Source organism: Parambassis ranga, chromosome 8, assembly GCF_900634625.1.
Source record: "Parambassis ranga chromosome 8, fParRan2.1, whole genome shotgun sequence".
In the NCBI taxonomy this organism is placed as follows: Eukaryota; Metazoa; Chordata; class Actinopteri; family Ambassidae; genus Parambassis; species Parambassis ranga.
In genome coordinates, this window is record NC_041029.1 from 4,032,092 (window position 1) to 4,095,834 (window position 63,743).

Below are 63,743 nucleotides of genomic sequence, written 5' to 3' on the forward strand. Positions count from 1 at the left end.
AAGAAGCTCATAGGTTGTAAATCATATGGTTATTAACAGAACATCATACACACATCAAGTCAATAGAAAATATTTGAACCCATGTTAATTTGGTCTGTGCACAGATTTTAGCCCATTTTTTGTTTTAGGTTTTAGTTTCATCCTTTCCACTTTTCCCTGTGACTGTGGCTGATATACTGCACCATACCTATGTTTTAGGCCTAAAGCCTGCTCCACCTTGCAACCCCCCTGCAGAACCTGGGTCAAATACATTAATACCTGTCTCACCCTCTTTTTTTCTGGAACAGAACACCATTCACAACTCCACCTGTTTCAGAAACATCCAGATAAAATGGAGCTAAGTGATCTAGGTGAGCCAGATCGGTGGAAGTTGAGACAATGAAAGAGACAAGAGTACAGGAGGCACAAAACCTATATCAGTAAATGATGAAGACCGTATGCTGTGTGATAGTGTGGCTAACATCTCCTGAGCCTTATTATGCCTCTACTGTATGAATGGTAACCTAATAAGCTTTAAAGGATGAAGAATTCTAAACACCTATCCTCTGTGATGGCCTATTCATTAGAAATAGCTTTTCCTAACCATGGAGCCTAATTCTGTAATATTATGTGTGGAACAATGACTAAGCAAACAAGTGGCACACTATTATCTGCCATTTTGAGCCATTTAAACTATTCTGGTGTTAACTATACGTCAGCAGCTACTCCCTCCTCAGCCACAAACAAGACAGAAAACGAGTCCAGCAGATATCTTCACAAGACATCTGTATCGTAGTGGTTCTCATCAGCCACTGTCCAGTTACTCCAACACTCTGGGAGCATAAAAAGTCTGTCCAGTAACAAATGTCCCTATTAATCCATCTGGGGAGCACATAATGGAGGTTCCAGTCTCTGGGCATCAGATTCACTGGTGATGAGCTGGAGCGAATGAAACAATGACTGTGGTGCTGGCCTGCTGACACAGTTTTACAAGTTCTGTGAATGGCAGATGTTGCCAACCGACGGAATAATGTGAGATGCCACTTCCCTGGGGAGGATACCAGGGAGCCCCTTGTGGTCACTCACGGGACTGCTTGTAGTGACAGTCTCTTTCCCAGTGGCCAGGTTTTCCACAGTAGAAGCAGTCACCCCCACTCATACCGCTGTATCCACCCCTTCCATGCCCCCCTCCCCCACGGCCACCCTCTTTTCCCCTCCAGTTACTTCCTCTACGATGTTGGCCCAAGGTGGCGTTAAATACATATCAGGATTACCCACAACTGGGGACTGTGGCTGGGGTGGGGGAGCAGGCTGAGGTACTCAGTTGTTTTCTATATGTAAATTCATATGGTGTACAACATGTCTCTCCCAATCAACAGAATCACTTCCTGGTAAATCAGGGTCATTTTTCAGGGCCTGCTGAAGCAACAGGGGAAGCCCCTCCTCTGTTGCCTGTCTATACCAGTGCTGCTGGGCACCAGGTTGACTAGAGTTCACTCCTGTCTGTCTGTCTGTTACTCGCCCCCTCCCATCAGGGACAGTCATGATGGGGTACATCCCAGCGGTGGGGTCTGAGGCGAGGCAGAAGCTACAGCAGAGGCGGGTGAATAGGGAGGCGGTATCTCAGCCCCCTGAGTTCCCTCGCTCTCTACTTCCTGTTTAATGTCAGTGGTACTACCGGACTCCTCACAATCATCATCTATGCAGCACAGATATGCCTGATATAGAATCTTACGTCTCTCCTCATCTGCCTTCACTGCCTTCTTCAACTCAGCTGTCTCTAACACTAATAATCTAATAATCTCCTCCTTTCTCTCGCTCTCTAGTCTAACTTTATTCTCCGCTGTTGCAATCACACTGGTTAGCGACTGTCCCCCTGACCGTGGGAATAAAACGCTCTATGAAAAGATTTATTCTCATGAATTTATCAGAGTTATCAGAAAAGGGTCCAGACAGAATCATCATTCCGTCTGGTTTCGGACCTCCATTTTGGTGATGTACAGAATCCACATTAGAGTTCTGTACAGGCTGTGTTAGTCAGAATAATCAGCAGTGTATGGTGTGCATGACTGAGGTGTGTGCATGCAGGACCCAAACAAACCAGGACCCTGAGACTTGGAGGAGGAAGAGTCTAGGTCCCAGCTAAACATGGGCCTAACTGCTACAGTAGTGTTGCAAAGCTTGTAAAGCTGTCTGTGTTTCTGCAGAAATATACAGTTTTGAAATAAATGGCCTCATCCATGGTCCAGGTCCAGGTCCAGGTCCAGGTCCAGCAGAGTGTGCAGTGTGCTGCTGCTTTGTTCTTGAACACATGCAGATGTGTGAATAATGTGAGTGTGAGCTGTGACATGGAGAAGAGTCTTGGACAGTTAGAGACGTCCTCTTACCTCTGAGCTGTGGTCCGGCTCTCATGGTCCCCACACAGAGTCCTCTTAGAGGGAGGGACTCCCTCCTCTCTGTCCTCACACTGACTCATAGCACTCATAGCTCATCCACCTTCATGTGTGGAGCTGCTGGTTCTGCTGCAGTCTGTCTGACAGGAAATGAACAATGAACAGAAACCACGCCTTGAACACAGCACACCTGACACAACACTGACATGAAGGGGTTAACAGTGGATAGAACAGGTCTGAGTGCAGAGTCACCCAGCTGTCAGACCGGTTCAGTCGTCCTTTATATAGAAGCCCTTTATGCCTCTGGCTGTAAATCAGTCCACAGACACTCCCTCCTCAGCTCTTGTCAACAGCACCTCACCATCACAGAGAAAAACAACTGTTTGCTTTTGATGCAGGAAATTTCCAAACAGAGAGAAATCTGCATCTTGCTCACCTGTTTCATCTCCATGGTGACAGCTGATCCAAAAGAAGAGAGTAGATAAAATGACATCTTCAATAAAACAATCAAACATGAAAAGCTTTGTGGACTAACCTGCCCAGTAAGAAGAAGGGAACAGTGCAGGTCCATCAACAGACACACCGTGGAGAAGCTTGTGAATTCTGACCAGATATAGAGTCTTCATCCTCCCCATCCTCTTCCTCTTTGGACCAGGCTGCTTCAACACTGCAGTCAGACATGGAGGATGTGAAGTTGCTGCAGCTGAGTCTTTGTCTGAGGAGTGTTGTGTCACAGATGTAGCCTCTTTGTGGAGCTGACTGGCTGAGGAGAGATTTAGGAGACTTTACATTTGGAGTTTGACGATATGAAGGAGGAAATATGAAGAGAGTGGAGGTAAGATGGCTGACCCTGCATGTCTTCTAGCTGTTGGATGTATCTGGCTGCCTCTCTACTGTTGATGTGGAAGCGGTGACTGTCACTCAGGTGTCTTAGGACATGTTTAGAGTGGAAGGCTGAATGAGTGTAGTACACCATCGTAGGGAGGCACAGAGAGCCCACTGCAGGTAGGCTGGCAGCTTTCACCAAGCTAAGTGCTAACGTCATAGGCGTCGCTACCATTATATCAGAGGGGGACATGCCCCCCCCACATTTTAAAACGGCCCGTTTGGACCCCCCCACATTTAGTGAGTAGGAAACTCCACCTAACGCTGTTTCGATTGCTCGTGAAAAACTCCGTTCCACTTGGTTCATAAGAGAATAACCTCACCGCTGAAATCCACTCCATGTTTTCCTGGTTACCACAGCGCTGCAATACCGTTACTATAGTAACAGACCTAACAAAGCCAGTGGTCTCTTCGAGCGAGCGTAAAACACCGTAAAGAGAACCGTCGGTGCTGGTCGAAGCTGGAGGAGGTGACGTCAGTGTCATCCCACAAAGTCCAGCTCATGCTGAAGCCTGACTGTTTGTCACATGGCCCCAGGAGACGTTAGGTTGATGTTAAATCAACTTAGAAACGTTGGGAGGAAGCTGCTGTTTACTGTCAGTTACAGTAGACGGTCTTATTTGTCTGACGACATGTTGTTGTCTTTTCTGCTCCCTCCCCACACACAATGGACATGAGGAGATTCTAACAAAGACACGGAGAGTTAGAGTTGTTTTCAGCATTAACCCATGTTGTAATAAGGGCCAGGTTAGCTCCTGTTAGCCTGCTAGCTTCAGCCTCGCCGAGCCAGTGCACACAGCCACCTGCTCCTATTCTTATCAGCAAGAATAAAACACATGTGATGGACCGTCAGGACACAGTGGAGCATTATATGAACAGGGACACACTGATGCAGCAGATGAGGCAGCGCATCATTATAAACACATTCACAACGTTTGTTGTGAATTAAGTAGTTTTATAAGCAAATAAAAATAAAGACATGCATTTATTTGTAAGTTAGTATTTTTAGTGTTTCAGTATTATCTGCATTAAGCAGTTTGGTTCATTTTTCTATGGGATTTGCCAGTTTTTTGTCTCTGTAAATGAGAGAAGGCCTCAGATATGGAGGCTGTTAGTGTAGTAGCACCAGTATGTTTGACAAAACTGTTGTTTCACTTGGAATTAGTTTCTGTTTGTCACCGAGTTTTTGTTGAATCTGTCTCTGAAATAGTCATGAAGTGTTTACTTCTGTAGGTAAAATAGTTTAACAACCTGCTAAAATCCACAGGAAAACGCAACTACTTCATATTATTATATTATATTTCATAATATACTGATGTACTTTTTTTCACCACCCACCCACAGAAGGTGCCCCCCCACAGTTTTAATGCTTCCTACGCCACTGGCTAACGTGATGCTAACGTGATGCTAACAGGCTCTTTCTGCATTTTGAAGCAGTTTTTCTTCCATTTACCGTTGATCTGATCTGACAAACTTGATGTGGATACAAAGACTTTGTTCTTGTCGATGGTCATTATCATTATGGGCGCTGCTAAACATGCTGCGTTGTCTCTCTGTTGTTGTAGCTGAGGACGAGCAGAGCAGCGTCGTCATAGACCTGCTGCTGTTGTCATTGTTCAGTTTACTGCTGCTCTCTTTATGTCTTGCTGTAATTACTGTACATTGTGTAATTGTGATATTCTCTCCACAGCTCTGTGATCTTATGACCAGACGCTGCACCAGACCAGTCTTCACCTGCCTGAGGACAGCACGTGATAATAATTGTTATCACTGTTTTTGTTCTATCCTGTATATGTAATGCATTTTATTCAAATCCAAATACAGTAAACTGTTGCCAGCATATCTGGGTTTCATTATTTGTGCAGCATTTTAAAATAACAAATGTAAGACATTGAATGTTTAATGCAACAGACCACACACACAGTTACAGTTTTTCAGTGAACAGATTATTCTCATGTATGATCAACAAAAACAAAAAAAGAACAGAAGCACCAAACATGTTAGAAGCTGAAGAAATAACAGGTCAGTTCCAGGTGTGGGACGCCTCCCTGCTACACAGGCAAAGCCAGTCTGGTTGGCCTGGTCCGCAGTGTCTAGCTGAAGAAGAGAAGTCAGCTCCTCATACGCCATGACGCCTCCTTCCGTTCTTTCTTTTCTTGCTTCTCTCTCTCCTTGCGATCCTTCTTTTCTTGCTTCTCTCTCTCCTTGCAATCCTTCTTTTCTTGCTTCTCTCTCTTCTTGCAATCCTTCTTTTCCTGCTTCTCTCTCTCCTTGCAATCCTTCTTTTCCTGCTTCTCTCTCTCCTCACGTTCTTTCTTTTCCTGCTTCTCTCTCTTCTTGCGATCCTTCTTTTCTTGTTTCTCCCTCTGCTCACGTTCTTTCTGCAGCTTCTTATCTGCCTTTTTTTGCTCCTTCTTGGAAATCTTCGGCTCGCTGAGTTCCTCTTCCAGGAGCCTCTTCTCCTCTCTAACCTCGTTAAGGAGCTGCTGCATGCTCTCAAGGCTTTCGTCTTTAACTGCGAGCACCTCTTCCAGGTGCAGCAGTCGTGTGTGCATCACCTCTGCGCTCTCCTTCAGTTGGCAGTCGAGAGCGTTTTTTTTACTGGTCATAGTGATGATGATGTCTTTATCCTCTTCTACGTGGGAGTGCAGAGTGCTAAGTTTACAGGTCATATCAACACACCTCCTGTCCAAAATTATAGACCATCTCATAGAAACAGCTTTGTAGACCTGCAGCTCTTCCACAGTGTCTCTGAGGCACCGATTTTCATCGGTGGCTTCTTTGAGCTGCACATCCATAAACTGTTGTTGTGAATACATGTCCTCATGCATGCCTGCCAATGCACGCTGTTTAATGGCCAGATCCTCCTTTAATGCTGCTGCCTGCTCCTCCCACTTTTGCTCCTTGTGGGCCATCTTCTTTTTTAGAGAAGCCAGGTCGGCACGCAGCTGATCGTTTTCTGCACGTAGCAGAGCAGCACTCTCGCTCCTGAACATATCTTTAGTTGAAGAAATAGTCCTCGCTCAATGGAAAATAATCCTGAATGCTTGAATCCATGTGCCAAAATGCTCTTGTTTGTGTACTAAGCTCCACGGCGACAACCTTTGATGATGTCATCAAAGGTTGTCGCCGTGGAGCTTAGTTCAGTGTTTTGTTTTGATTGTGGTGTGCTGTCTCCATGGTAACTTCACCCGGTTAGTACGGTAAAATAACACATGAGACGTTTCAGTATATTCACGGCATTCAGATTTGTGATTTTAACAACTAGCTAGCTAGTATGGTATCCAATGATACCAGATGTCGCCTTTCCCTTTAAGCCTCACCGCATGGGATGTCCTGTCCACCATCTGATTTGGTCCAGTCCACCTAGGCTCCGACCACTTCCTTTTTATCACCTTCAGGAGGGCCCACTCGGCTGTGTGTGGTGTGGCTCCGCCTGGACTCTCCGTCTCTCCTTTCACCTGTAATGCAAAAGCTGACACCAAAGCTTTAAATTCATTATATTATGGTTTCTATTAACACCATACTGCATACTCTTTCAGTCTCAGCGGGCCAGCTGGTCCGGGAAACTGTAGACCTGCAAGAAGCTCATAGGTTGTAAATCATATGGTTATTAACAGAACATCATACACACATCAAGTCAATAGAAAATATTTGAACCCATGTTAATTTGGTCTGTGCACAGATTTTAGCCCATTTTTTGTTTTAGGTTTTAGTTTCATCCTTTCCACTTTTCCCTGTGACTGTGGCTGATATACTGCACCATACCTATGTTTTAGGCCTAAAGCCTGCTCCACCTTGCAACCCCCCTGCAGAACCTGGGTCAAATACATTAATACCTGTCTCACCCTCTTTTTTTCTGGAACAGAACACCATTCACAACTCCACCTGTTTCAGAAACATCCAGATAAAATGGAGCTAAGTGATCTAGGTGAGCCAGATCGGTGGAAGTTGAGACAATGAAAGAGACAAGAGTACAGGAGGCACAAAACCTACATCAGTAAATGATGAAGACCGTATGCTGTGCGATAGTGTGGCTAACATCTCCTGAGCCTTATTATGCCTCTACTGTATGAATGGTAACCTAATAAGCTTTAAAGGATGAAGAATTCTAAACACCTATCCTCTGTGATGGCCTATTCATTAGAAATAGCTTTTCCTAACCATGGAGCCTAATTCTGTAATATTATGTGTGGAACAATGACTAAGCAAACAAGTGGCACACTATTATCTGCCATTTTGAGCCATTTAAACTATTCTGGTGTTAACTATACGTCAGCAGCTACTCCCTCCTCAGCCACAAACAAGACAGAAAACGAGTCCAGCAGATATCTTCACAAGACATCTGTATCGTAGTGGTTCTCATCAGCCACTGTCCAGTTACTCCAACACTCTGGGAGCATAAAAAGTCTGTCCAGTAACAAATGTCCCTATTAATCCATCTGGGGAGCACATAATGGAGGTTCCAGTCTCTGGGCATCAGATTCACTGGTGATGAGCTGGAGCGAATGAAACAATGACTGTGGTGCTGGCCTGCTGACACAGTTTTACAAGTTCTGTGAATGGCAGATGTTGCCAACCGACGGAATAATGTGAGATGCCACTTCCCTGGGGAGGATACCAGGGAGCCCCTTGTGGTCACTCACGGGACTGCTTGTAGTGACAGTCTCTTTCCCAGTGGCCAGGTTTTCCACAGTAGAAGCAGTCACCCCCACTCATACCGCTGTATCCACCCCTTCCATGCCCCCCTCCCCCACGGCCACCCTCTTTTCCCCTCCAGTTACTTCCTCTATGATGTTGGCCCAAGGTGGCGTTAAATACATATCAGGATTACCCACAACTGGGGACTGTGGCTGGGGTGGGGGAGCAGGCTGAGGTACTCAGTTGTTTTCTATATGTAAATTCATATGGTGTACAACATGTCTCTCCCAATCAACAGAATCACTTCCTGGTAAATCAGGGTCATTTTTCAGGGCCTGCTGAAGCAACAGGGGAAGCCCCTCCTCTGTTTCCTGTCTATACCAGTGCTGCTGGGCACCAGGTTGACTAGAGTTCACTCCTGTCTGTCTGTCTGTTACTCGCCCCCTCCCATCAGGGACAGTCATGATGGGGTACATCCCAGCGGTGGGGTCTGAGGCGAGGCAGAAGCTACAGCAGAGGCGGGTGAATAGGGAGGCGGTATCTCAGCCCCCTGAGTTCCCTCGCTCTCTACTTCCTGTTTAATGTCAGTGGTACTACCGGACTCCTCACAATCATCATCTATGCAGCACAGATATGCCTGATATAGAATCTTACGTCTCTCCTCATCTGCCTTCACTGCCTTCTTCAACTCAACTGTCTCTAACACTAATAATCTAATAATCTCCTCCTTTCTCTCGCTCTCTAGTCTAACTTTATTCTCCGCTGTTGCAATCACACTGGTTAGCGACTGTCCCCGTGACCGTGGGAATAAAACGCTCTATGAAAAGATTTATTCTCATGAATTTATCAGAGTTATCAGAAAAGGGTCCAGACAGAATCATCATTCCGTCTGGTTTCTCCATTTTGGTGTTGTACAGAATCCACATTAGAGTTCTGTACAGGCTGTGTTAGTCAGAATAATCAGCAGTGTATGGTGTGCATGACTGAGGTGTGTGCATGCAGGACCCAAACAAACCAGGACCCTGAGACTTGGAGGAGGAAGAGTCTAGGTCCCAGCTAAACATGGGCCTAACAGCTACAGTAGTGTTGGAAAGCTTGTAAAGCTGTCTGTGTTTCTGCAGAAATATACAGTTTTGAAATAAATGGCCTCATCCATGGTCCAGGTCCAGGTCCAGGTCCAGGTCCAGGTCCAGCAGAGTGTGCAGTGTGCTGCTGCTTTGTTCTTGAACACATGCAGATGTGTGAATAATGTGAGTGTGAGCTGTGACATGGAGAAGAGTCTTGGACAGTTAGAGACGTCCTCTTACCTCTGAGCTGTGGTCCGGCTCTCATGGTCCCCACACAGAGTCCTCTTAGAGGGAGGGACTCCCTCCTCTCTGTCCTCACACTGACTCATAGCACTCATAGCTCATCCACCTTCATGTGTGGAGCTGCTGGTTCTGCTGCAGTCTGTCTGACAGGAAATGAACAATGAACAGAAACCACGCCTTGAACACAGCACACCTGACACAACACTGACATGAAGGGGTTAACAGTGGATAGAACAGGTCTGAGTGCAGAGTCACCCAGCTGTCAGACCGGTTCAGTCGTCCTTTATATAGAAGCCCTTTATGCCTCTGGCTGTAAATCAGTCCACAGACACTCCCTCCTCAGCTCTTGTCAACAGCACCTCACCATCACAGAGAAAAACAACTGTTTGCTTTTGATGCAGGAAATTTCCAAACAGAGAGAAATCTGCATCTTGCTCACCTGTTTCATCTCCATGGTGACAGCTGATCCAAAAGAAGAGAGTAGATAAAATGACATCTTCAATAAAACAATCAAACATGAAAAGCTTTGTGGACTAACCTGCCCAGTAAGAAGAAGGGAACAGTGCAGGTCCATCAACAGACACACCGTGGAGAAGCTTGTGAATTCTGACCAGATATAGAGTCTTCATCCTCCCCATCCTCTTCCTCTTTGGACCAGGCTGCTTCAACACTGCAGTCAGACATGGAGGATGTGAAGTTGCTGCAGCTGAGTCTTTGTCTGAGGAGTGTTGTGTCACAGATGTAGCCTCTTTGTGGAGCTGACTGGCTGAGGAGAGATTTAGGAGACTTTACATTTGGAGTTTGACGATATGAAGGAGGAAATATGAAGAGAGTGGAGGTAAGATGGCTGACCCTGCATGTCTTCTAGCTGTTGGATGTATCTGGCTGCCTCTCTACTGTTGATGTGGAAGCGGTGACTGTCACTCAGGTGTCTTAGGACATGTTTAGAGTGGAAGGCTGAATGAGTGTAGTACACCATCGTAGGGAGGCACAGAGAGCCCACTGCAGGTAGGCTGGCAGCTTTCACCAAGCTAAGTGCTAACGTCATAGGCGTCGCTACCATTATATCAGAGGGGGACATGCCCCCCCACATTTTAAAACGGCCCGTTTGGACCCCCCCACATTTAGTGAGTAGTAAACTCCACCTAACGCTGTTTCGATTGCTCGTGAAAAACTCCGTTCCACTTGGTTCATAAGAGAATAACCTCACCGCTGAAATCCACTCCATGTTTTCCTGGTTACCACAGCGCTGCAATACCGTTACTATAGTAACAGACCTAACAAAGCCAGTGGTCTCTTCGAGCGAGCGTAAAACACCGTAAAGAGAACCGTCGGTGCTGGTCGAAGCTGGAGGAGGTGACGTCAGTGTCATCCCACAAAGTCCAGCTCATGCTGAAGCCTGACTGTTTGTCACATGGCCCCAGGAGACGTTAGGTTGATGTTAAATCAACTTAGAAACGTTGGGAGGAAGCTGCTGTTTACTGTCAGTTACAGTAGACGGTCTTATTTGTCTGATGACATGTTGTTGCCTTTTCTGCTCCCTCCCCACACACAATGGACATGAGGAGATTCTAACAAAGACACGGAGAGTTAGAGTTGTTTTCAGCATTAACCCATGTTGTAATAAGGGCCAGGTTAGCTCCTGTTAGCCTGCTAGCTTCAGCCTCGCCGAGCCAGTGCACACAGCCACCTGCTCCTATTCTTATCAGCAAGAATAAAACACATGTGATGGACGTCAGGACACAGTGGAGCATTATATGAACAGGGACACACTGATGCAGCAGATGAGGCAGCGCATCATTATAAACACATCCACCACGTTTGTTGTGAATTAAGTAGTTTTATAAGCAAATAAAAATAAAGACATGCATTTATTTGTAAGTTAGTATTTTGTTTCAGTATTATCTGCATTAAGCAGTTTGGTTCATTTTTCTATGGGATTTGCCAGTTTTTTGTCTCTGTAAATGAGAGAAGGCCTCAGATATGGAGGCTGTTAGTGTAGTAACACCAGTATGTTTGACAAAACTGTTGTTTCACTTGGAATTAGTTTCTGTTTGTCACCGAGTTTTTGTTGAATCTGTCTCTGAAATAGTCATGAAGTGTTTACTTCTGTAGGTAAAATAGTTTAACAACCTGCTAAAATCCACAGGAAAACGCAACTCCTTCATATTATTATATTATATTTCATAATATACTGATGTACTTTTTTTCACCACCCACCCACAGAAGGTGCCCCCCCCACATTTTTAATGCTTCCTACGCCACTGGTTCACAGGGATGGGTACTCGCTGCGACGGCAGCCAGAAAGGATGACTGCATGACAGCAGCTGTTTTTTTATTTAAAAGGTGTTTAACCCTCATGCATTGTTCGCAAACACTACCCTAATGTGTTGTTCGGGGACAAAAACGTCCCCTAACTTTAACGGTTTTAAAAATATATTAGATAAATATTTTTTTGAAATTTTTTTGCATAGACCTTTTAATTAACTTCAGTTCTAATCAACAGTAGTGAAAAAATCATTTTCCCCCAGGATTTTAACCCTTTAATCACCAATTTTATAAGGGGTGGTGCTGAAAATTGAAAAAAAAAAACACAAAATGGCTCATTTTTAATAGAAAAGGTGAATGTGGACTGGATTCTTTTGAACCTTTATTACAGTCTTGGTCATGTCAAACATCAGTAAAAAAATTGACTTGATTGCATTATTAGTTTTTGCACAGCACTGGATTTTCTTTTTTTCTCCCTAATGTGTTGTTCGGGGACAAAAACGTCCCCTAACTTTAACGGTTTTAAAAATATATTAGATAAATATTTTTTTGAAATTTTTTTGCATAGACCTTTTAATTAACTTCAGTTCTAATCAACAGTAGTGAAAAAATCATTTTCCCCCAGGATTTTAACCCTTTAATCACCAATTTTATAAGGGGTGGTGCTGAAAATTGAAAAAAAAACACACAAAATGGCTCATTTTTAATAGAAAAGGTGAATGTGGACTGGATTCTTTTGAACCTTTATTACAGTCTTGGTCATGTCAAACATCAGTAAAAAAATTGACTTTATTGCATTATTAGTTTTTGCACAGCACTGGATTTTCTTTTTTTCTCCCATTTTGTCCCATAGACTTACATTATAAACACACTTTTTTTGACTGCACAGCCATGGCACTACATAATCATGCATTCTTGATTGTTGGTGGTTTACCCTGTTGGTAGGAGGTAAAATTTGTGATTTTTACAGTTAACAACTTAATTACCATATTAACCCTTTACCTGCAGGCCTGTGCTCATGTAGTGTAGTTTCTGGCTTGTATATGGAGTTATAGGGAGTATTTTAGCACATAATTGTGTGTCTACACACTGTGTGTGTATGTTAGAGAGGAAGAGAGCCATTTGCACACTGATCTTGTTGTCTGTGAGTACACACAACCACAGAGTCTTCATAGTAAACAAAAACAAAGAAAGTGTTGCTATGCACGTGTGGCTCTTTGATGTCTACAGGTGCAGACTAAACAAAACAAAAAGGCAAGTGGTCTTACATGTGACCTTGTGGTCATTTGATGGTGAGAAGAGCAGAAAGCAACATGAAGAGAGGATTCACTTGTGCACAATCTCTGGAAATGATTGTGCAGCCTGGCTCTATGAAGGGCCAGGCTGTGAAGCTGTGAAGGCTGCACAAGTAGATCCGTCACTTGTTCACAAGCGAATCCTTCATTCGTTCACAAGTGAATCCTTCACTCATGCACAGGTGAATCCTCTCTTCATGCTGCTTGCTGCTCTTGTCACCATTAAATGACCAGGAGGATGCATGCAAGTCCACTAGTGTTTTTGTTTTGTTTAGTCTGAACCTCTCAGCATCAAAGGGCCCGGCACTTACTTTTAGGGCTGCAACAAATTTACTTTACTTTACTTTACTAAACTACTTTTAATACTAATTTTAGTAGGGGACTAAACTGTAGATTAGATTTGGTTAGTCAATGATTATTTATTATGTTATCAAGTTATCTATCTATGGTGTCTATTTAGTAACATGCACATGTAGGTATGGTCGTGTGGAGCGCAACACACCATGGAAAAGGGGCACTTAGACCTCACTTAGACTAATTCAGTGATCTCAACTGAGACACTAACCTAAAAGTAAAGTCACTCTACTGGAGGACGTGTTTTCCGAAAGCTAAAAAAAAAAAAAAAAACAGCTATTTTACCCATCCACAACTTCAGACGCCAGAACTCCTGGATGTTTTCATTTTACATGCTTATGCATTGCCGTTGTACGTCTGAATTAGGTACACTTCACTTACTTAGTAACTTTATTTTCCTGACTTTCCATCCCTGACAGTGTGCAAATGGCTCTCTTCCTCTCTAACATACACACACAGTGTGTAGACACACAATTATGTGCTAAAATACTCCCTATAACTCCATATACTTAAGCCAGAAACTACAGTACATGAGCACAGGCCTGCAGGTAAAGGGTTAATATGGTAATTAAGTTGTTAACTGTAAAAATCACAAATGTTACCTCCTACCAACAGGGTAAACCACCAACAATCAAGAATGCATGATTATTTAGTGCCATGGCTGTGCAGTCAAAAAAAGTGTGTTTATAATGTAAGTCTATGGGACAAAATGGGAGAAAAAAAGAAAATCCAGTGCTGTGCAAAAACTAATAATGCAATAAAGTCAATTTTTTTACTGATGTTTGACATGACCAAGACTGTAATAAAGGTTCAAAAGAATCCAGTCCACATTCACCTTTTCTATTAAAAATGAGCCATTTTGTGTGTTTTTTTTTCAATTTTCAGCACCACCCCTTATAAAATTGGTGATTAAAGGGTTAAAATCCTGGGGGAAAATGATTTTTTCACTACTGTTGATTAGAACTGAAGTTAATGAAAAGGTCTATGCAAAAAAAATTCAAAAATATATTTATCTAATATATTTTTAAAACCGTTAAAGTTAGGGGACGTTTTTGTCCCCGAACAACACATTAGGGAGAAAAAAAGAAAATCCAGTGCTGTGCAAAAACTAATAATGCAATCAAGTCAATTTTTTTACTGATGTTTGACATGACCAAGACTGTAATAAAGGTTCAAAAGAATCCAGTCCACATTCACCTTTTCTATTAAAAATGAGCCATTTTGTGTTTTTTTTTTTCAATTTTCAGCACCACCCCTTATAAAATTGGTGATTAAAGGGTTAAAATCCTGGGGGAAAATGATTTTTTCACTACTGTTGATTAGAACTGAAGTTAATTAAAAGGTCTATGCAAAAAAATTTCAAAAAAATATTTATCTAATATATTTTTAAAACCGTTAAAGTTAGGGGACGTTTTTGTCCCCGAACAACACATTAGGGGGTAAAATTTGCCCACAGTGTACCGTTGACCTATGAAAAATTTTAAAATCATATTAACAAAATTTATGTAAAATTAAGCTTATTGAGGAAAAATGATTCAATTTGTCCACATATTGACAAAGTTATGGCCAAAATAAACAGAAAAATTTCTCTCAGAGGACAAAAATGTCCCGAACAACGCATGAGGGTTAATGTTAATAAATGCTGGTAAAAACAAAATATCTCAGTCATATCAAAGGGGAGAAAATAAAAGATTGTGTGAATACCTAGCGTGTTATTAAACCACCTAGCTCAGTCTGGTTATTATACATGTAACTGGACAATACAAGGTATTAGGGACACACATGGTCCTTATGACCACATTTGACCATTTACCATCAAATTGTAATTCAAATTTATAAGTGAACATTTGTACCAAACTTTATTTTTAAAATTTAATTGAGCTGATTTTAACATTCTATAGGAACTGAATCTATGTAATCTATGCTCGTCCTCGCTCACTGGCTACACATAATCATTGCCGCCTTCTACTCCCCATGCTTCCTCTTTGAGGTTCTTCATATTACATACAAACTTAACATTCACATATTCCTCGTAATCGTCCTCATCTTCTTCATAAGAGTTCATGACTCTGAAGCCCACTGAAAAACAACAGAATACATTTTAAAGAATCTTTGTTTTTAAATTGCAAAATTCATGTTCTGATGTGTACAGACTTTGAACAGGGACAATGGTTCCACTCTGAATGGCTCGTCGCCTTCTCCAACAGACCAAACAGAGCAACAACAAGACCAGCAGGAGCAGCAACAGGATTCCAGCAACGACTGAAGAGACCAGCGGCAACAGTGACACTAAAAGAGACAACATTTGATCGAGTACGTGCTGCCGGTCTGGTTTCAGGAACTGTTTCGTCACTGAAACCGATGCTTGCAAGAACCACTTACCACTTCTCATCTTGGTAAACCTCTTGCTGCACTTTGCCACTGTATACATTTTTCTTTTGACCTAATCTGAACTACTGGTATCTCTGATGCTTTTCTAGTCAGCAGTCAAACCTGGAAAAGAGACTAGGCAGTCAGTCACGGGGTACCACAGAGCTCTGTGTTTGGTCCCCTTCTCTTCTTCGCAAATGCCACAATCTCCTGAAGCCTTTGTAGATTACATACGTACCACCTCATCTTATTAGTCACAATAACTCCATTTGTTGTTGATCTGTCTGAATTTTTAAAATTGAAATTTGCAGACGATGTTTCCATATTGCAGACCTGAAAGGATTATGTTATCAGAACAGCATACAATTGCATAGCTGAGACTTCTTACTGGTCATCACTCATGCAACCACACTAAAATGCAAACCTCATCAGTTTCTGTTCCTGTGTCGTTTTATATTATTCTTATTACCTCTTGTCTGTCGTCTGCTTTTGGTTTTCTGTCTAGTCTCAATAACAACACTAAAAAATATTCTCTGTCTTTGCTGTTACTCATAAAAAAAATTAAATACTCACATTTAATGGCGATATAAATTGGTGCTGTCTCAGCAGAAGTGAAGTTCCTTGAAGACACTGTGACTTCATACACACAGCTGTAGTTCCCCTGGTGTTCATACTCAGCTACAGGAAAGCTGAAGGAGGCTGAGTTATTGACTGCTGGTTTGGTGTTGATGGTGTTGGAGCCAGAGAAGAAGAGAGAGAAATGGCCACCAGAATATCTGGTGTTGATTGAGCAGGTGAAGACAAAGCTGTAACCTCTGGTGACCTCTGCACCATTAGGAGAAGCCAGGGTGACGCTGGGTTTTGGCAGTCTCACTGGGTATTTAACGGACAAAGAAATATAAGTGTTGTAAATTCTCAAACCTACTCAGAAATCAGTTTTATTTTCTTACCTGTAACAACCAGACTGACTGAGTCACTGGGGGAGGAGCTGAACGTCTGACGTGAAATATTTTTCTTATACTGACACTGGTACAATCCTTCATGTTCAAAGTCCACTTTAGTAATGTTGAAGATACCAGAACTGGATTGTGCCACAAAGGAGTCTTTCTTATTGAGGATGAATGTTCCACCCAAATGTTCAGCTGAAACTAAACAGATGATACTGACGAACTGACCCCAGGCGACCTCACCGGCAGGACTGATTGAGATGCTGGGCTTTGGGAGACTTGCTGAAAAAGCAGCACAATTATATCACTTAGCTGTGTTGTTATTGAGTTTGCCACTTTAAAGACCTTTAAAAAAACTGCTGTATGTGTGTCAGCTCCCAGAGTCACGAGTCAGTATGAGATATTTATGAAATTGTGTCCTTAAAGTTTTTCCTACCTGAACAGACGACACCAGCATCCTCATGGTGTGCACAGTTGTGTTCTCCAAAACCTTTGTGTTGACATGCAGTTAGTGAATTTTCACTTCCTGAACAGTCCACATCATCAATCAAGATTTGTCCAATTCCTTCACCAAAAGAGGCTGAACCAGGGGCACCGAGTGCTGTCCCACAGTCCAGCTGTCTGCAGACCACCTGAGCATCATTCAAGTCCCAGTTATCATCACAGACTGTTCCCCAGTATGTGTTGTGGAAGACCTCAACTCTTCCAGAGCATCGAGTCGACCCAGCTAATCGGATCTGAGACCCTACAATCACTAATCACACATAAACTGTTAGTAAATGGAGCAGATTTCTTCAGTGTGGTTTATTTATTTTGTCATTTTTTCATTACAGAAATAATTTAAAAAGACAAATCTGGCAAACGTTGTAACTAACATGAAATGAAAACCATTATAATGCTCAATTAAAAATGTTTTCCTACCTGAACAGAAGACAATAGCATCCTCCCTGTGTCCACAGTTGTGTTTTCCAAACCCACTGTGTCGACACCCAAGTAAAGAACGTTCATTTCCTGAACAGTCCACATCATCAAGCCAGATTTGTCCGATTCCTTCACCAAAGACAGATGAATCAGGGGCATCTAATGCTGTCCCACAGCCCAACTGTCTGCAGACCACCTGAGCATCATTCAAGTCCCAGCCATCATCACAGACTGTTCCCCAGGAGCCACTGTGGAAGATTTCAACTCTTCCAGAGCAGCGAGTAGATCTAGATCCAGCTAATCTGATGTCACCTTCCAGAGATACAAGGTAGACAAATTAGTATTATTATTATTTTATTATTATTATTATATTTTGCTTAAAATTAAATCATGCATAAAACATGAAAATAAACTGACCTGCAGCAGGGGGCTGTGAGGCCAAGAAAAAAGAGACTGCAGAAAATGAAAACAAGACATAAAATAAAAAAAAAGAATATCAATGTAAAAGATACATAGACTTTCTATTTATAGATGTTGTTTTATATATATAACTAGCAAAGAAAAAAAATACAGAAATATGTCTTACCCAGGGTGAGAAGCTGTAGGGTTATCTCCTTTCTGCCAGCCATGGCTGTCAAACGGAATGCTCTAATAAGACACACAACTGAACTAAAAGCTTCAGGTTCAGAAAACGCTTAACACAGCACTCCCTCTTCATGTTTCTGGTAACTGGGAAGTTCTGGGCAGACAGTGAAACCTGTGCTTGCTGCAATTAAAACACAGAATCATGTAGTCGTTTCCTGTCGAAGCCTCTGTTGATGCTACCTGTGTGTTTGTGAAGTTACTGATAATCTCAACTAAATTAAAGCTGTTTTTTGTTACAGATGCATCTTGTGCTGTCACCCAAGATTCATCTGTAACAAAAACAGCCACAGTGTGAGGCTTCAACAGGAAATGACTACCGGTGAATGATTCTGTGTTTTAACTGCAGCAAGCACAGGTTTTATGTCACCAGACATTGTTGTCCATGATATAAACTTCTGACCACAGCTACACATTCATCTTCTTTATCTAGGTATTTAGATATTTATTATATATTTCTATTTCATATTTTTTAATTTATCTTTGATTTCAATTTGTCTGTAACAAAAAAGAATTTCCCCTCAGGGATACATAAAGTAATTCTGATTCTGATTTACTTTATGACCAAAAACAGGTGGCAGATATTGAAATGTTGAAAATGATTCCCTTAAACATTTTTTCAACAGTTAAACTGTTTGCAAACAAATTGTGAAGTAATATTTATTTTTAAAATTTGCCTCCAGCTTTTTATTTATACGAGCAAGAAGCTCAAAGCTATTTTTCAGAACACTCCTTGCATCAGCCACTAGAGGGCACCACAAATACAAAAATATTTCTTATGTCAGTGCCGATGTATTTACTATAGATACGTTGGCAAAAAATCAAAATCTTAATAATTATGAAATGCAGAAAAACAAACCCTACCTGCTAAATTATTTAACTGAGGATCTTGGACACTTGAGGGTGACTCCAAGTACACATCTCTACATCTATCTATACATCTATTAAAATTCTTATATAGGAAAGCATTTAGGTTATGCCCAAAAACAGACAGCAAATTGGGTATATGTATAGTACATACATCAAATATGTGGCTAAACCCTCCTTTAAACATCCACTGCAGAGATATGTGTGGTCTGAGGAGACTGTGATGTTCTTCAAAGTAACACATAAAACACACATTTGGACCATATATATATATATATATATATATATATATATATATATATATATATATATATATATATATATATATATATAATATATTGTTTGCACCAATTTTATTTTCTTGGGGTGTTTTTAACAAACTACTGCCACCAAATTGTTTTTAAATGTGGGTAAGAAATATTGTTACATTTCAGTAACTGTAACACTGCTATGCCCCCTCAAACACAACAATATCCAGGTTAAATTAAACCTTCTGAATATCCTCCGATGTGACTGACTACTGCCCTCTTGAGGCCCAAGTAAGAAATGAAAGCTCACAAAACCAAGTTACTGTCTTACCTTTGTATGATTTCTAAATCACACACAAAATTAAAATGATTTCACCCACTACTGACACATGGAGAACACATGGAAACAAATATATCTACATTTGGAACATGGCAAAAACAGAAAAGAAGACTTGGGGCATGCACACCAATCTTGTGCAATGTAAACAGATAACATAGATCTAAAGCATGAGGCTTATCCTGTTCTCCATATCCCCCTGCTCACTGTGTTCGTAGAGGAGCAGAAGATTTTGCTGTAAATGCAATAACAAGTTCAGTAGTTTGTTGTTGTCAGAGTGAGCGTATACAGGTTAAGGAGAGAGGTGGCACTTTGGCATCATCGTTTCAGAAAAGTTGTGTATTGGGCATAACCATGGAAACATGGATACGGCATGTTGACATCTATCCACTCTGGGACCCAGTTTCAAATGTTAATCTGGCTCCCAAATGGGTGGATGCAGATGAAACGCCAATACGATAAAAACCTTAGCAGATACGCCTGCGCTGGTCTCCGTGTAGACAGGAAGTTACCCCTTGTGTTTTTGATGAAGACTGTCACAATGGAGTTGACCTTCAGGTCTGTTAGACATTTGTCCTATAAGACACTTGCATGACACTTTTTGTCATGATTCTTATGACCCCCTTGACCTTTGACCTTGAGAAAGCTTCACTTCAAGTGAACATTTATACCAAACTTGGAAGTAATTTCACTGAGATGGTCTTAACATTCTACAGGAACTAAATATATGTACAAAAAGTCACCAAAGTGAAACAGATCCATAGACACTGGTTATCAGATCAGATCTGCTAGAAGCCAAAATGAAGGATAGGACATCCTCATGCTGTCCATATATGTCCACAACTTGTTTGTCTAAATAAGTTTACATTTTCATAGTCATTTTAATCATCATTCCTCTACTGTGTTATTTTTTGATTTGTTGTCAAGTTCTTAAAATCATAATCACCGGCACCTTCCTCTTCCTCATCTACTCCACCTGTTTTCTCTTTGAGGTCATTCATGTCCACACAATCAACATTCACACAGTCCTCGTCACCGTCCTCATTGTCTTCATAAGGGTTTGTGACTCTGAAGGCCACTGAAACACAACAGAATAAAATTTAAAGAACACTTGTTTTAAAATTGCAAATTAAATGCTCTGATGTGTACAGACTTTGAGCTAGGACTCTGGCTACAGTCTCCGTGGCTCGCCATCTTCTGTTCCAGTTCAACAACAAGACAAGCAGGAACAGCAACAGGATTCCAGAAATGACTGAAGAGACCAGCGGCAACAGAGACACAGAAAGAGACAACATCTGATCAGTACATACTGCTAGTTTCAAGAACTGTCTCTTTACTAATAGTAATGTTTGCAAGAACATCACTTTCAGCAGAAGATTATGTTTCCACCCAAAGGTTCAGCTGAAACTGAACAGTTGATTCTGATGTACTGACCCCAGGTAATCTTACTGGCAGGATTGATTGAGACGCTGGACAGTGGACCTATTGTAAAAACAGCACAACAATACTGGTTAGCTGTGTTGTTGATTTGCTGACATTAATTACTTATGAAAGCCATGTTCACTCATGTTTTGCTTTCACTTGATTTTCAAAACACAAATTTATAAATGTTGTATGTGTATCTTAATGTATATGTAGTTTAAATCGTAGATGCATCGTGTCTTAATAATGAGGTTTTCTACCTGAACAGATGACACCAGCGTCCTCATGGTGTGCACAGTTGTGTTCTCCAAAACGTCTGTGTTGACATGCAGTTAGTGAATTTTCATTTCCTGAACAGTCCACATCATCAAGCCAGATTTGTCCGATTCCTTGACCAAAAGAGGCTGAACGAAGGGCATCTAATGCTGTCCCACAGCCCAGCTGTCTGCAGACCACCTGAGCATCATTCAAGTCCCAGTCATCATCACAGACTGTTCCCCAGGAGCCATTGTGGAAGATTTCAAGTCTTCCAGAGCAGCGAGTAGATCCAGATCCTAATCTGATTAACTCTACAAAAAAAAACAAAAAAAAAACACAGTGTTGGCAAACAAAAGCAGGTTTCTTAAATTTTGCTCATTTAGTTTATCATTTGGTCACAACAAAAAACAATTTACAAGACAAATTTGGCAAAAGTTGTGACTAGCTAGTTACATTAATTACAGCTTCAAAAATGTTGTGGGCTTTACCTATATTTCGCTAATAACTTTTATCATTAGCAGTACATTCATCTTTATATGTTAATTGTCCTTCTGGAGCTGATGATACTGATTACCTGTGAACGTTTAGTTGGATGGAACATCTTGGCTAAATTGGTGACTGTGAATATTATCAGAATGGGGTCTCTGTTTTTCAGTTTGACAGACAACATACAAGACAAGCATGCATCCTGAAGTCTCTGAAAGAATACCTGGTCAGGTATTTGCATAAGGCGCCATTTTTACAAAGTTAATCAGTATTCCTTTCTTCCCGAAACTTTGTAGCATTGCCACTTCACCAGAAGGTTTTGAACCTTCTGGTGAGCTGGAGCCTTGCTGTGTGGAGTTTCTCCCTGTGCCTGCGTGGGTTTCGGGTACTGGCCTCTTCCCTTACCTCTGATGTCCTAACACATCATTTATTGTATATTTTTACTCCTAAATACACAGACCCTGAGACCAAGACTGCCTTGGACCAAACAGCATGGAGTGCAACAGGGAGTGCATGTCAGACAGAAGGAGAGTGTAGAGCCCACAGATAACTGAGGTTGAAGGTGTGGAGCTTCTTAATTTGTGGTGTACCCTGGTCACTTCAGGACTTTCATTTGGACTAAACAGACTTACTGTTTGGACTGATATAGTCTTGAGCTTCCTACTACTTCTACTACTACTACTAAAATGTGTATGTGTACCTTAACATGTGACTTCTCAAAGTTATACATCACTTTTCCATATTTATGATATCGTGTCCTCATAATGAAGTTTTTCATACCTAAACAGATGACACCAGCGTCCTCATAGTGTCCACAGTTGTGTTCTCCAAAACCTTTGTGTTGACATGTAGTTAGTGAATTTTCATTTCCTGAACAGTCCACATCATCAAGCCAGATTGTTTCAGTTCCTTGACCAAACACGGCTGAATGAGGGGCACCGAGTGCTGTCCCACAGCCCAACTGTCTGCACACCACCTGAGCATCATTCAAGTCCCAGCCATCATCACAGACTGTTCCCCAGGAGCCACTGTGGAAGATTTCAACTCTTCCAGAGCACCGAGTAGATCCAGATCCAGCTAATCTGATGTCACCTTCCAAACCTACAAGACATTCAAACTATATTTTAATATTTTGCTTAAAACAAAATACATTAATGATGCTTATGTCTGTCCAATAAGATTGAGATTCATTGACTATTTGCAACTGCACCCACTGGATGCAGACAAGGTTTAGACCTTGACAATTATTTAATTATTAACCTGACCTTACAGGAGTAATAAAGGAATCTGTGGAACATGAGATGGTATATTGTCATGTTCTCTTGCCACAGTGCTTCATTGCTATAATAGGGGTGAGTTTCCTTATTGTCCATAATCACATCCGTAGTCAACAAAGACCTTTAAAAGTTGCATCTTGTCTGAAATAGCGGAAATAAGCTTAACAATCACAGCAAAATCACAACAAAATTTGTATTTTTCAAATAGAATATATAGGTGGCATCATGAAATCAATGTTCATCCAAAGAATTATTTTTAATAAATAAACTGACCTGCAGCAGGTGGAGATGAGGTCAAGAGAAGGCAGACTGCAGGAGATCAAAACAGCGTTATTTAATAAGATTTTAAAAACGTTTTCAAAAAAATAATCTAATAATAGTTCAAAGACTTTTTATTCATGGATGCTGACCTATTAACAACAGAGTAAAAGAAAAACAGTGAAAATATCTCTCACCCAGAGTGAAAAACTGCAGGTTTCTCTCTTTTCTGCCAGCCATCACTGTCAGACTGCTTTCATGAGAACAGACAGAAAAATGAACTAAAATCTTGAGGTTCAGAATCTTGCCCTCCTGAAACACTTCCTCTTTATGTGTCTGGTGGGTTTCACATGAACCAGCTCCTTAAACTGGGCAGGTCTGAGTGCAGATGCATCATGGGAGACAGACATCAGAAGAGACATTTGGTTTATGATAAGTATGATAAACCTCCGACCACAACTGCACATGCATTTTTTTTACCGTGAGACTTAAGCACCTACAAGCTTCACAGGACCAATGAGATATATCAGCATCCAGCATGTGAACATACATCACAACAACATTACGCATTGTATGCATGACACAGGAAAGTGCACAGACCTGCAGCAAATGAAGAAGAAGTCATGAAAGAGGTCAAAAAGGAGACAGTGCTCCTCCAGAAAATTTCTAGAATAGGCCAGATTTGTGCAGTTCCTTGACCAAAAGAGGCTCAATGAGAGGCACTGTCCCACAACACAACTGTCTGCAGACCACCTGAGCATCATTTCAATCATGAGAGACTCAGCGAACTGAATGAGAAAGATTTATTAAGTACAAACATTGGTGTCCTAGACCCCATCGTGAAGACCACATCCGGAAAGGGGGGAAAACGCAAGAGGAGAGGCTGCTGGATCATAAGATCCCCCCCGGGGTCTAGACCTGGTGGTGGTGGAGAGCTGGAGGGCAGGAAATAGGAGGCCTTACTGGGGTGGATCTGGTGGTGCTTGGGGTGGAGGAGGGTTGCCGGGTTCGATCAGAAGACAGCTGGAGAAGAGACACAGGCTGTGTCCCATTTCAGGGTCTGCATCCTTCGGAGTGCGCATTTTAAGGCCGCTTACGTCACAAAGCTGCGTGAAGGCTGTCCCAATTCGCCAAAAGTCGAAGGGTCCTTCAAATGTGTCCTCCAAATGCGTCCTCCTTTTGCCTGAATTTGGAGGACGCATCGCTACCATCCTTCGTGGCCTTAAATATCCCACAATGCTTTGCGGACCTACTTTTTGTCCAATAGTACGATGACGGACCAAGCGAGCGGCAGCGGCAGGAGTGCCGAATTCACATTTAAATGTAAGTACAGAGCAGTAGTTCGAGAGTTTTAAAATGCTAGTAGTGACAGTGGCATTAAAAAAATTAGTTTTATATTTACAAACATGACGTCCTGTTGATACGAGGCGCTGTGAAGTAAACGCTTTGATTGAATGTTGTTTCTGGACTGTTTACTGTAGTATAGTATAAAGTATAGTTCACGTGAGGAGCAATATTATCGTTATTATATCAAACGGTCATTCTGCCTGTTGGCATTTTGTTGTAGGAGGAGCAGAGAGAAACAGAAGAAACCTGACAATTGATAACGGAGGAGATGAGACTGGAGAGGGAGGGAGAGAGAGAGAGAGAGGGGGAGAGAGATAGAGAGAGAGAGAGAGAGAGAGAGAGAGAGGAGAGAGAGAGAGAGGGAGGGAGAGGGGGAGAGCAGAGAAAGAACGGACAGACCTCAGCTCATACAGAGGATGGTGGACAGCAGTGATTTTATGTTCTGTGTTATTTAAATGTTACTTATTAAATTAAAGGATGATATTAAATCGTTCTTGTCTCTGTGTTCTTAAACTCTTCTCACCTTGTTACATTATGTGTTTCATCACCTATTTATAATTTAAGTAAACTTTTGAACAACTTCTCAGTGACCACAGTAAATCATTTATTGTGTGTGTGTTGTGTTATGTACAATATTTACAAAGACACAGTTTGAACATTTCTAACTATTTACCAGTGGGCATTATGAAAATGTGCAGTTTATTATTTATAAAAATCAGCAGAAAATACTATTCACAAAGAACATATATATAAATGTTTGGCTGAGCAGGAGTCCTTGGTGCTGCTGGACTGGATGATGCCACGGTGAAGACCTTGGAGTCCTCTGGCTGTGAGTGGGACATCATCTGGGGGAGGGGGGTGCCTGTCTCCTCTGTCCACCACATCGTCCATCAGGGTTTGCAGAGCTGACGATCGGCGGCTGCCATGTTACTAAAGATGTTTTTAAAAAGGGCAAAAATAAAAATAATAACTTCAACAGAGCGGCTTCCAACGCAGCTTAAAATATGAAAAGCTATAAAATATGTATCCTCACCCTCCAAAGGTGATGATGGTCAGTACACCTCCTCCAGGACAGACAGCTGGTCCTGCCAGGAGCCCCACTCTCCTCCACCCAGCAGTAATTCTCTGGTGCAGTGACAGACCTGATGCTTAATGACACATTAAAGCAGTGGTTTCAGGGTTATTTGCAGGGTTCTTACACATTTAGCTATTTATTTAAAGTATTAAAATTACAAACAGACCCTGTATCAAGCCTTACGATTGAATCAAATATAAATTACATTTAATCATATTTGTCTATCTACTGGTTATATATCTAGCGTTTGCTCAGTAACTGGTATATTAATTATGATCAATAATATGGTTAAACAGCAGCTTACCGTCCACACTGTTGTCCCGCTTGTTGTGTAGTCCGTGTTGTGTCGCTGTCGCTGCTTTTGTTTTTCCCGGGGCAAAATTTATGACGTCGCGCCACAATCAGGAAGTGCTTTGAAGGCCAGACCGTCCCATTTACCAACGGTGGAGGATCCTCCGGAGGATCCTCAGGAGGACGCGGCCTCCTGAGACCGAAGGATGCAGACCCTGAATTGGGACACAGCCAAAGACTTTTAAATTTCGTGCTAAGCTGTGATTGGTCAGGAGAGGGATGGAAAGCGACAGCTGATTGGTGAGGGAGGTGCTTTCTATTAAGCACCTGACTAAGAGAGCAGAAGAGAGGGGGAGCAGAGGAGTGAGGGATAGAGGGAGAAAGATTAGGAAGCAGATAGGGATAAATGGTGAATGATGGGACACAGAGTCTTCCTGATTGAACTTACGCTGAGAGCTACATTTATGTCCCGGTCATCGTCACAGACCGTTTCCCAGGAGCCCCTGTGGAAGATTTCAACTCTTCCAGAGCGCCTTTTGCTTAAAACTAAATGGGAGGAGACACCGGGGAAGACCCAGGATGCGGTGGAGAGACCATGTCTCTCGGCTGGCCTGGGAACACCTTGAATTCCAACGGAAGAGCTGGAAGAAGTGTCCAGTGAGAGGGAAGTCTGGGTGTCCCTGCTTAGACTGCTGCCCCTGCGACCCAGCCCCGGATAAGTGGTTGAAGATGGATGGATGGGCTTAAAACTAAATGAATTTATGTATCAAACATGGCAGTAAACTGACCTGCAGCAGGTGGAGATGAAGTCAACAGATAAGAGACTACAAGAGATGAAAACATGGCTGATTTAAGTTGAGTTTAAAAATGGTCATGTAATAGATACCTGTTCTTTCTATCTATGAATCCTGTACTATCCATATATAAAAACAACAACAAGATAAAAATAAACAAAGAAAACATGTCATATCATGTAAATCCTCACACTGCTTCAGTTTAACTGGTCAATCTGCTGTTAGATGTGAGGCTACATCCTGCGATGACATAAGGACTACCAACGTATCTGTGAGGTTACTGACAACCCCAACTACATTAAAACAGACGTTGATAAAGTTCTGCAGCTACATTCAACAACTACAGTCAGACTGAAATAAAAGAATTTGCCCTCAGACATTTTCAAGTAGTTTCAGAAAGAAGTACTGCACAAAAAGAAGCTCTGACATGATTTTTTTCAGAACACTGCTGCATCACTGTTGGGCACAACAAATGCAGAAATCATGTCTACGTCTGCTTATTTGTTTAGAGTAGAAATTCTGTGCATCATTTTATAACATCATTATTAGGCCTTTTTAGTGAGTTTAGAGATAACATGTCAGTCTGAGGTAAACAGCAGGAAATGCAGAATACAACCACAAGCTCTCTGGTGAATTATGAATGCTCATCTTGAAACTCTCTCACCCTTATCACCGTAAAGCTGGGGACATGCTACACAATATTTCGCCCGATTTTACCCACGATTTCCTGTCAGACAAAGTCTGCACCAGTCTGCACTAGTTGGATGTAGACAGACACACGCACGCACGCACGCACGCACGCACGCACGCACGCACGGTTACAGTTGTGTTCTCCAAATCCTCTGTGCCCACACCTGGTTAAAGAACTCTCAGGTTCTAAGCAGGCCACATCATCAAACCAGATTGGGTCATGTCCTACACTAAAAGAGGCTGAATGAGAGGCACCAAGAGCGTTGTTTAATTCCCAGTCATCATCACAGACTGTCTCTCAGGAGCCACTGGTTTGGATTTAAACTCTTCCTGTTATGTGCGGTGTGGGGTTTGAATAGGACCCAGGCGCAGACCAAAATAATGTTCAACAAAAGGAGCTTTATTCAAAGCTAAATAACAAAAACAGTCCAGAGGAGCAGGTAAACGAAAGGAGGGCTACTGGAAACAGTGCCAGTCAAAAGGTAAAAAGTACAAATAAACACAAAAGAATAAACTAAACCAAACCTGAGGATGATCGGGGAAACATGAGGAAACACGGAGGAAGAAGAAGGACGAAGAGATGGTTCACAAGGAATCACAAGGGGTTCACACGGGGAAGAACTGACAAAGACAAAGGGAAGGCACAGGGCTTAAAAAGAGGAGAGACGACACAGGTGAACACAATTAGGGAGGAGCTGATAATCAGGGAGGAGGCTAGAGGAGGAGAGAGGGAAGGACTGAGGAGGAGCAGAAAAGAGGACAAACACTGAAAACTAAATAACAAAATAAACAATATAACAACAAAACAAGGAGCCAAAACCCTGGCTCATGACACTTCCAGAGCGCCTAGTAGACCCAAGTCCAGCTAATCTGATCTGACCTACTATGCACGTAAAAAGTATTTTAACATTACATATTGAGATTTCTGCCTTTATCTATCACTGAAACGAGAAAATCTGACTTTTTATATTTTTTATTTATTTGATCTACAAACTTACAGAGTTTACAGTGCATCAGTATCCAACATGTTTCTTAACGAGGAGCTTTGATATACACATACACACAGTTTCTTTTGTTCACTGTCATTGCACAAGCTTTACCCATGAGTCTGTCTTGTGTAATCGGGATTTAACAGTACATAATATAGTACCTCTGCAGACAGAAAAGATCCATGCAGGTACAACTAAACCAATGTCATTAAAAAACAGCTATAAACAAAGCAGTTTAAGACATATTGCAAAATAAAAATGACCAAACAAACATTATAGATGAAAAGTGTGCCGAGGAGGCGACCAACACTGAGAAGTATATGCTGCACGCGGGCATTATGGTGTCGCTCCGTTTAGGAGTTTATGATCATCTGGCCAGATTAGGATTGTTCGTTGACAAAATGGGAAAAATGGAGACACTTATTGAGTTAACTTTTGTTTTCTGTTTTCTTTTGTTTCTTTAGGTTTTGGTGAAACAAATCCATTTTGTAATTATCGGCTGTAATTAAGGTTCTAGCCTCATAGTATGTGTACAGATTGATCTCATGACACTTAAAGACTTCCAACAAACTGATTGTGACCACCCTGCATGTCATTGGTAACACATCCTCATGAAACCAGCTCATGGAACATAACCATGTATTTCCATCATGTTATGTTGGTGCTGACCAATCGAGTGATCATGTTGGTGACTACAATGTGTGTTACATAATAAATTCTGTATGAGAGTTGAGAGACAGATTAAAATTAGAAAGGTCAACAAATTATAACCTAATCATTTTGATAAATATTCTCCTCTTCTCCATAGATATCCAGATCGTCGTCTGGATGCACTTCGGATGTATGTGCGTAAGTCTCCCTGAAACTACTGGTTGCTTCTTCTCTTGCAGCAGCGAGGTCAAACCTCCCTTCCTCTTCTGCTTCGATGTCCTCGACAGTAACATAAATGTGCTCGCTATTTTCTTCATTTCCCCCTTCTTCACAGCGCCGGTAATGATTCTCGTTTTCACACATTTCTTCTTTCACACATTTTGACCGCTCTTGCCTCATCGTGGTGCTCTTCGGCTCAAAGTTTTCATACAGCTGCTCCTCCTCCTCACTGTTGACTGCGTAAATGACATTCACTGCAACACAAAGACAATAATATCATGTATGAGCAATATGAAATACTTTCTTATACATCAATTGATTATTAAATTCAATGTAGTCTCTGTCATTAAGCACAGACTTTGAGTTTGGCCTTGGTTTTTGTTGAGAGCTTCAATCTCTTGGGCTCGTCTTCTCCGGTGAACCAGACAGACCACAACCAAGGCTAGCAAAACCAGCAGCAGTAGAGGCGCAGTGATCAAAGAGATGAACCTCACCAGTGGAGCTAAAAGAAAGAAACAACTACTCAAGAAATATTCAACAAAAGGAGGACCTCAATGGGGAAATTGGAGAAGCTGAAATTTGAAGTAATAGTTGGGAAAAGCAGGCCTAATACAGCACTTCCATTAAAATATATGTATTTAATGTTATACTTGAAATTCTCTTCTTACCTTTAATGCTGAGACTCATCACTGCTGTCATATTAGAAGTGAATTTCCTTGAGGACAGGGTGACTTCATACACACAGCTGTAGCTGCCGTGGTGCTTATAATCAGCGACGGGGAAACTAAAGGAGGCCGAGTTGTTGACTGCTGGCTTGGTGTCTGAGATGTTGGAGTCAGAGTAGATGAGAGAGAAAACTCCTCCAGGATAATGGGAGGAAATGGAGCAGGTAAAGGTAAAGCTGTATCCCTCTGTGACATCTGCACCATCAGTACCCTGGACGAGCCCTTGGCTGGGAGTCATTTTCCTAGGTCATATTTGGGCAAAATATTTGGCAAACATAGTATAACAAGAAACATGTTCCTTTACCATCATAAAATATTGTAAATATTTACTATTTATTTAATTATTTTAGTATTTTAAGTAATGTATGGTAAAAAGAAAACCCACAGAAGATCAGAAGATTTCAAAGCAAAGATCTAGGCCCTGTGATGGACTGGCATCCTGTTCATTGATAGACTCCAGGAGATCTTCATCTGTGGTTGTATTTACCCATGAACACTCAGTATAACCAGATGATTCAGATGTTTTAAGATGGAGTTAAAAAAGGGAGGACTTACTTTTGAACAGGATTGTGTTGTTATTGTAGCTTCTCCTTGATTTCCTTGCAGCTTGTGCCCTTTGATGAACATGAATCCCTCTCCTCCATCTCTGCTGATGCTGTCATAGGACACAGAAAAACACACACACAAATAATTTATACCAAAAATGTAAAACACAGCTTGATACATTTAAATGAATTTGAATCTCACCTCATTCCTTGGTGTCACGTGGGGCCTGCAAGTGGTTTTTAACTGTAATACCTGAAATGTAAGAGAGAAGACTCCTAAATATTAGCAATACCACGAGTTAATCTGGAAAAAAACCTTAGTTAGTAGTATCTGAAGCTACTAAGGTTTAGTTAAGCTAGCTTCAGACAGTCACAGACAGTCGCATCTTGTTTTACTTACTCTCCACTTTTGGGCCCTTCTCTGGATTTATCAGGAAGAAGAACCTGTGTGGAAACAAGAATTCTTGTTCAACAATTGCAAATTGATTAGTTGTAAAGGAGAAGAAAGTGTTTGTTTACCTCTGAAGGAAAGGGGCACGTACAGCATTTCAGCTAACTAAGCTAAAAACAAAATGCCTCACAGGCGTCGCTACCATTATATCAGAGGGGGACATGCCCCCCCCCACATTTTAAAACGGCCCGTTTGGACCCCCCCACATTTAGTGAGTAGTAAACTCCACCTAACGCTGTTTCGATTGCTCGTGAAAAACTCCGTTCCACTTGGTTCATAAGAGAATAACCTCACCGCTGAAATCCACTCCATGTTTTCCTGGTTACCACAGCGCTGCAATACCGTTACTATAGTAACAGACCTAACAAAGCCAGTGGTCTCTTCGAGCGAGCGTAAAACACCGTAAAGAGAACCGTCGAAGCTGGTCGAAGCTGGAGGAGGTGACGTCAGTGTCATCCCACAAAGTCCAGCTCATGCTGAAGCCTGACTGTTTGTCACATGGCCCCAGGAGACGTTAGGTTGATGTTAAATCAACTTAGAAACGTTGGGAGGAAGCTGCTGTTTACTGTCAGTTACAGTAGACGGTCTTATTTGTCTGACGACATGTTGTTGTCTTTTCTGCTCCCTCCCCACACACAATGGACATGAGGAGATTCTAACAAAGACACGGAGAGTTAGAGTTGTTTTCAGCATTAACCCATGTTGTAATAAGGGCCAGGTTAGCTCCTGTTAGCCTGCTAGCTTCAGCCTCGCCGAGCCAGTGCACACAGCCACCTGCTCCTATTCTTATCAGCAAGAATAAAACACATGTGATGGACGTCAGGACACAGTGGAGCATTATATGAACAGGAACACACTGATGCAGCAGATGAGGCAGCGCATCATTATAAACACATCCACAAGGTTTGTTGTGAATTAAGTAGTTTTATAAGCAAATAAAAATAAAGACATGCATTTATTTGTAAGTTAGTATTTTTAGTGTTTCAGTATTATCTGCATTAAGCAGTTTGGTTCATTTTTCTATGGGATTTGACAGTTTTTTGTCTCTGTAAATGAGAGAAGGCCTCAGATATGGAGGCTGTTAGTGTAGTAGCACCAGTATGTTTGACAAAACTGTTGTTTCACTTGGAATTAGTTTCTGTTTGTCACCGAGTTTTTGTTGAATCTGTCTCTGAAATAGTCATGAAGTGTTTACTTCTGTAGGTAAAATAGTTTAACAACCTGCTAAAATCCACAGGAAAACGCAACTACTTCATATTATTATATTATATTTCATAATATACGGATGTACTTTTTTTCACCACCCACCCACAGAATGTGTCCCCCCCACAGTTTTAATGCTTCCTACGCCACTGGCTAACGTGATGCTAACGTGATGCTAACAGGCTCTTTCTGCATTTTGAAGCAGTTTTTCTTCAATTTACCGTTGATCTGATCTGACAAACTTGATGTGGATACAAAGACTTTGTTCTTGTCGATGGTCATTATCATTATGGGCGCTGCTAAACATGCTGCGTTGTCTCTCTGTTGTTGTAGCTGAGGACGAGCAGAGCAGCGTCGTCATAGACCTGCTGCTGTTGTCATTGTTCAGTTTACTGCTGCTCTCTTTATGTCTTGCTGTAATTACTGTACATTGTGTAATTGTGATATTCTCTCCACAGCTCTGTGATCTTATGACCAGACGCTGCACCAGACCAGTCTTCACCTGCCTGAGGACAGCACGTGATAATAATTGTTATCACTGTTTTTGTTCTATCCTGTATATGTAATGCATTTTATTCAAATCCAAATACAGTAAACTGTTGCCAGCATATCTGGGTTTCATTATTTGTGCAGCATTTTAAAATAACAAATGTAAGACATTGAATGTTTAATGCAACAGACCACACACACAGTTACAGTTTTTCAGTGAACAGATTATTCTCATGTATGATCAACAAAAACAAAAAAAGAACAGAAGCACCAAACATGTTAGAAGCTGAAGAAATAACAGGTCAGTTCCAGGTGTGGGACGCCTCCCTGCTACACAGGCAAAGCCAGTCTGGTTGGCCTGGTCCGCAGTGTCTAGCTGAAGAAGAGAAGTCAGCTCCTCATACGCCATGACGCCTCCTTCCGTTCTTTCTTTTCTTGCTTCTCTCTCTCCTTGCGATCCTTCTTTTCTTGCTTCTCTCTCTCCTTGCGATCCTTCTTTTCTTGCTTCTCTCTCTCCTTGCAATCCTTCTTTTCTTGCTTCTCTCTCTCCTTGCAATCCTTCTTTTCTTGCTTCTCTCTCTCCTTGCAATCCTTCTTTTCCTGCTTCTCTCTCTCCTCACGTTCTTTCTTTTCCTGCTTCTCTCTCTTCTTGCGATCCTTCTTTTCTTGTTTCTCCCTCTGCTCACGTTCTTTCTGCAGCTTCTTATCTGCCTTTTTTTGCTCCTTCTTGGAAATCTTAGGCTCGCTGAGTTCCTCTTCCAGGAGCCTCTTCTCCTCTCTAACCTCGTTAAGGAGCTGCTGCATGCTCTCAAGGCTTTCGTCTTTAACTGCGAGCACCTCTTCCAGGTGCAGCAGTCGTGTGTGCATCACCTCTGCGCTCTCCTTCAGTTGGCAGTCGAGAGCGTTTTTTTTACTGGTCATAGTGATGATGATGTCTTTATCCTCTTCTACGTGGGAGTGCAGAGTGCTAAGTTTACAGGTCATATCAACACACCTCCTGTCCAAAATTATAGACCATCTCATAGAAACAGCTTTGTAGACCTGCAGCTCTTCCACAGTGTGTCTGAGGCACCGATTTTTATCGTTGGCTTCTTTGAGCTGCACATCCATAAACTGTTGTTGTGAATACATGTACTCATGCATGCCTGCCAATGCATGCTGTTTAATGGCCAGATCCTCCTTTAATGCTGCTGCCTGCTCCTCCCACTTTTGCTCCTTGTGGGCCATCTTCTTTTTTAGAGAAGCCAGGTCGGCACGCAGCTGATCGTTTTCTGCACGTAGCAGAGCAGCACTCTCGCTCCTGAACATATCTTTAGTTGAAGAAATAGTCCTCGCTCAATGGAAAATAATCCTGAATGCTTGAATCCATGTGCCAAAATGCTCTTGTTTGTGTACTAAGCTCCACGGCGACAACCTTTGATGATGTCATCAAAGGTTGTCGCCGTGGAGCTTAGTTCAGTGTTTTGTTTTGATTGTGGTGTGCCGTCTCCATGGTAACTTCACCCGGTTAGTACGGTAAAATAACACATGAGACGTTTCAGTATATTCACGGCATTCAGATTTGTGATTTTAACAACTAGCTAGCTAGTATGGTATCCAATGATACCAGATGTCGCCTTTCCCTTTAAGCCTCACCGCATGGGATGTCCTGTCCACCATCTGATTTGGTCCAGTCCACCTAGGCTCCGACCACTTCCTTTTTATCACCTTCAGGAGGACCCACTCGGCTGTGTGTGGTGTGGCTCCGCCTGGACTCTCCGTCTCTCCTTTCACCTGTAATGCAAAAGCTGACACCAAAGCTTTAAATTCATTATATTATGGTTTCTATTAACACCATACTGCATACTCTTTCAGTCTCAGCGGGCCAGCTGGTCCGGGAAACTGTAGACCTGCAAGAAGCTCATAGGTTGTAAATCATATGGTTATTAACAGAACATCATACACACATCAAGTCAATAGAAAATATTTGAACCCATGTTAATTTGGTCTGTGCACAGATTTTAGCCCATTTTTTGTTTTAGGTTTTAGTTTCATCCTTTCCACTTTTCCCTGTGACTGTGGCTGATATACTGCACCATACCTATGTTTTAGGCCTAAAGCCTGCTCCACCTTGCAACCCCCCTGCAGAACCTGGGTCAAATACATTAATACCTGTCTCACCCTCTTTTTTTCTGGAACAGAACACCATTCACAACTCCACCTGTTTCAGAAACATCCAGATAAAATGGAGCTAAGTGATCTAGGTGAGCCAGATCGGTGGAAGTTGAGACAATGAAAGAGACAAGAGTACAGGAGGCACAAAACCTATATCAGTAAATGATGAAGACCGTATGCTGTGCGATAGTGTGGCTAACATCTCCTGAGCCTTATTATGCCTCTACTGTATGAATGGTAACCTAATAAGCTTTAAAGGATGAAGAATTCTAAACACCTATCCTCTGTGATGGCCTATTCATTAGAAATAGCTTTTCCTAACCATGGAGCCTAATTCTGTAATATTATGTGTGGAACAATGACTAAGCAAACAAGTGGCACACTATTATCTGCCATTTTGAGCCATTTAAACTATTCTGGTGTTAACTATACGTCAGCAGCTACTCCCTCCTCAGCCACAAACAAGACAGAAAACGAGTCCAGCAGATATCTTCACAAGACATCTGTATCGTAGTGGTTCTCATCAGCCACTGTCCAGTTACTCCAACACTCTGGGAGCATAAAAAGTCTGTCCAGTAACAAATGTCCCTATTAATCCATCTGGGGAGCACATAATGGAGGTTCCAGTCTCTGGGCATCAGATTCACTGGTGATGAGCTGGAGCGAATGAAACAATGACTGTGGTGCTGGCCTGCTGACACAGTTTTACAAGTTCTGTGAATGGCAGATGTTGCCAACCGACGGAATAATGTGAGATGCCACTTCCCTGGGGAGGATACCAGGGAGCCCCTTGTGGTCACTCACGGGACTGCTTGTAGTGACAGTCTCTTTCCCAGTGGCCAGGTTTTCCACAGTAGAAGCAGTCACCCCCACTCATACCGCTGTATCCACCCCTTCCATGCCCCCCTCCCCCACGGCCACCCTCTTTTCCCCTCCAGTTACTTCCTCTATGATGTTGGCCCAAGGTGGCGTTAAATACATATCAGGATTACCCACAACTGGGGACTGTGGCTGGGGTGGGGGAGCAGGCTGAGGTACTCAGTTGTTTTCTATATGTAAATTCATATGGTGTACAACATGTCTCTCCCAATCAACAGAATCACTTCCTGGTAAATCAGGGTCATTTTTCAGGGCCTGCTGAAGCAACAGGGGAAGCCCCTCCTCTGTTTCCTGTCTATACCAGTGCTGCTGGGCACCAGGTTGACTAGAGTTCACTCCTGTCTGTCTGTCTGTTACTCGCCCCCTCCCATCAGGGACAGTCATGATGGGGTACATCCCAGCGGTGGGGTCTGAGGCGAGGCAGAAGCTACAGCAGAGGCGGGTGAATAGGGAGGCGGTATCTCAGCCCCCTGAGTTCCCTCGCTCTCTACTTCCTGTTTAATGTCAGTGGTACTACCGGACTCCTCACAATCATCATCTATGCAGCACAGATATGCCTGATATAGAATCTTACGTCTCTCCTCATCTGCCTTCACTGCCTTCTTCAACTCAACTGTCTCTAACACTAATAATCTAATAATCTCCTCCTTTCTCTCGCTCTCTAGTCTAACTTTATTCTCCGCTGTTGCAATCACACTGGTTAGCGACTGTCCCCGTGACCGTGGGAATAAAACGCTCTATGAAAAGATTTATTCTCATGAATTTATCAGAGTTATCAGAAAAGGGTCCAGACAGAATCATCATTCCGTCTGGTTTCGGACCTCCATTTTGGTGATGTACAGAATCCACATTAGAGTTCTGTACAGGCTGTGTTAGTCAGAATAATCAGCAGTGTATGGTGTGCATGACTGAGGTGTGTGCATGCAGGACCCAAACAAACCAGGACCCTGAGACTTGGAGGAGGAAGAGTCTAGGTCCCAGCTAAACATGGGCCTAACAGCTACAGTAGTGTTGGAAAGCTTGTAAAGCTGTCTGTGTTTCTGCAGAAATATACAGTTTTGAAATAAATGGCCTCATCCATGGTCCAGGTCCAGGTCCAGGTCCAGGTCCAGCAGAGTGTGCAGTGTGCTGCTGCTTTGTTCTTGAACACATGCAGATGTGTGAATAATGTGAGTGTGAGCTGTGACATGGAGAAGAGTCTTGGACAGTTAGAGACGTCCTCTTACCTCTGAGCTGTGGTCCGGCTCTCATGGTCCCCACACAGAGTCCTCTTAGAGGGAGGGACTCCCTCCTCTCTGTCCTCACACTGACTCATAGCACTCATAGCTCATCCACCTTCATGTGTGGAGCTGCTGGTTCTGCTGCAGTCTGTCTGACAGGAAATGAACAATGAACAGAAACCACGCCTTGAACACAGCACACCTGACACAACACTGACATGAAGGGGTTAACAGTGGATAGAACAGGTCTGAGTGCAGAGTCACCCAGCTGTCAGACCGGTTCAGTCGTCCTTTATATAGAAGCCCTTTATGCCTCTGGCTGTAAATCAGTCCACAGACACTCCCTCCTCAGCTCTTGTCAACAGCACCTCACCATCACAGAGAAAAACAACTGTTTGCTTTTGATGCAGGAAATTTCCAAACAGAGAGAAATCTGCATCTTGCTCACCTGTTTCATCTCCATGGTGACAGCTGATCCAAAAGAAGAGAGTAGATAAAATGACATCTTCAATAAAACAATCAAACATGAAAAGCTTTGTGGACTAACCTGCCCAGTAAGAAGAAGGGAACAGTGCAGGTCCATCAACAGACACACCGTGGAGAAGCTTGTGAATTCTGACCAGATATAGAGTCTTCATCCTCCCCATCCTCTTCCTCTTTGGACCAGGCTGCTTCAACACTGCAGTCAGACATGGAGGATGTGAAGTTGCTGCAGCTGAGTCTTTGTCTGAGGAGTGTTGTGTCACAGATGTAGCCTCTTTGTGGAGCTGACTGGCTGAGGAGAGATTTAGGAGACTTTACATTTGGAGTTTGACGATATGAAGGAGGAAATATGAAGAGAGTGGAGGTAAGATGGCTGACCCTGCATGTCTTCTAGCTGTTGGATGTATCTGGCTGCCTCTCTACTGTTGATGTGGAAGCGGTGACTGTCACTCAGGTGTCTTAGGACATGTTTAGAGTGGAAGGCTGAATGAGTGTAGTACACCATCGTAGGGAGGCACAGAGAGCCCACTGCAGGTAGGCTGGCAGCTTTCACCAAGCTAAGTGCTAACGTCATAGGCGTCGCTACCATTATATCAGAGGGGGACATGCCCCCCCCCACATTTTAAAACGGCCCGTTTGGACCCCCCCACATTTAGTGAGTAGGAAACTCCACCTAACGCTGTTTCGATTGCTCGTGAAAAACTCCGTTCCACTTGGTTCATAAGAGAATAACCTCACCGCTGAAATCCACTCCATGTTTTCCTGGTTACCACAGCGCTGCAATACCGTTACTATAGTAACAGACCTAACAAAGCCAGTGGTCTCTTCGAGCGAGCGTAAAACACCGTAAAGAGAACCGTCGGTGCTGGTCGAAGCTGGTCGAAGCTGGAGGAGGTGACGTCAGTGTCATCCCACAAAGTCCAGCTCATGCTGAAGCCTGACTGTTTGTCACATGGCCCCAGGAGACGTTAGGTTGATGTTAAATCAACTTAGAAAAGTTGGGAGGAAGCTGCTGTTTACTGTCAGTTACAGTAGACGGTCTTATTTGTCTGACGACATGTTGTTGCCTTTTCTGCTCCCTCCCCACACACAATGGACATGAGGAGATTCTAACAAAGACACGGAGAGTTAGAGTTGTTTTCAGCATTAACCCATGTTGTAATAAGGGCCAGGTTAGCTCCTGTTAGCCTGCTAGCTTCAGCCTCGCCGAGCCAGTGCACACAGCCACCTGCTCCTATTCTTATCAGCAAGAATAAAACACATGTGATGGACGTCAGGACACAGTGGAGCATTATATGAACAGGGAAACACTGATGCAGCAGATGAGGCAGCGCATCATTATAAACACATCCACAACGTTTGTTGTGAATTAAGTAGTTTTATAAGCAAATAAAAATAAAGACATGCATTTATTTGTAAGTTAGTATTTTTAGTGTTTCAGTATTATCTGCATTAAGCAGTTTGGTTCATTTTTCTATGGGATTTGCCAGTTTTTTGTCTCTGTAAATGAGAGAAGGCCTCAGATATGGAGGCTGTTAGTGTAGTAGCACCAGTATGTTTGACAAAACTGTTGTTTCACTTGGAATTAGTTTCTGTTTGTCACCGAGTTTTTGTTGAATCTGTCTCTGAAATAGTCATGAAGTGTTTACTTCTGTAGGTAAAATAGTTTAACAACCTGCTAAAATCCACAGGAAAACGCAACTACTTCATATTATTATATTATATTTCATAATATACTGATGTACTTTTTTTCACCACCCACCCACAGAAGGTGTCCCCCCCCACAGTTTTAATGCTTCCTACGCCACTGGCTAACGTGATGCTAACGTGATGCTAACAGGCTCTTTCTGCATTTTGAAGCAGTTTTTCTTCCATTTACCGTTGATCTGATCTGACAAACTTGATGTGGATACAAAGACTTTGTTCTTGTCGATGGTCATTATCATTATGGGCGCTGCTAAACATGCTGCGTTGTCTCTCTGTTGTTGTAGCTGAGGACGAGCAGAGCAGCGTCGTCATAGACCTGCTGCTGTTGTCATTGTTCAGTTTACTGCTGCTCTCTTTATGTCTTGCTGTAATTACTGTACATTGTGTAATTGTGATATTCTCTCCACAGCTCTGTGATCTTATGACCAGATGCTGCACCAGACCAGTCTTCACCTGCCTGAGGACAGCACGTGATAATAATTGTTATCACTGTTTTTGTTCTATCCTGTATATGTAATGCATTTTATTCAAATCCAAATACAGTAAACTGTTGCCAGCATATCTGGGTTTCATTATTTGTGCAGCATTTTAAAATAACAAATGTAAGACATTGAATGTTTAATGCAACAGACCACACACACAGTTACAGTTTTTCAGTGAACAGATTATTCTCATGTATGATCAACAAAAACAAAAAAAGAACAGAAGCACCAAACATGTTAGAAGCTGAAGAAATAACAGGTCAGTTCCAGGTGTGGGACGCCTCCCTGCTACACAGGCAAAGCCAGTCTGGTTGGCCTGGTCCGCAGTGTCTAGCTGAAGAAGAGAAGTCAGCTCCTCATACGCCATGACGCCTCCTTCCGTTCTTTCTTTTCTTGCGTCTCTCTCTTCTTGCAATCCTTCTTTTCTTGCTTCTCTCTCTTCTTGCAATCCTTCTTTTCTTGCTTCTCTCTCTCCTCACGTTCTTTCTTTTCCTGCTTCTCTCTCTTCTTGCGATCCTTCTTTTCTTGTTTCTCCCTCTGCTCACGTTCTTTCTGCAGCTTCTTATCTGCCTTTTTTTGCTCCTTCTTGGAAATCTTAGGCTCGCTGAGTTCCTCTTCCAGGAGCCTCTTCTCCTCTCTAACCTCGTTAAGGAGCTGCTGCATGCTCTCAAGGCTTTCGTCTTTAACTGCGAGCACCTCTTCCAGGTGCAGCAGTCGTGTGTGCATCACCTCTGCGCTCTCCTTCAGTTGGCAGTCGAGAGCGTTTTTTTTACTGGTCATAGTGATGATGATGTCTTTATCCTCTTCTACGTGGGAGTGCAGAGTGCTAAGTTTACAGGTCATATCAACACACCTCCTGTCCAAAATTATAGACCATCTCATAGAAACAGCTTTGTAGACCTGCAGCTCTTCCACAGTGTGTCTGAGGCACCGATTTTTATCGTTGGCTTCTTTGAGCTGCACATCCATAAACTGTTGTTGTGAATACATGTCCTCATGCATGCCTGCCAATGCACGCTGTTTAATGGCCAGATCCTCCTTTAATGCTGCTGCCTGCTCCTCCCACTTTTGCTCCTTGTGGGCCATCTTCTTTTTTAGAGAAGCCAGGTCGGCACGCAGCTGATCGTTTTCTGCACGTAGCAGAGCAGCACTCTCGCTCCTGAACATATCTTTATCGTTGAAGAAATGATTGTGAATGCTGGAAATATTGTTCTGCTGTGTTCTAAGAAATAGTCCTCGCTCAATGGAAAATAATCCTGAATGCTTGAATCACTGTGTGCCAAAATGCTCTTGTTTGTGTACTAAGCTCCACGGCGACAACCTTTGATGTCATCAAAGGTTGTCGCCGTGGAGCTTAGTTCAGTGTTTTGTTTTGATTGTGGTGTGCCGTCTCCATGGTAACTTCACCCGGTTAGTACGGTAAAATAACACATGAGACGTTTCAGTATATTCACGGCATTCAGATTTGTGATTTTAACAACTAGCTAGCTAGTATGGTATCCAATGATACCAGATGTCGCCTTTCCCTTTAAGCCTCACCGCATGGGATGTCCTGTCCACCATCTGATTTGGTCCAGTCCACCTAGGCTCCGACCACTTCCTTTTTATCACCTTCAGGAGGGCCCACTCGGCTGTGTGTGGTGTGGCTCCGCCTGGACTCTCCGTCTCTCCTTTCACCTGTAATGCAAAAGCTGACACCAAAGCTTTAAATTCATTATATTATGGTTTCTATTAACACCATACTGCATACTCTTTCAGTCTCAGCGGGCCAGCTGGTCCGGGAAACTGTAGACCTGCAAGAAGCTCATAGGTTGTAAATCATATGGTTATTAACAGAACATCATACACACATCAAGTCAATAGAAAATATTTGAACCCATGTTAATTTGGTCTGTGCACAGATTTTAGCCCATTTTTTGTTTTAGGTTTTAGTTTCATCCTTTCCACTTTTCCCTGTGACTGTGGCTGATATACTGCACCATACCTATGTTTTAGGCCTAAAGCCTGCTCCACCTTGCAACCCCCCTGCAGAACCTGGGTCAAATACATTAATACCTGTCTCACCCTCTTTTTTTCTGGAACAGAACACCATTCACAACTCCACCTGTTTCAGAAACATCCAGATAAAATGGAGCTAAGTGATCTAGGTGAGCCAGATCGGTGGAAGTTGAGACAATGAAAGAGACAAGAGTACAGGAGGCACAAAACCTATATCAGTAAATGATGAAGACCGTATGCTGTGCGATAGTGTGGCTAACATCTCCTGAGCCTTATTATGCCTCTACTGTATGAATGGTAACCTAATAAGCTTTAAAGGATGAAGAATTCTAAACACCTATCCTCTGTGATGGCCTATTCATTAGAAATAGCTTTTCCTAACCATGGAGCCTAATTCTGTAATATTATGTGTGGAACAATGACTAAGCAAACAAGTGGCACACTATTATCTGCCATTTTGAGCCATTTAAACTATTCTGGTGTTAACTATACGTCAGCAGCTACTCCCTCCTCAGCCACAAACAAGACAGAAAACGAGTCCAGCAGATATCTTCACAAGACATCTGTATCGTAGTGGTTCTCATCAGCCACTGTCCAGTTACTCCAACACTCTGGGAGCATAAAAAGTCTGTCCAGTAACAAATGTCCCTATTAATCCATCTGGGGAGCACATAATGGAGGTTCCAGTCTCTGGGCATCAGATTCACTGGTAATGAGCTGGAGCGAATGAAACAATGACTGTGGTGCTGGCCTGCTGACACAGTTTTACAAGTTCTGTGAATGGCAGATGTTGCCAACCGACGGAATAATGTGAGATGCCACTTCCCTGGGGAGGATACCAGGGAGCCCCTTGTGGTCACTCACGGGACTGCTTGTAGTGACAGTCTCTTTCCCAGTGGCCAGGTTTTCCACAGTAGAAGCAGTCACCCCCACTCATACCGCTGTATCCACCCCTTCCATGCCCCCCTCCCCCACGGCCACCCTCTTTTCCCCTCCAGTTACTTCCTCTATGATGTTGGCCCAAGGTGGCGTTAAATACATATCAGGATTACCCACAACTGGGGACTGTGGCTGGGGTGGGGGAGCAGGCTGAGGTACTCAGTTGTTTTCTATATGTAAATTCATATGGTGTACAACATGTCTCTCCCAATCAACAGAATCACTTCCTGGTAAATCAGGGTCATTTTTCAGGGCCTGCTGAAGCAACAGGGGAAGCCCCTCCTCTGTTTCCTGTCTATACCAGTGCTGCTGGGCACCAGGTTGACTAGAGTTCACTCCTGTCTGTCTGTCTGTTACTCGCCCCCTCCCATCAGGGACAGTCATGATGGGGTACATCCCAGCGGTGGGGTCTGAGGCGAGGCAGAAGCTACAGCAGAGGCGGGTGAATAGGGAGGCGGTATCTCAGCCCCCTGAGTTCCCTCGCTCTCTACTTCCTGTTTAATGTCAGTGGTACTACCGGACTCCTCACAATCATCATCTATGCAGCACAGATATGCCTGATATAGAATCTTACGTCTCTCCTCATCTGCCTTCACTGCCTTCTTCAACTCAGCTGTCTCTAACACTAATAATCTAATAATCTCCTCCTTTCTCTCGCTCTCTAGTCTAACTTTATTCTCCGCTGTTGCAATCACACTGGTTAGCGACTGTCCCCGTGACCGTGGGAATAAAACGCTCTATGAAAAGATTTATTCTCATGAATTTATCAGAGTTATCAGAAAAGGGTCCAGACAGAATCATCATTCCGTCTGGTTTCGGACCTCCATTTTGGTGATGTACAGAATCCACATTAGAGTTCTGTACAGGCTGTGTTAGTCAGAATAATCAGCAGTGTATGGTGTGCATGACTGAGGTGTGTGCATGCAGGACCCAAACAAACCAGGACCCTGAGACTTGGAGGAGGAAGAGTCTAGGTCCCAGCTAAACATGGGCCTAACAGCTACAGTAGTGTTGGAAAGCTTGTAAAGCTGTCTGTGTTTCTGCAGAAATATACAGTTTTGAAATAAATGGCCTCATCCATGGACCGGTCCAGGTCCAGGTCCAGGTCCAGCAGAGCGTGCAATGTGATGCTGCTTTGTTCTTGAACACATGCAGATGTGTGAATAATGTGAGTGTGAGCTGTGACATGGAGAAGAGTCTTGGACAGTTAGAGACGTCCTCTTACCTCTGAGCTGTGGTCCGGCTCTCATGGTCCCCACACAGAGTCCTCTTAGAGGGAGGGACTCCCTCCTCTCTGTCCTCACACTGACTCATAGCACTCATAGCTCATCCACCTTCATGTGTGGAGCTGCTGGTTCTGCTGCAGTCTGTCTGACAGGAAATGAACAATGAACAGAAACCACGCCTTGAACACAGCACACCTGACACAACACTGACATGAAGGGGTTAACAGTGGATAGAACAGGTCTGAGTGCAGAGTCACCCAGCTGTCAGACCGGTTCAGTCGTCCTTTATATAGAAGCCCTTTATGCCTCTGGCTGTAAATCAGTCCACAGACACTCCCTCCTCAGCTCTTGTCAACAGCACCTCACCATCACAGAGAAAAACAACTGTTTGCTTTTGATGCAGGAAATTTCCAAACAGAGAGAAATCTGCATCTTGCTCACCTGTTTCATCTCCATGGTGACAGCTGATCCAAAAGAAGAGAGTAGATAAAATGACATCTTCAATAAAACAATCAAACATGAAAAGCTTTGTGGACTAACCTGCCCAGTAAGAAGAAGGGAACAGTGCAGGTCCATCAACAGACACACCGTGGAGAAGCTTGTGAATTCTGACCAGATATAGAGTCTTCATCCTCCCCATCCTCTTCCTCTTTGGACCAGGCTGCTTCAACACTGCAGTCAGACATGGAGGATGTGAAGTTGCTGCAGCTGAGTCTTTGTCTGAGGAGTGTTGTGTCACAGATGTAGCCTCTTTGTGGAGCTGACTGGCTGAGGAGAGATTTAGGAGACTTTACATTTGGAGTTTGACGATATGAAGGAGGAAATATGAAGAGAGTGGAGGTAAGATGGCTGACCCTGCATGTCTTCTAGCTGTTGGATGTATCTGGCTGCCTCTCTACTGTTGATGTGGAAGCGGTGACTGTCACTCAGGTGTCTTAGGACATGTTTAGAGTGGAAGGCTGAATGAGTGTAGTACACCATCGTAGGGAGGCACAGAGAGCCCACTGCAGGTAGGCTGGCAGCTTTCACCAAGCTAAGTGCTAACTTCATAGGCGTCGCTACCATTATATCAGAGGGGGACATGCCCCCCCCACATTTTAAAACGGCCCGTTTGGACCCCCCCACATTTAGTGAGTAGTAAACTCCACCTAACGCTGTTTCGATTGCTCGTGAAAAACTCCGTTCCACTTGGTTCATAAGAGAATAACCTCACCGCTGAAATCCACTCCATGTTTTCCTGGTTACCACAGCGCTGCAATACCGTTACTATAGTAACAGACCTAACAAAGCCAGTGGTCTCTTCGAGCGAGCGTAAAACACAGTAAAGAGAACCGTCGGTGCTGGTCGAAGCTGGAGGAGGTGACGTCAGTGTCATCCCACAAAGTCCAGCTCATGCTGAAGCCTGACTGTTTGTCACATGGCCCCAGGAGACGTTAGGTTGATGTTAAATCAACTTAGAAAAGTTGGGAGGAAGCTGCTGTTTACTGTCAGTTACAGTAGACGGTCTTATTTGTCTGATGACATGTTGTTGCCTTTTCTGCTCCCTCCCCACACACAATGGACATGAGGAGATTCCTAACAAAGACACGGAGAGTTAGAGTTGTTTTCAGCATTAACCCATGTTGTAATAAGGGCCAGGTTAGCTCCTGTTAGCCTGCTAGCTTCAGCCTCGCCGAGCCAGTGCACACAGCCACCTGCTCCTATTCTTATCAGCAAGAATAAAACACATGTGATGGACGTCAGGACACAGTGGAGCATTATATGAACAGGGACACACTGATGCAGCAGATGAGGCAGCGCATCATTATAAACACATCCACAAGGTTTGTTGTGAATTAAGTAGTTTTATAAGCAAATAAAAATAAAGACATGCATTTATTTGTAAGTTAGTATTTTTAGTGTTTCAGTATTATCTGCATTAAGCAGTTTGGTTCATTTTTCTATGGGATTTGCCAGTTTTTTGTCTCTGTAAATGAGAGAAGGCCTCAGATATGGAGGCTGTTAGTGTAGTAGCACCAGTATGTTTGACAAAACTGTTGTTTCACTTGGAATTAGTTTAGTTTGTGTGGAAATATATGGTCAAACTTGGTCAAAATATATGTCTGTCTGCATATATAGTAAAAGTGTATGGTTGTGCATAGATCCAGACCTCTGGCTGAGGTCATAAAGCATTCTGATGTTTAATGGTGTGTTTAGATATTCGAACTGCAAACCCCTAGTTGACCCAGAGATGTAACCAAAGAGACAAGATATACTCAAGGCCGTAACAGGAGGATCTGTGAAATACACACACACACACCCTCACATCAGTAATATGAGTGGGAGAACTTCAATGTCTTTTAGTTTCGTATACGCCTTCCACCTTGTGATTATTGAATATGCATGTTTCACTGAAAAACATTACCTTTTATGCCTTTCTATGTAAATGTAACCACACCTTGTTGTAAGATTAATAAAACGAGCCTAACGCATGGGACGGACAGAATGCAAATGGTCAGCTGCAGGAGCAGATCGAGGGGTCTGTATTGAGCTGTGCATTCTCCCTTTATAAAGGCGAAACTGAAACTGATCAGTACTGGTTTTCATTCAATGTTCTGTGCTTCGGGGACGGAGTCTGGGAATCCGGGGTGACCAGATTAGGTCACAACAATTGGGGGCTCGTCCTGGGGATCAAAGGGCAAAAAATCATCCTCAGATCCGTCAATTGAACACAAGGGCCGATTACGAACAGACAGAGGACACGTGGCGCCAACAATAAGGTAAGCAGACCTTTTATATCTGCATTGACTACTCTAAAATGTAACGTGTCCCGAGTCTTAGTAGTAATCTGTCTGTAAAAGCAAAAAGAACATTGACTGAATGAATTTAACTGTAAGTGAATGAATATGACTACAGTGAAATAACCGTAAGTGAATGTATATGACTACGGTAAATGAGTAATGACTACAGCTGTTTAAGAGATAAGTAAATGATGCCTGCAGAGGAATAATGCCTGCAGAGGAATGATGCCTGCAGAGGAATAATGCCTGCAGAGGAATAATGCCTGCAGAGGGATAATGCCTGCAGAGGAATAAGAGAAAAAGGGGTAGCAAATCCTGAGTGTGGCGACTCCACCGGTACTCTGACGAGGGGCCGGAAAAGCTGGGTTTGAGGCCCGGGGCTTGAGGAACCCTAAATCACTACAGAAAAGAGAGAGAGAACAAGACCAGGCAGAAAACACATGGTGTGCATGTTGGACAGACTGGAAACTGAAACAATGACCGCACTAGTTAGGCGGGAGTTGAAGTAAGTCAACAGGCTTCCAAATTACAGATATATAAGATTCTGGTGTCACGGACAGAGGCTAGTCTCGAATCCATTGGACTGAGTACCAGGGACACAGCGTGCCATATTTCTCAGTCGGCCAGAATCTAGAAAAGAAAGGCACTCTTGAGACTCATAACTGTGAGTCGTCTGAGATAAAGACGACAAGATCAGAGAGTAGAGAGTAATTAATGAAATAACTGTGAGCTGTTCTTACACTGAACGGCAAGACCAGAGAATAAGTCCTGTGAGTTCATGAAGCACCCCTAAAGAGAAACAAAGAGAAGTGAAGATACAGTACTGACACACACACACCGAGCTCGCAGTATAAATGGGTAAAGCATGAGTGTGGAATGTGTATGAATGCCAGAGACGAGGTGAACTGAAGCAGCAGCACTGCTGGAAACCTTAATCGGTGTAAACGTAAAGCAGTGGCCTGTTGAAGTAGGTTCACTCACGAACTGGATTAGTGTTTTGTTGTGCACATACTTTTGTATATATTTCTGATGTGAACATAGTTTCTGAACTTTTCTAACATCATAGTTTTGTTAACTCTTCTGAGCACAGTTTTGCAAATAACACATTATTATTAAGCTTTAGTTTTAATTTTCACGTAATCACATGACTGAGACTTTGATGACTGACGACATGGACGGAGATTTTAACAGAGACACTGTTGATGATGGGTGGGGTCCGAACAGCCCACTAAAAACAGTAGAAGCTCAACTGATTATTTTAGAGAAGGCGCTGCATCAGGCTTTTGACTCTAAAACCGCATCTGAAGAGATGACTCAGATGAGGGAGGCAGTCATTAATTTGCTGGGAGAAATAGGCCGTGGCATGAAAGATAGAGGTTGTTTACAGAAGGAGTTTTGGAGAAAGGAGGGTGAAGCGAAGGCAGAGGGGGAGAAGGCCAGGAAGAGTGCAGAGCAGTGTGGCTGGTCTAAGAAAGGGAGATTTAAGAGGGAGCAGGAAAAAGCAGAGGAGAAGAGAGTTCAGTGGGCGCGTTGGGCTTTAATAGGTCAGGGTGTAACTCACCTCATGACTGAGAAGCCCAAAACACAGGATGCCAAAGCAGAAAAACCTAAGGATCCCCCACCGTATACACCACCCCCTCCTACTGCACCACCATCCTCTCATTCATCTGCTGGATTATATCCAGTTTTACAAATAACTCAAGGCACACTGGCCATAACAGACATGCCTGATTCCCCTGAGGCGTGGTCTGATGACAGCTCTCACACGTCCCAAGTGAGTAGTGTGTCTGCTTTACCCTCGGGAGTTAGCACCCGTGAAGGGCCTCCAGAGGCCCCTGCCCTTTCACCTTTCCAGCTGCGAAAGGACAGAGAACTGAGCTGCGACGGAGCACTATGTGTTGCAGCTGAAGCCCCGCTGTCACACAGAACACAGACACCAGACATTGTGAACACAAAGCAGGGAGAAATAGACAAGGTGCAACAGTTGCAGGAAGAATTAAAGGAGTTGCGGGCTGCTATAACTCAGGACTTAACACCACACACATATGCACACGCTAACCCCCAATTTGGAGACGCTACACTTCACGTGGGAGGCGTGTGGAAAGATGGATCACAGGAAGGGAGGACAGCTGGAATTCAGATGACACACCTTTCACTCAGGTCAGCACTGAAATAGGCAGAGCACTAAGACATAAATATCCTCTGCCTGCTGGAGCCGCCGTTCCCACTTTGAAATGGGACCCCAAACAGAGTCCAAGAGAATATCTTAATCAAAGCAAAGACACATGGATCAAACACACCGGGTGCCACCCTGGCAACCCAGGCATTCAGAGGGTGTGGTACAGGACCGCCGTCCTAAACGGGGTTCCTGAGACTGTAAAAACTGCCATGGATAATAACCCAGACATGGCAGGGTGTGATTCCAGTGTGTGGGAGAGACATCTAGTGCATCATTTGGCTCGTGCCCAAGACGCAGCACAAGCTGACAGTAAGGATGTCCAGGATTTGCAAGCACAATTATTGAAACTGCAATTGACTGAGGCCAGACAGAAGGCCAATGACAAAAAAGAAAGATAAAAATAATAAAGTCATGGTTGTCACTGAAAGCTCTGACGCACCTCCTGTCACACCTTGGGTGCCTCCATCACCTTATTCTCCTGATTATCAGCAGCCTACGGGGTCCTACAGGGGGTACGGATCAGGGAGGGGCAGATGGAGAGACAGGCGCGGAAGGGGTGGAACACTTAGGGGACAGCCGAGGGGAGACCCAAGTCGTGACCGCTGCTATTACTGTGAGGAGTTGGGACACTGGGCCAAAGACTGTCCACACAGACAGGGACAGTATGCCCGAGGACGTGCAGCGTCTGGTCCACGGAGGGCTTCCTCCCGCCCCCCAGGACCTCCATTCACTGGACAGTTTCCTGTTTCCGGCTGGGAACAGTGGGATTGTGACTTCTCACAACAATGACACACCCCACAGAGCAGCTCAGATTACATCGGCACGGCAGACCCGATGTTATCTATGCAAGTAGAGGATGAGACACTGCCTTTTCTGGTGGATACTGGCGCCACCTGTTCTACACTGTTTCAATCATCTTCTATGGAATTGTCCAACAACTCTATCACTGTGATGGGCTTCTCTGGGGATAAACAGACTCTGCCTATAACCACTCCCATGACTGCTCAGTTGGGACATCAGACTGTTTCACACTGTTTTGTACACTCACCTCTTCTGCCTCTGAATATACTGGGGAGAGACTTGCTGATTAAGTTTGGAGCATCTATTTTGTGCGGCCCAGACGGGCTGACAGTGACACTGCCGGACGGCACCATGTTCCACTGTAATGTTGCAGACACAGGCGGACAATATCTGATGAGACCTGTGACTGACCCATGTGCTGACATCTACTGGGGCATGTTACATCCTGAAACTCCCCAGAACCCAGGAATCCTTTCTGCCTACCTGCGGTGGAAGCCCTGGATAGCGCAGGTCGAACCATATGTTTCTCCCCCTGACCCCCCTCATGTGACTCTATTTTATGACAGGCAGCAAACTGATTGGTACCATGAGAAGTTTGCGCACTCCCTAGAGGGACAGGACTGGTCTATTACAGTCCGAGACATTTTTGTGGCACCTGAGGGCGTGGCAGCCGGTGTGGACCTCACTCCAGAACAAATGTCTTGGTACATGATGAGTGACGAAGGGCATCCCCACGTCTCATTAGCCGTACATCCAAACCACCAGGCCAAAGAACTAGGTGGCATGGTTAAACGTGCCATGGGGCAATCAGACTGGCAACCCACACCTTTACCTCAAATCATGTATTCTCCATCTGCTAAAGCATACAAAATAACTGTTTCAACTATGAACACTGTCACTCTGGCACATGAACTGCTTGCTAGACATCATGGTAGAGAGAAAACTGATCATCCTCTGGCACAGGCTGTGATTGACAGCTTGCCACCACATTTATGGGCAGACGGCCCCACTGATGTGGGTCTGGTGGACTGTGAACCTGTGACGTTTCAGATTAACACACCAGGCCCTTTGTGGATACCACAGTATCCACACAAGCCAGCAGCCGGAGCTGGCATTGCAGATACTATTCATGGACTTTTTGAAAATGGTGTGCTGGAACTCTCTCACTCAGATTGGAACACTCCCATCCTACCTGTAGAAAAGAAAGGGACAGGTAAATATCGCATGGCACATGATCTGAGGGACATTAACGCTGTACTGTCAACCCCCACGGTACCAGTTCCGAATCCATACGTGGCATTGGCCCAACTGGATCCTTCACAGAGCTGGTTCACCTGCATAGATTTAGCTAATGCTTTCTTTTGTCTCCCTCTGGCACCTGAATGCAGAGACATTTTCTCATTCACATATCAGGGAACACAGTATCGCTACACCAGGCTACCTCAAGGTTTTGCGCTCTTCCCCGGGATTTTTAATCAGGTTTTGAAACAGATACTCAGTCACTGCACCCTCCCAGAAAACACTACACTCATTCAGTACGTTGATGACCTTCTTATCGCAGCTCCAACGGCAGCAATCTGCCTGGATGCCACGCAGGCTGTTTTGCAACATCTGGCCAAAGCTGGTTTTAAGGTCAGCAAATCTAAACTCCAATTAGTCAGGAAACAAGTTGCTTTCTTAGGACGCATTGTTTCACAAAAGGGGGTCAGCATATCGCCTTCGCACAAACCTACCATTTTGCATCATCCGCGTCCTGATAAAGTGAAGGACATGCTCTCATTTCTCGGTTTGACTGGCTACAGTAGAAACTTTGTTGCTAACTACACTGGCCTCACACAACCTCTCAGAGACCTTGTCAAAGAACATGGCATGCGTAATGTGTCAGCTCGCCTAAATTGGACGCAGGCCGCGGAACAAGCATTCATTGCTCTTAAACAATCTTTGGCCACTGCAGCAGAACTAGCCTCACCTGACTACACCTTACCTTTCTATTTGGATGTCTCTGGAACGGATGCCTGCATCAATGGCATCCTGTTCCAGAGAAAAGGGGGAGAGAGAGTAATACTGATGTACATCGGTGTCCCCCCTGGACAACATGGAGAAAAGACACCCTCAGTGCACACAACACGCAGCAGGAATAGCTAAGCTAATTCAAAAAACCGCACACATGGTCATGGGACACCAGCTGTATGTACTGACAACACATAGTGTAGTGGCATACGTGAACTCAGAGACATTCACACTCACCTCATTGAGACAGAGGAGGTTGAGCAAGATTTTAGAAGCACCAAACATCACCTTCACACATGATGGCATCAACATGGCAGAGCAGATAGGAGCTGGAGAGCCACACACATGTGTAGAGAGGGTAACCAGAGAAGAAAAAGTCAGAATGGATTTACAGGCCACACCACTAACAGAGGCCAGAAATCTGTTCACAGATGGGTGCTGTTTTAGACATGACACAGAAGGACTCAGAGCAGCATACGCGGTTGTTGAAGACACAGGGGAAGAAATGAGAACACTGAAAGCAGAAAGATTAGAGGGACAGCAGTCAGCGCAGAGAGCCGAGGTGAGGGCAGTGATTGAGGCACTAAAGATAGGTCGAGGACAGGACATCAATGTTTTTACTGACTCAGCATATGCGGCAGGAGCAGTGCATGTGGAATTAGGACAATGGCTGAGAGCAGGTTTTCTCACTGCAACTAACAAACCTATACGGCATGAGGCTGAAATGAGAGAGCTTGCTGAAGCTCTGTTGTTGCCTAGCAAAGTGGCTGTGATTAAGTGCAAAGGTCATGGAGCAGGAACTGACAGGGTCACAAGAGGAAACAATGCAGCAGATCAGGCAGCAAAACAGGCAGCAGGCTATGTTGAGCGAATGATTTTTATGTGTTCAGAGACAGACTTGCCTCCCCCTGTTGATTGGACTGATTTGATGGAATTGCAAAACAAAGCCTCTCCACAGGAAAAAACACTGTGGAAAGCTAGAGGGGCGACTGACACAGGAGGAGTATGGAGAGGGCCTGACGGACGCCCCATACTGCCACCTGGACTGAGACAGACTGCCATGGAGGAAGCGCATGGGGTAGGCCATGTGGGGTGTCGTGACAAACTGTTATTAAATTTCTGATTAACACTTACATTCCTAGACATGGTTAACCGAAAGAAAAAAAAAGAAGCATGCTTTTGGTACTGTTTATCATTCACAGTCTCAAGGAAAGGTGGAAAGGATGAATCAAACCTAAAACAAAAATTGGCTAAAATCTGTGCACAGACCAAATTTATATGGGTTTAAGTATTATCTATTGTATTGATGTTCTGGTAATAACGCCATATAATCTACACCCTATGAGCTTCTTACAGGTCGACAGTTTCCTGGACCAGCTGGCCGGCTGAGACTGAAGAAGCATGCAGTATGGTATTAATATAAACCATAATATAATGAATTTGAAGCTTTGGTGTTAGAATTTGTATTACAGGAGAAAGGAGAGATGGTGAGTCCAGAAGGAGCCACACACAGCCGAGTGGGTCCTCCTGAAGGTGATAAAAGGAAGTGGTCGGAGCCGAGGTGGACAGGTCCCTATCAGGTGACGGAACGCACCTCTCACGCGGTTCGGCTGAGAGGAAAGGGGAACACCTGGTATCACTGGAGCCAGTGCGCAGGCGCAGAGGAGCCTCTACGCTCTCTACAGGACGTCCAAACTGATCTGAGGGCACAGAAGTCTGAATCGGCTGATTCAGACACAGATCCTGTCACAAAAGGGGCAGAATAATCCCCTGACAGAGATCAAGGATCCCGGGTAGTCTAACCCCAGGGATCCGAAGAAAGAAGACGCATCCTGAGGACCAGAGGACCTGACGGGGGCTGGATGGACGAGGCAGACGGACCGAGACCCACCCGTGGACGGCTGAATGACACACTTTTGAACATTCTTACTGTAGGATAATTTTCATTATATTTGAGCTGTTAGGAGTATCTGGGGGCGGGAACGGTGAAAGACCGACCGATTAAAATACCCCCACATACTATGATGTATAACATGTTTCGTTTTATGTACTCACATGATATGTTTTTTAATACACTACATTTTTCACAGAGTTTTTCTTTTTTGCACCTTCATTTATGGTTTTGACAAGCATACACACACACCAGGTGTTTGGACATTTACTCACAGTGTTGTTACATATAGATGTCACTTTTACCCATAGTTTTATTTGATTACACACAGTGTTTCCTATTTGCTGATGTGACCGTTTATTGTTTCTTTTTCCTTATTTTGTGTTGGACTCTTAGTAGAGTCCAAAAGGGGGAATTGTGGAAATATATGGTCAAACTTGGTCAAAATATATGTCTGTCTGCATATATAGTAAAAGTGTATGGTTGTGCATAGATCCAGACCTCTGGCTGAGGTCATAAAGCATTCTGATGTTTAATGGTGTGTTTAGATATTCGAACTGCAAACCCCTAGTTGACCCAGAGATGTAACCAAAGAGACAAGATATACTCAAGGCCGTAACAGGAGGATCTGTGAAATACACACACACACACCCTCACATCAGTAATATGAGTGGGAGAACTTCAATGTCTTTTAGTTTCGTATACGCCTTCCACCTTGTGATTATTGAATATGCATGTTTCACTGAAAAACATTACCTTTTATGCCTTTCTATGTAAATGTAACCACACCTTGTTGTAAGATTAATAAAACGAGCCTAACGCATGGGACGGACAGAATGCAAATGGTCAGCTGCAGGAGCAGATCGAGGGGTCTGTATTGAGCTGTGCATTCTCCCTTTATAAAGGCGAAACTGAAACTGATCAGTACTGGTTTTCATTCAATGTTCTGTGCTTCGGGGACGGAGTCTGGGAATCCGGGGTGACCAGATTAGGTCACAACATTTGTCACCGAGTTTTTGTTGAATCTGTCTCTGAAATAGTCATGAAGTGTTTACTTCTGTAGGTAAAATAGTTTAACAACCTGCTAAAATCCACAGGAAAACGCAACTACTTCATATTATTATATTATATTTCATAATATACTGATGTACTTTTTTTCACCACCCACCCACAGAAGGTGCCCCCCCACAGTTTTAATGCTTCCTACGCCACTGGCTAACGTGATGCTAACGTGATGCTAACAGGCTCTTTCTGCATTTTGAAGCAGTTTTTCTTCCATTTACCGTTGATCTGATCTGACAAACTTGATGTGGATACAAAGACTTTGTTCTTGTCGATGGTCGTTATCATTATGGGCGCTGCTAAACATGCTGCGTTGTCTCTCTGTTGTTGTAGCTGAGGACGAGCAGAGCAGCGTCGTCATAGACCTGCTGCTGTTGTTATTGTTCAGTTTACTGCTGCTCTCTTTATGTCTTGCTGTAATTACTGTACATTGTGTAATTGTGATATTCTCTCCACAGCTCTGTGATCTTATGACCAGACGCTGCACCAGACCAGTCTTCACCTGCCTGAGGACAGCACGTGATAATAATTGTTATCACTGTTTTTGTTCTATCCTGTATATGTAATGCATTTTATTCAAATCCAAATACAGTAAACTGTTGCCAGCATATCTGGGTTTCATTATTTGTGCAGCATTTTAAAATAACAAATGTAAGACATTGAATGTTTAATGCAACAGACCACACACACAGTTACAGTTTTTCAGTGAACAGATTATTCTCATGTATGATCAACAAAAACAAAAAAAGAACAGAAGCACCAAACATGTTAGAAGCTGAAGAGATAACAGGTCAGTTCCAGGTGTGGGACGCCTCCCTGCTACACAGGCAAAGCCAGTCTGGTTGGCCTGGTCCGCAGTGTCTAGCTGAAGAAGAGAAGTCAGCTCCTCATACGCCATGACGCCTCCTTCCGTTCTTTCTTTTCTTGCTTCTCTCTCTCCTTGCGATCCTTCTTTTCCTGCTTCTCTCTCTCCTCACGTTCTTTCTTTTCCTGCTTCTCTCTCTTCTTGCGATCCTTCTTTTCTTGTTTCTCCCTCTGCTCACGTTCTTTCTGCAGCTTCTTATCTGCCTTTTTTTGCTCCTTCTTGGAAATCTTAGGCTCGCTGAGTTCCTCTTCCAGGAGCCTCTTCTCCTCTCTAACCTCGTTAAGGAGCTGCTGCATGCTCTCAAGGCTTTCGTCTTTAACTGCGAGCACCTCTTCCAGGTGCAGCAGTCGTGTGTGCATCACCTCTGCGCTCTCCTTCAGTTGGCAGTCGAGAGCGTTTTTTTTACTGGTCATAGTGATGATGATGTCTTTATCCTCTTCTACGTGGGAGTGCAGAGTGCTAAGTTTACAGGTCATATCAACACACCTCCTGTCCAAAATTATAGACCATCTCATAGAAACAGCTTTGTAGACCTGCAGCTCTTCCACAGTGTGTCTGAGGCACCGATTTTCATCGTTGGCTTCTTTGAGCTGCACATCCATAAACTGTTGTTGTGAATACATGTCCTCATGCATGCCTGCCAATGCACGCTGTTTAATGGCCAGATCCTCCTTTAATGCTGCTGCCTGCTCCTCCCACTTTTGCTCCTTGTGGGCCATCTTCTTTTTTAGAGAAGCCAGGTCGGCACGCAGCTGATCGTTTTCTGCACGTAGCAGAGCAGCACTCTCGCTCCTGAACATATCTTTAGTTGAAGAAATAGTCCTCGCTCAATGGAAAATAATCCTGAATGCTTGAATCCATGTGCCAAAATGCTCTTGTTTGTGTACTAAGCTCCACGGCGACAACCTTTGATGATGCCATCAAAGGTTGTCGCCGTGGAGCTTAGTTCAGTGTTTTGTTTTGATTGTGGTGTGCCGTCTCCATGGTAACTTCACCCGGTTAGTACGGTAAAATAACACATGAGACGTTTCAGTATATTCACGGCATTCAGATTTGTGATTTTAACAACTAGCTAGCTAGTATGGTATCCAATGATACCAGATGTCGCCTTTCCCTTTAAGCCTCACCGCATGGGATGTCCTGTCCACCATCTGATTTGGTCCAGTCCACCTAGGCTCCGACCACTTCCTTTTTATCACCTTCAGGAGGACCCACTCGGCTGTGTGTGGTGTGGCTCCGCCTGGACTCTCCGTCTCTCCTTTCACCTGTAATGCAAAAGCTGACACCAAAGCTTTAAATTCATTATATTATGGTTTCTATTAACACCATACTGCATACTCTTTCAGTCTCAGCGGGCCAGCTGGTCCGGGAAACTGTAGACCTGCAAGAAGCTCATAGGTTGTAAATCATATGGTTATTAACAGAACATCATACACACATCAAGTCAATAGAAAATATTTGAACCCATGTTAATTTGGTCTGTGCACAGATTTTAGCCCATTTTTTGTTTTAGGTTTTAGTTTCATCCTTTCCACTTTTCCCTGTGACTGTGGCTGATATACTGCACCATACCTATGTTTTAGGCCTAAAGCCTGCTCCACCTTGCAACCCCCCTGCAGAACCTGGGTCAAATACATTAATACCTGTCTCACCCTCTTTTTTTCTGGAACAGAACACCATTCACAACTCCACCTGTTTCAGAAACATCCAGATAAAATGGAGCTAAGTGATCTAGGTGAGCCAGATCGGTGGAAGTTGAGACAATGAAAGAGACAAGAGTACAGGAGGCACAAAACCTATATCAGTAAATGATGAAGACCGTATGCTGTGTGATAGTGTGGCTAACATCTCCTGAGCCTTATTATGCCTCTACTGTATGAATGGTAACCTAATAAGCTTTAAAGGATGAAGAATTCTAAACACCTATCCTCTGTGATGGCCTATTCATTAGAAATAGCTTTTCCTAACCATGGAGCCTAATTCTGTAATATTATGTGTGGAACAATGACTAAGCAAACAAGTGGCACACTATTATCTGCCATTTTGAGCCATTTAAACTATTCTGGTGTTAACTATACGTCAGCAGCTACTCCCTCCTCAGCCACAAACAAGACAGAAAACGAGTCCAGCAGATATCTTCACAAGACATCTGTATCGTAGTGGTTCTCATCAGCCACTGTCCAGTTACTCCAACACTCTGGGAGCATAAAAAGTCTGTCCAGTAACAAATGTCCCTATTAATCCATCTGGGGAGCACATAATGGAGGTTCCAGTCTCTGGGCATCAGATTCACTGGTGATGAGCTGGAGCGAATGAAACAATGACTGTGGTGCTGGCCTGCTGACACAGTTTTACAAGTTCTGTGAATGGCAGATGTTGCCAACCGACGGAATAATGTGAGATGCCACTTCCCTGGGGAGGATACCAGGGAGCCCCTTGTGGTCACTCACGGGACTGCTTGTAGTGACAGTCTCTTTCCCAGTGGCCAGGTTTTCCACAGTAGAAGCAGTCACCCCCACTCATACCGCTGTATCCACCCCTTCCATGCCCCCCTCCCCCACGGCCACCCTCTTTTCCCCTCCAGTTACTTCCTCTACGATGTTGGCCCAAGGTGGCGTTAAATACATATCAGGATTACCCACAACTGGGGACTGTGGCTGGGGTGGGGGAGCAGGCTGAGGTACTCAGTTGTTTTCTATATGTAAATTCATATGGTGTACAACATGTCTCTCCCAATCAACAGAATCACTTCCTGGTAAATCAGGGTCATTTTTCAGGGCCTGCTGAAGCAACAGGGGAAGCCCCTCCTCTGTTGCCTGTCTATACCAGTGCTGCTGGGCACCAGGTTGACTAGAGTTCACTCCTGTCTGTCTGTCTGTTACTCGCCCCCTCCCATCAGGGACAGTCATGATGGGGTACATCCCAGCGGTGGGGTCTGAGGCGAGGCAGAAGCTACAGCAGAGGCGGGTGAATAGGGAGGCGGTATCTCAGCCCCCTGAGTTCCCTCGCTCTCTACTTCCTGTTTAATGTCAGTGGTACTACCGGACTCCTCACAATCATCATCTATGCAGCACAGATATGCCTGATATAGAATCTTACGTCTCTCCTCATCTGCCTTCACTGCCTTCTTCAACTCAACTGTCTCTAACACTAATAATCTAATAATCTCCTCCTTTCTCTCGCTCTCTAGTCTAACTTTATTCTCCGCTGTTGCAATCACACTGGTTAGCGACTGTCCCCGTGACCGTGGGAATAAAACGCTCTATGAAAAGATTTATTCTCATGAATTTATCAGAGTTATCAGAAAAGGGTCCAGACAGAATCATCATTCCGTCTGGTTTCGGACCTCCATTTTGGTGTTGTACAGAATCCACATTAGAGTTCTGTACAGGCTGTGTTAGTCAGAATAATCAGCAGTGTATGGTGTGCATGACTGAGGTGTGTGCATGCAGGACCCAAACAAACCAGGACCCTGAGACTTGGAGGAGGAAGAGTCTAGGTCCCAGCTAAACATGGGCCTAACAGCTACAGTAGTGTTGGAAAGCTTGTAAAGCTGTCTGTGTTTCTGCAGAAATATACAGTTTTGAAATAAATGGCCTCATCCATGGACCGGTCCAGGTCCAGGTCCAGGTCCAGGTCCAGCAGAGTGTGCAGTGTGCTGCTGCTTTGTTCTTGAACACATGCAGATGTGTGAATAATGTGAGTGTGAGCTGTGACATGAAGAAGAGTCTTGGACAGTTAGAGACGTCCTCTTACCTCTGAGCTGTGGTCCGGCTCTCATGGTCCCCACACAGAGTCCTCTTAGAGGGAGGGACTCCCTCCTCTCTGTCCTCACACTGACTCATAGCACTCATAGCTCATCCACCTTCATGTGTGGAGCTGCTGGTTCTGCTGCAGTCTGTCTGACAGGAAATGAACAATGAACAGAAACCACGCCTTGAACACAGCACACCTGACACAACACTGACATGAAGGGGTTAACAGTGGATAGAACAGGTCTGAGTGCAGAGTCACCCAGCTGTCAGACAGGTTCAGTCGTCCTTTATATAGAAGCCCTTTATGCCTCTGGCTGTAAATCAGTCCACAGACACTCCCTCCTCAGCTCTTGTCAACAGCACCTCACCATCACAGAGAAAAACAACTGTTTGCTTTTGATGCAGGAAATTTCCAAACAGAGAGAAATCTGCATCTTGCTCACCTGTTTCATCTCCATGGTGACAGCTGATCCAAAAGAAGAGAGTAGATAAAATGACATCTTCAATAAAACAGTCACACATGAAAAGCTTTGTGGACTAACCTGCCCAGTAAGAAGAAGGGAACAGTGCAGGTCCATCAACAGACACACCGTGGAGAAGCTTGTGAATTCTGACCAGATATAGAGTCTTCATCCTCCCCATCCTCTTTGGACCAGGCTGCTTCAACACTGCAGTCAGACATGGAGGATGTGAAGTTGCTGCAGCTGAGTCTTTGTCTGAGGAGTGTTGTGTCACAGATGTAGCCTCTTTGTGGAGCTGACTGGCTGAGGAGAGATTTAGGAGACTTTACATTTGGAGTTTGACGATATGAAGGAGGAAATATGAAGAGAGTGGAGGTAAGATGGCTGACCCTGCATGTCTTCTAGCTGTTGGATGTATCTGGCTGCCTCTCTACTGTTGATGTGGAAGCGGTGACTGTCACTCAGGTGTCTTAGGACATGTTTAGAGTGGAAGGCTGAATGAGTGTAGTACACCATCGTAGGGAGGCACAGAGAGCCCACTGCAGGTAGGCTGGCAGCTTTCACCAAGCTAAGTGCTAACGTCATAGGCGTCGCTACCATTATATCAGAGGGGGACATGCCCCCCCCACATTTTAAAACGGCCCGTTTGGACCCCCCACATTTAGTGAGTAGGAAACTCCACCTAACGCTGTTTCGATTGCTCGTGAAAAACTCCGTTCCACTTGGTTCATAAGAGAATAACCTCACCGCTGAAATCCACTCCATGTTTTCCTGGTTACCACAGCGCTGCAATACCGTTACTATAGTAACAGACCTAACAAAGCCAGTGGTCTCTTCGAGCGAGCGTAAAACACCGTAAAGAGAACCGTCGGTGCTGGTCGAAGCTGGTCGAAGCTGGAGGAGGTGACGTCAGTGTCATCCCACAAAGTCCAGCTCATGCTGAAGCCTGACTGTTTGTCACATGGCCCCAGGAGACGTTAGGTTGATGTTAAATCAACTTAGAAAAGTTGGGAGGAAGCTGCTGTTTACTGTCAGTTACAGTAGACGGTCTTATTTGTCTGACGACATGTTGTTGCCTTTTCTGCTCCCTCCCCACACACAATGGACATGAGGAGATTCTAACAAAGACACGGAGAGTTAGAGTTGTTTTCAGCATTAACCCATGTTGTAATAAGGGCCAGGTTAGCTCCTGTTAGCCTGCTAGCTTCAGCCTCGCCGAGCCAGTGCACACAGCCACCTGCTCCTATTCTTATCAGCAAGAATAAAACACATGTGATGGACCGTCAGGACACAGTGGAGCATTATATGAACAGGGACACACTGATGCAGCAGATGAGGCAGCGCATCATTATAAACACATCCACAACGTTTGTTGTGAATTAAGTAGTTTTAAAAGCAAATAAAAATAAAGACATGCATTCTTCATTTATTTGTAAGTTAGTATTTTTAGTGTTTCAGTATTATCTGCATTAAGCAGTTTGGTTCATTTTTCTATGGGATTTGCCAGTTTTTTGTCTCTGTAAATGAGAGAAGGCCTCAGATATGGAGGCCTTTAGTGTAGTAGCACCAGTATTAGGGATGGGGCCGATCCGATCCAGTATCGGTATCGGGTTCCGATACCAGCTTAATTAACGGATCGGAAATTTCCGATCCAACCTGGAGAAATTTCCGATCCAGAGTTAATGACTCACAAGTGATCCCGGGCTAGGTGACGTGTCTGTGCTCCAATGAGACACTGACAGAGATGACACGCCTCCTTTAAGGAAATCCTCTGCAGTTTGCAAGTAGCAGTTTAAGCATTGAGCGCCATACAACATGTCCGCTGTGTGGAAATATTTTACGGTCGAAACGCCACAAAGTAAGACAGCAACGTGCAATGTTTGCAAAGCCGTCGTTCCGAGAGGTGGAACCTCCGTTGCGACGTTCAACACTACAAATATAATTAAACACCTGAAAAAGCACCACTCGAGAGAGCACGAGGACTTTTTAACCAGGGGGCAGAAAGAAGAGAAGAGCCGCCAAGAATCACTTCTGGAATCATTCAAAAGGCAAAATAAACTTCCAGCAGACAACGTAAAAGCCAAAGGGATTACAGAGAAGTTGCTCAACTTCATCGTACTTGATGACCAACCCTTATCAGTGGTGGAAAACGAGGGGTTTCGCAGCCTGATTGAACACTTGCAGCCCAGGTATAGTTTACCGTCCAGGAGATATTTGTCAGAGACGGCGCTACCTGAACTGTACAACAGAGTGTCAACCAAGTTAGCCGATAAGCTAAAAGGAGTTCCAGCCCTGAGCTGTACCACAGATATTTGGACTTCAGATGTCTGCCCAATGTCACTGATAAGTCTCACAGTGCATTGGGTTGATTCAGATACACATAGAATTTAAATAAATATCCATTTAAACCCTTAAAGTTGCATATTTGTTTTCAGGATGGGATTTCTGCCGTTTTCTAACCTCATACTTACCTCAAGTTGCTTTTTGGAGAGAAGTTTATTACAGCCTCGTAAAATCAACAATAATGATAATAATCATAGTGATATAAAAGCAAATAGAGCTATGGTATCGGAATACTATCGGTATCGGCAGATATCCAAATTCAGGTATCGGAATCGGATCGAAAGTGAAAAAATGTGGATCGGTGCATCCCTAACCAGTATGTTTGACAAAACTGTTGTTTCACTTGGAATTAGTTTAGTTTGTCACCGAGTTTTTGTTGAATCTGTCTCTGAAATAGTCATGAAGTGTTTACTTCTGTAGGTAAAATAGTTTAACAACCTGCTAAAATCCACAGGAAAACGCAACTACTTCATATTATTATATTATATTTCATAATATACTGATGTACTTTTTTTCACCACCCACCCACAGAAGGTGCCCCCCCCACATTTTTAATGCTTCCTACGCCACTGGTTCACAGGGATGGGTACTCGCTGCGACCGCAGCCAGAAAGGATGACTGCATGACAGCAGCTGTTTTTTTATTTAAAAGGTGTTTAATGTTAATAAATGCTGGTAAAAACAAAATATCTCAGTCATATCAAAGGGGAGAAAATAAAAGATTGTGTGAATACCTAGCGTGTTATTAAACCACCTAGCTCAGTCTGGTTATTATACATGTAACTGGACAATACAAGGTATTAGGGACACACATGGTCCTTATGACCACATTTGACCATTTACCATCAAATTGTAATTCAAATTTATAAGTGAACATTTGTACCAAACTTGTGGAAATTTAATTGAGCTGATTTTAACATTCTATAGGAACTGAATCTATGTAATCTATGCTCGTCCTCGCTCACTGGCTACACATATTCATTGCCGCCTTCTACTCCCCATGCTTCCTCTTTGAGGTTCTTCATATTACATACAAACTTAACATTCACATATTCCTCGTAATCGTCCTCATCTTCTTCATAAGAGTTCATGACTCTGAAGCCCACTGAAAAACAACAGAATACATTTTAAAGAATCTTTGTTTTTAAATTGCAAAATTCATGTTCTGATGTGTACAGACTTTGAACAGGGACAATGGTTCCACTCTGAATGGCTCGTCGCCTTCTCCAACAGACCAAACAGAGCAACAACAAGACCAGCAGGAGCAGCAACAGGATTCCAGCAACGACTGAAGAGACCAGCGGCAACAGTGACACTAAAAGAGACAACATTTGATCGAGTACGTGCTGCCGGTCTGGTTTCAAGAACTGTTTCGTCACTGAAACCGATGCTTGCAAGAACCAGTTACCACTTCTCATCTTGGTAAACCTCTTGCTGCACTTTGCCACTGTATACATTTTTCTTTTGACCTAATCTGAACTACTGGTATCTCTGATGCTTTTCTAGTCAGCAGTCAAACCTGGAAAAGAGACTAGGCAGTCAGTCACGGGGTACCACAGAGCTCTGTGTTTGGTCCCCTTCTCTTCTTCGCAAATGCCACAATCTCCTGAAGCCTTTGTAGATTACATACGTACCACCTCATCTTATTAGTCACAATAACTCCATTTGTTGTTGATCTGTCTGAATTTTTAAAATTGAAATTTGCAGACGATGTTTCCATATTGCAGACCTGAAAGGATTATGTTATCAGAACAGCATACAATTGCATAGCTGAGACTTCTTACTGGTCATCACTCATGCAACCACACTAAAATGCAAACCTCATCAGTTTCTGTTCCTGTGTCGTTTTATATTATTCTTATTACCTCTTGTCTGTTGTCTG

The 63,743-nt window shown here is 43.5% G+C and overlaps 5 protein-coding genes and 1 pseudogene across 5 annotated transcripts; all 6 read right to left on the bottom strand.

Annotated features, from left to right (window-relative positions):
* Positions 1 to 2,467: 2,467 nt before the first annotated feature.
* Positions 2,468 to 3,348, bottom strand: LOC114439908 (FERM domain-containing protein 6-like). Its single transcript, XM_028412108.1, has 3 exons — positions 3,222 to 3,348; positions 2,908 to 3,135; positions 2,468 to 2,512 (listed from the first exon to the last, which is right to left on the bottom strand). Exons 1-3 carry the CDS (start codon positions 3,346 to 3,348, stop codon positions 2,478 to 2,480), a joined length of 390 nt encoding a protein of 129 aa, XP_028267909.1. The 3' UTR covers positions 2,468 to 2,477.
* An 11,658-nt stretch (positions 3,349 to 15,006) lies between these two features.
* LOC114439552 (deleted in malignant brain tumors 1 protein-like) lies at positions 15,007 to 18,039 on the bottom strand. Its single transcript, XM_028411573.1, has 8 exons — positions 17,950 to 18,039; positions 17,781 to 17,816; positions 17,364 to 17,675; positions 16,879 to 17,187; positions 16,446 to 16,724; positions 16,069 to 16,368; positions 15,280 to 15,414; positions 15,007 to 15,204 (listed from the first exon to the last, which is right to left on the bottom strand). Exons 1-8 carry the CDS (start codon positions 17,990 to 17,992, stop codon positions 15,068 to 15,070), a joined length of 1,551 nt encoding a protein of 516 aa, XP_028267374.1. The 5' UTR covers positions 17,993 to 18,039; the 3' UTR covers positions 15,007 to 15,067.
* Positions 18,040 to 29,115: 11,076 nt separating this feature from the next.
* On the bottom strand, positions 29,116 to 34,300 carry LOC114439910 (uncharacterized). Its single transcript, XM_028412110.1, has 7 exons — positions 34,263 to 34,300; positions 30,885 to 30,928; positions 30,687 to 30,737; positions 30,495 to 30,594; positions 29,883 to 30,181; positions 29,573 to 29,716; positions 29,116 to 29,468 (listed from the first exon to the last, which is right to left on the bottom strand). Exons 5-7 carry the CDS (start codon positions 30,175 to 30,177, stop codon positions 29,116 to 29,118), a joined length of 792 nt encoding a protein of 263 aa, XP_028267911.1. The 5' UTR covers positions 30,178 to 30,181; positions 30,495 to 30,594; positions 30,687 to 30,737; positions 30,885 to 30,928; positions 34,263 to 34,300.
* Positions 34,301 to 36,987: 2,687 nt separating this feature from the next.
* Positions 36,988 to 37,868, bottom strand: LOC114439911 (FERM domain-containing protein 6-like). Its single transcript, XM_028412111.1, has 3 exons — positions 37,742 to 37,868; positions 37,428 to 37,655; positions 36,988 to 37,032 (listed from the first exon to the last, which is right to left on the bottom strand). The coding sequence occupies exons 1-3, from the start codon at positions 37,866 to 37,868 to the stop codon at positions 36,998 to 37,000; spliced, it is 390 nt and encodes a 129-aa protein (XP_028267912.1). The 3' UTR covers positions 36,988 to 36,997.
* A 5,947-nt stretch (positions 37,869 to 43,815) lies between these two features.
* Positions 43,816 to 44,696, bottom strand: LOC114439912 (FERM domain-containing protein 6-like). The gene is made up of 3 exons (XM_028412112.1): positions 44,570 to 44,696; positions 44,256 to 44,483; positions 43,816 to 43,860 (listed from the first exon to the last, which is right to left on the bottom strand). Exons 1-3 carry the CDS (start codon positions 44,694 to 44,696, stop codon positions 43,826 to 43,828), a joined length of 390 nt encoding a protein of 129 aa, XP_028267913.1. The 3' UTR covers positions 43,816 to 43,825.
* Positions 44,697 to 62,829: 18,133 nt separating this feature from the next.
* The window catches only part of LOC114439913 (deleted in malignant brain tumors 1 protein-like), a 3,125-nt pseudogene continuing 2,211 nt past the window's right edge, over positions 62,830 to 63,743 (bottom strand).

Bases quoted from the DNA above. Each gene is read 5' to 3' on its own strand.
- LOC114439910 (XM_028412110.1), bottom strand. From the start codon at position 30,177: ATGACTCCCAGCCAAGGGCTCGTCCAGGGTACTGATGGTGCAGATGTC. The intron at 29,717-29,882 runs GTAAGAAGAGAA...TCTTTCTTTTAG, and splicing joins GATGAGTCTCAGCATTAAAG to CTCCACTGGTGAGGTTCATC. The intron at 29,469-29,572 runs GTCTGTGCTTAA...TTTGTGTTGCAG, and splicing joins AAACCAAGGCCAAACTCAAA to TGAATGTCATTTACGCAGTC.
- LOC114439552 (XM_028411573.1), bottom strand. From the start codon at position 17,992: ATGGCTGGCAGAAAGGAGATAACCCTACAGCTTCTCACCCTGG. The intron at 17,817-17,949 runs GTAAGACATATT...CATTTTCTGCAG, and splicing joins CCTACAGCTTCTCACCCTGG to TCTCTTTTTTCTTGGCCTCA. The intron at 17,676-17,780 runs GTCAGTTTATTT...TATCTCTGGAAG, and splicing joins CTCACAGCCCCCTGCTGCAG to GTGACATCAGATTAGCTGGA.
- LOC114439911 (XM_028412111.1), bottom strand. From the start codon at position 37,868: ATGGTGTACTACACTCATTCAGCCTTCCACTCTAAACATGTCCTAAGA. The intron at 37,656-37,741 runs GTCAGCCATCTT...ATCTCTCCTCAG, and splicing joins ACAGCTAGAAGACATGCAGG to CCAGTCAGCTCCACAAAGAG. The intron at 37,033-37,427 runs GTTAGTCCACAA...ATTTCCTGTCAG, and splicing joins CCCTTCTTCTTACTGGGCAG to ACAGACTGCAGCAGAACCAG.
- LOC114439912 (XM_028412112.1), bottom strand. From the start codon at position 44,696: ATGGTGTACTACACTCATTCAGCCTTCCACTCTAAACATGTCCTAAGA. The intron at 44,484-44,569 runs GTCAGCCATCTT...ATCTCTCCTCAG, and splicing joins ACAGCTAGAAGACATGCAGG to CCAGTCAGCTCCACAAAGAG. The intron at 43,861-44,255 runs GTTAGTCCACAA...ATTTCCTGTCAG, and splicing joins CCCTTCTTCTTACTGGGCAG to ACAGACTGCAGCAGAACCAG.
- LOC114439908 (XM_028412108.1), bottom strand. From the start codon at position 3,348: ATGGTGTACTACACTCATTCAGCCTTCCACTCTAAACATGTCCTAAGA. The intron at 3,136-3,221 runs GTCAGCCATCTT...ATCTCTCCTCAG, and splicing joins ACAGCTAGAAGACATGCAGG to CCAGTCAGCTCCACAAAGAG. The intron at 2,513-2,907 runs GTTAGTCCACAA...ATTTCCTGTCAG, and splicing joins CCCTTCTTCTTACTGGGCAG to ACAGACTGCAGCAGAACCAG.